Source organism: Perca flavescens, chromosome 3 (assembly GCF_004354835.1).
Source record: "Perca flavescens isolate YP-PL-M2 chromosome 3, PFLA_1.0, whole genome shotgun sequence".
NCBI lineage: Eukaryota > Metazoa > Chordata > Actinopteri > Perciformes > Percidae > Perca > Perca flavescens.
Window position 1 is genome coordinate 9,984,100 of NC_041333.1, and position 55,595 is coordinate 10,039,694.

Genomic DNA, 55,595 nt, shown 5'->3' on the forward strand with positions numbered 1-55,595 from the left:
GAATTGTCCATTACCGCTGTCGTAATGTCTCATTATGTCTCATTCGAACTACAGATCCGCTAACCGATCTGGCTAACTTGCATAATGTAATTTAATGGACAATTTCGCTTCCAACCTGTAGGGGACCGAAGCAGGAAATACAGTATGCTTTAGTAGCTATGTTTCCATCCACACGTTTTTATCCAAATTAAGTGATATCGAATGAAAAATGCCTTATGGAAACAGTAAAATTTGACAGAATTTCATGAATATCGACTCAAAGTAAATACTTTCGGTCTCTCTCTATTTTCTCTTGATCGATATACGGCTTATGCGATAAAACACTGATGGAAACGTTATTTGCCGAATTAAATTAATGAATTGCGATTTGATGAATGAATAAAATGACCTAAAACACAAGTTTTAGGTCATTTTATGGTTGCATCCGCCACAAAACGAAGAAGAAGAAGTTTTAGTTCATTTCCGTCCAGTATTTCCGCTCTGTTTGCACACATGACAGGTGTCAACAAAGACAGATGTGGACGAACGAGGAGACAAGACACTTTTTTTATTTAATTTACGAGCACAATATAACGGCTATTTTAGATAGCAAAAATCTAAGAAATGCCATAATTTATCAGGAACTCGCGAAGGAAATGACCAACAAAGGTTACGACAAGCCGTGAGACGTCCTCTGGAGTAAATGGAAGGCGCTCTAACTGCGATACATGTCTCAAAAAAGAGAGTTGTCTCACAGATGAACTGGATCAGATCCTCGGCCAAAGGCCCATCGGAGCTTCCTTGGCTTCTAATATTAACAACTACTTTTGTCTAGTTTCGCAAAACTTTGCTTGAATGTTGTGCGATTCAGTGCGAAAATGAATGGAAACACCTTAAAATGTCTCAAATCAATTTGATATACCAATTTAATCGCAAAACAGCACGTTACGTCATTACGCACAGGTTTTTAATTCACTTTAAAGCTGTTGTATGGAAACACACTTACACAAGCTTTATTCGCATGAGTTTTTTTTACCGAACTTCAGATAATTCGATTGACAAGTGGATGGAAACTTGCTTTACAGCTGACATGGCTATCCAATCAACATAATCCCATTTGTGTCCCATTCTTGTCCCTTGTGGCACTGAAACATACCTTTTGTAACCCCACCCACCATCTTTCCCTAAACCTAACTGTCCCGTTCCTGTGCCCCATGTCCGACCCAAGAGCGTCACAAAGTGACGCCAAAGGGCTGGACGCCAAAGGAGACTTTTTGCGTCAGCAATAAACACCAAAGGCACCTGACCAAGCGTCGCTTTTTGATGGGAAGCTTTAAACGTTGTGTTGACACCGTGTGCAGAAATGGTTATTTATTACCAGGACGTCAAGTAATGAGGAAAACAAAGGACAGTATTGCCTTTGCATCCTTATTAGCACGTTGAGGAATGTTGTTGGATTGAAAGTCACCATTTTCCCCCAAAGCATCTTTAATGCTCAAAGACCTAATCAAAATAATAAAATAATTAAGCCTTGAGAAAATAAGTACAACTTGAGGGGCTTTGGGGAAATTTTAATTGGTTTGGGGCCCTATGATTTATTACATATTCAAACAAAAATGTAAAACCAAAAAGGTCCTTTACTATATGTCCACTGTACCTGGTAAATTAATAAATGAATTTATCAAAAATGAAAGACTGTTTGATTTTTTCAGTCCTTCTTTTGTTGAAATCTTTGGCAACATTTTCTTCTGACAGTAGGTGCACCTCTACGCACGTACACATTTATGGTTCTGTCTTTAATATCATTAGCTGACACCCTTTCTATTTTGTCTTAAGCAAAACGGTGTTTTATTTGTCTGCTCCATTAACTGACAACATAACATGTTGCCAAAGTAGTACAAAACATTACATTTGGAAGTTGGAACGACACTGGAACCATGAAAGTGAAATTGTACTGCAGGTTTTTATGTGTTTTTGGTCAAACCTCAAAATCATATCAGAGGTGCACAACATTGTTTTTGTGTTCCCAACGATCAATACCAGTCTGACATTAACAAAGCCATACATCGGACATCGGTATCACCCTGAGCAACATCATCAGTGCCCTCATTTCACTTTGCCAAATCAATCCTCCTATCTCTTTCAATGTCCTCTTTTACGCTGGGGGTGGGGGAGGGCAATAGCCGGAAGAGAGAGGGTGAGAGAGAAGGAAGGAGGAAAGAAAATGAAGAGATGCAATATGGAGTGGGAGGATGTGCACAGACTAAGGAGAGTGTATCGATCCCTGCTTCACGATGGACTGAGAGGCCGCTTGTCACTCTGACAGCCAAAGGCAAATGGGCCATCACATGGGCAGCTTTGTGGCTGTGCTGACCGGCTGGAAAGAACAAAAAAAACAACAACAACAACAACAAAAAAACAGCCCAAAGGTTAAAGCGTTTCTGAGGGAGGGGGGGGATTCTAGCTAAGAGCAGTGCACCTCATTAAATACTCAGCGTAAGCCCTGTGGATTTCATTGATTGCTGGTGTCCAGTGATGCCTGAGGTTTATCCCGCCTCTCCCCCAATCTGAAAAGAGGCAAAATGAGCATGAAGCCCAAAGCGGGGATGATTGTTTTTTGCATCTTGAGTCTATTTCTGATGTGGAGATCTTAATTTGGGCTGGCCCGGGCAGCTAAAGTGGGTCATAGATTGAAGCAGACATGAGAGGGGCAGACGCATCTCACTGCCTCCACTCTGGTATACCACACCAACAGCCCACAACACACCTCCCCCCCACCCCTGAGTCTGCCTCATACAGCAGCATCAGTGAGATTATCATCTCATACTTGCGCCTTGGTGCACACTGCGGATACTGCGTGTGCAGCTTTGCCCAGAATCCTAGGGATCCACTTGCATCCCAATGAACACAATTGTTGCAGAGGCTCACCTTACATCCCCCTGCTGAAGTCTTAACCCCAATCCTGATTCCAACCCAAAGTCAAGCCCTGACCCTACTAATCCTCTTAAGGAAGTAAGAAAAGGCAAAATGTCCTCACTTTGCATGTGGGTGTTTTTTCTTTCTATCCTTATGAAGACCTTAGAGTTATTGAAATACAACACACACATGCCTCAGTAGGCTTTAGGACCCAGTATCTCCGCCGTAATAATGTAGTAGAATTGAGGAAAGGCAAAAGGGAGGGAGAGAGAGAGAGAGAGAGAGAGAGAGAGAGAGAGAGAGAGAGAGAGAGAGCTGTGTTTGCGAAGTCGGGGAAAAGCTGAGAGTGGCAGAAGAAAGTTGACACCGTGTAAGACGCAGCGCAGCCGCGACAAGGATTAATTAGATACCTTGTCCTGTCTGCGGGGACAGAGAGCGAGCCGAGCACGATGCTGTGCAGGGGGAAGGGGACTCTCTGACAGAGCATGCACACCACCACCAGCACCCACACCACCGCTGCACAGGTGGAGTTCGAGACAGGGGGGGGCATCCGCATGCATTCACCGCCGCATCAGCGCCCCTCGACGGACGGACGTTTGACTCTCTGTGACTCAACGCGCGCATTCCCTCTCTCACCTAAACACGTGTAGGATACATCCACAATCCACACACACGCACACACACACACACATTTTGCACATGCCCAAGCAAACCAGTGGATCAGTGTGGAGCAGTCAGCCGTGTGTGGATGGTATAAACGGGATTCCCCGTGTCTTCTCAGAGGACTCGAGTCGAGGACAGGACAGGACAGGACAGACCTGAGGACAGGACAGACCTGAGGACAGGACAGGACAGGACGGATCCGTTCCCAACGTAAAGGTGAGGAATTAGTTAAAGGAACCCATAGGAAACCCTGTGCTCTGACTGTTTTTGTTTCTTTGACTAATCTTTGACATTTTATTGCTAACGTTGCATATTATAAATGTTTTTGTTATTGTTCCCCCCCCCCCCCCACCCCAACCCCACCCACACCCCCTCCTCCTTTGTGAAACAGCATTCGCAAATCGTAATGATGACATTCACATAAAACAAAAATATGAAACGTGAAAGCAATGCTGTTACCTTCATAAAACCTCTAGTCTTCCTGTTCCATAACAATAGCCTACAGATTATATATATATATATATATATATATATATATATATATATATATATATATATATATATATATATATATATATATATATATATATATATATATATATATATATATCATTAAAATGAACTTTATTGATTAGTCTAATTGCTACAACCAAGCACACTATTCTTCTTCTTCCATTTCTTCTTCTTCTTCTTAATATTATTTAGGAGAGTATTGCTGTTATTGTGCGTTGTCATCTCTTATAGTTCTTTAAATATTCTTTTTTTATGAAAATCTTTTTTGGGTGGAGAGTGCCTACAGTCCTCATCTCAAATACTGTAAGATAAGATAAGGTAGCAGCTCAAATGCAAACACAACAGACAAGACAAATACAGATTCAAAGGAAATTCTAAGCTAACGAAAACACAACACTTTTTTTCAGTTCACAGTTTCAGGTGATTATACATCTAATGAAAAAAAAGAAAGTTATGAATATTATATTCCATTTCTGCCAATAGATCTCCTTAAATCCTACACCCTGCTCCTTTAAGGGGATCTCTGTTTTGACATGAAACCGTTTAATTATTGATTCAAGGCTAATGTTTGAGATTTATTCATTATGGTTGTGTTTCTGAAGTCAATAATCTAAATAGGTGTCTTTGCGAGTGAGATGCATTTTATATTACTGTAATATTGAAAAAGAGGACATGATAGCACCTGCTGTACAGTGCAGAAGTGAGAGCTCCTCAGTTCATTATTTTATAAAACTGAAGATTCATTTTCTCTGTGTATATTTATGAATATGTACAGTACAATAAAGGATATGCTGCTTTGGAGTGGAACCCCAACAGCAGCAGAGCAACCCGCTCACACACACACACACACACACACACACACACACACACACACACACACACAGCTCTGCTCCATTGTTTATGTTGCTATTGCTATTTCCTGCTGTAGCACAAGCCTGGAGTGCAGGAATATAAAATCGGTGCACGCTCAAGCAGCATTCCTGAAACGTGATTGAATGTGATTTGTGAGATCACGTGTGAAATGTAAAATGTATATCAGGGGACAGTGTAGAAAAAAGAGACACGCATTCCTGATTAAGAGCAGCTCTTTTCTCCGCTGACTGTGCTCTACTTGTTTAATGACCTATGTGTTTGTGTGTGTGTGTGTGTGTGTGTGTATGTATAATAGATCATCGCTCATGTAAAGATCTGTGAGAGGCTAATGGATTAATTAAACACACGCACACACACACACTAGGGCTGCTCCCTCTTAGTCGATTGGTCGATTAATCGGTCGTTTTGGTCTTATCTATTTAGATTTCTTAAGTCGATTAGTCATGTTTGATGCTTTTTTCATGCTGAATGACTTATTTCCAAGAAACGTACGAGCACATCTCTGGTAAACACAAGAATTAAAGTGGTGCTTTTGCATGACTCGTTGCGGAGACACTCAGATTTACAGATCTGTCGATTAAATCAACTAATCGATTAGTCGATACAATTGAATGAGTGTCAGTCGACTAAGAATTTCTTTAATCGAGCACAGCCCTAAAAACACACACACACACACACACACACACACACACACACACACACACACACACACACCCACACACACACAGACAGGTCATTACACAAATAACAGACCAGATGACATCAGGCTTTGCATTGTTCCTGCATTGTACTGTCTGTTTAGCCTCTTTTTAAAATTGGGGCAGTTCTCAGTGTTCACATACATTTTCACAGGCTTTACCATATATATATATTCAATATATATTCAAACAATAACAGGCTGGTGTAAGCCACCATTTTTTATAAAGAGTTTATTGCATGAATATAAGTTTCACTCAAGTCAAGAATATGGGGGGGGATAAGAGATTAAGATGGATTTTATTGTCCCAAAGGAAATTTGTCTCGGACAAACAAACAATATCTGCTGTTTAAAGAATTCAACACAACACAACATAGTGCATACATACATACATACATACATACTGTACATACATACATACACACATACATAAAGTACAGAGACACAGACTGCTGCATCACTCTGCATGGACATGCTCATGTTGCATGCAGAGACTGCCACTGGCCAACAAAATTGCACACTGCCCGTTGTACAACACATCATAATCAGTCATTTCTGGCTGTACAAAAAATGTCTAAGTTTATTTTTATTTTTTTTATTTAGAATTAGTCATCATTTAGCGACGGCAACTCTGGGCAGAGCTTTTTAACATTGTGTTGAAAGTGACAACAGCAAAATCTTCTTAATGTTATTACTTAAAGGCCCAATATGTAATATTGAATGACTGAATGGATAAATATTAATAACCACCTGTGTTTCGGTGTTTTACCATGCACTTTGTTGTAAATCAGCGTCATCAGACCTTAGCAATGTGTAAAACATGAAACCCTCCCAACGGAAATGTACACGTGTATACAACCAGTGTTTATGTAAGTACCCGTGTATGACATGGTCAACATCCACATACAAGCATTCACATCCATCCATGGGAACCCTGGAGAGTACTGCAAACAGCAGCTGTAGAAGATACTGAAGCACACGTGACACACGCACGCACACACACGCGCACGCACACGCACACACACATGACTACACGACCAACACAACATTGTGAGATATAGCGAGTCTCTGTACAGTGTGTCCCATGATGATCACAGATGCACATAACAGAACACTGAGTACAACATACAACACGCTCTGCAGAGATGCTGGAGCCATTTTCAACACATTGCAGATGGGTAACTTCTCTTTCCTCGGGCCTCATTACACACAAGCACCAGCTGTGTGAGCAGTTTTGTGTGTGTGTGTGTGTGTGTGTGTGTGTGTGTGTGTGTGTGTCTGAGGTTAGAGCAGGGCATACCGTGGACTGATATATGAGCTCACACTGTCACACACACATTCTGCACAGAGGGGTTCAGCGCCCGGTGTGACTGCTCTCATGTGTTATTATTATTCTGTGGAAATGATCCATCCTTTGCAGTCTAATGTGACCATCGACACATCCTTACTGAAAGGCAGGGCTACGTTGGAATTATCCCATCCAGTTATTATCAAGCCAAGCCGAGGAACAGTACTGAAATGGCAAATTAGCCTCTGCTTCATTTACCCTGCAGTGAGCACTCCACTCCATGGTGAATTTGTTTCCATAGGAACATGATGTTACTTTGGGCTTCACGAGCTGTGCAACGCGCTTCACACCGCTGCCTTTTTTTTTTTCTCGCTTATCTTTTCTTTTCAGTTTCCTCTCTGCTGTTGTCAGTCATTCCACACAGATCAAGGAGGGAGATATAGTGAGAAAAGGGTTCGGAAATACAATCAATAGCACCACTTGGGTTTTTAAAAATTTGTGTTTGGCATATCTCGAAGCCTGCTCTGGTCTTATCAGCCTGACATCGCTGTTATTCAAGACGTCCTTTTTTATTAGAGCCTACAGGCGTTTGCAGCACCAATTTCCTACAGCCACTATGCCATTTCTTTTCTTCCAGTGTGTTCTCTGTATCTGCATCGCCTTAATCTGTATCAGCTGAAATATTACAGAAACACTTCCAGCTCTGTACATCAGTGTGTACGTGCTTGAGAGGCGGTGTGTGTGTCAAAAAGACTGCAGAGTTGCTGAAAATCTATGTAAGAGTCAGCAGCAACAGTTCTCTGCTTTTTTGCGACGGGGTTTAAAGCACTTTTTCCACTTTGGTTGCACATTTCCACGTCTTAAGAACAAGCTTTCTTTTCGCGCAGCAAGCAGAAAATGTCGAGAGAAAGACAGGTTTTAAGTTTGGTACAGTGGCTTTTGCTGAAAGTATTGGCTGGATTATGAAGAACGGAAGGAGTCAGATCAAAAGCGAAAAAGAAGAGGGGTAGAAGTAACGGAGGGAGCTGAGTAAATGTGTGGTTGGGTATGTGTATGACAAAGCACCAGACTAGAAAAGGAGAGAGAGAGAGAGATAGGGAGGGAGAGAAGAGCCGCTCTTGTAAAAGTGTCGGCGGTGATTTGCAGCGGCGTCCTTGCAACCTTCCCTCTACCTGACTGGATGTTTTATGAGCGTTGCAGAATCAGAAGAGTAGGCCGGCTTATAACACAGCTGACAGAAGTCTTTTTTATGGTGGATGGGCAGAGGTGCAGGAGGGAGGGTGGGCTGTAATAAAGCTGAGTGCATCTCTCCGGGAATGAAGCTGCAGCGATTGGGAGGGAGGGGTGGGGAGGGGGGGGTGGGGGGTGGAAGAGAAAGGGAAGGCTGCTGAAGTGCTACCAATATTAGTGAGCATGAGTGCGTGTGTGCAGTATGCACCATATGTCCAGATGTGTGTGTGTGTGTGTGTGTGTGTGTGTGTGTTATGAGGGGGAGGCAGTTTGCTCAGAGCGGTGGCTGACGTCAGTGTGTTGAACGATCACTCAGCGTGTTCGGTGTGAGAGGTACGAGCCCTCCATAAAGAGCGGGTGAAGGTGGGGGGGGGGTTCCACGGCGAAGCAGTGTCAGCGCGCAGAGCAGAATGCAGCCCTCAGCACCACGCCAGCCCAAAGACACCCAATTATTCCCGTTTTTTTTTTCTCCTCGGTGCTGTGCAGCAAAGCTTGCAATAACAAGTCATTGAATTGATCTGGAGCCTGTGAAGCACTCTGCCATGCAGAATGAATACTTACTGATGAGATATTATGTCGTTTGTTGAAATGACTGTTTCCAATTCCACAGGGAATGAAAAGACCCTGAACAGAGACGTTTTTCATCTCTTCTCAGTTGTCAGCTCACAGCAGCATTTCTCCACCTCTCAGTTAAGTGCTAATTTTAGATCTCCTCAGTTTGGAATAGAGCTGCAACTAAGGATTATTTTCATTGTTGATTAATCTGTTGATTATTTTCTAGATTAATGGATTACTTGTTTGGTCTCTATAATGTCAGAACACGAACACGTGAGAAATGTGGATCAGAGTTTCCCAAAGCCCAAGATGACGTCCTCAAATGTCTTGTTTTGTCCTCAACTCAAAGATATTCAGTTTACTGTCACAGAGGAGAGAAGAAACAAGAAAATAGTCACATTTAACAAGCTGACATCAGACAATTTGGACAATTTTTGTCCATGACAAATGACTCAAATCGGTTAAAATTGATTATCAAAATAGTTAGCAATTAATTCAATAGTTGACAACAAATCGATTCATCTTTGCGGTTCTAGTTTAGGACACAGGAAGTCAGTCTTATGTGAGTTTACCACTAGGTAATGTTTTAAGTCACTTATCACTTCCGTGTTATGGGGCAATCAGGTGCATATGACCAACCATTCATCCATTTTCTAAGCAGCTTATCCTGTGCAGGGTCACTGGGGGCTGGAGCCTATCCCAGCATGCATTAGATGAGAGGCAGGGTACATGCTAGATAGGTCAGCACTGCTAACACATACTGTATACACTAAGCTGGGCAAATCTGACAACATAATTTACATGTCAATATAATGTAGCCACACTACACAGGGCCTATTTATAAAGATCTCCATCAACACTGAAAGGCCTGAATTGCAAAATGGAAAATGCCAATATGAAAACAGTTCAATCTCTTCTTCTTCGTTGTGTGATGGTGATGGCGCAGTGGATATGACACATGCCTTTGGTGTGGGAGACCTGGGTTAGATTCCCACTGCGATACATCAACCAATGTGTCCCAGTGCAAGACGCTTAACCCCTAGTTGTAATGTTTCAGTCAGCAAACAAAGAAACTGCATTGCAGCCAAGGAGTGAATACTCTGCTGAGTCTCAGCTGATTAAACCTTCTTTTTGTGGGGCTACAGCCCCAAATGTTATCTCAAAAGCCCCAAATCTTTTAGGTTCTTAAAATAACTTTTTTCATCTCAGTCTCTCTAACTGGACCGGTCCATCAATGGAGCAAAGTTCTATTACTGAGGAAATCTCGCTATTCGTTCTATATCATTAGTAACGCTGTTATGTGACTTAAAAAATAGAAACGTCAGGGGGCGCCTGGTTAGCTCAGAGTTAGGGTACGCCGTGTACGGAGTCCTTGTCGCAGCAGCCGCGGGTTCCCTTCTGACCTGCGGCCATTTGCTGCATGTCATTCCCAATCTCTCTCCCACTTTCCTGTCTTAATCTGTCCTATCAATCAAGGCAATAAAAGCCAAAAAATAGAAACGTCAGACAATTTTTTTAAGGTTAAAAGGGGGCAAAAATTGTCTGACGTTTCTAATTTCAGCACAAATGAGTCATCCTCTCAACATCTGCTGTGTTCTGGTTTCAGAAAGATGAAGACAGTTGGAGAACAGTTAGATACAAAACAGGATGTCAGCTCTACAGGATGATTCTTTCCCTTGGCAACTATCATGTTTTCCCAAATCATGTACAGATTTTAGGATTTCCATTATCAAATGGCTTGAAAAATAGTGCATAAAGCTGCCGTAACTGGAGCATGCCCCTGGACCCTCTCTAGGTTTGGGCCGAATGTTTACAATGTCTGGCTCCGCCCCTGCTTTGTGTCTGCTCTGGCTCTCTGTAATTTAATACACCTAAATTCACCATTTAGTTGTTCTCATTTCCATATTTCTTTGTCTCTGTTGTAAACAATTTTAAAACAGTGATATGTTGTTTTATTCAATTTTTAGGGTGCCATTTGAACAACTGGCCAATGGATTGACGTTATCCTTTTAAGCTGTAACTATCCCTGTAAAAATAAGATAAAAAAGTAACTTGTTTGATGTTATGATTGTAAAGTCATTGCAGAATACATAAATACAGCTAAATGCTAACGGCTGTACTGTGTGATCGCTGTACTGACATTTAGGGCCCTATTTTAACGATCTAAGCGCACAGCGTGAAGCGCATGGCGCAGGTGCGTTTAGGGCGTGTCCAAATCCACTTTTGCTCGTTTGACGGCAAACAAAAGGGTCCGTGCGCCAGGCGCATGGTTCAAAAGGGTTGTACTTAGTGTCTTCATTAATTAATAGGTGTGTTTTGGGCGTAACATGCAATAAACCAATCAGAGGGTCATCTCCCATTCCCTTTTAAAGCCAGGTGCGTTTGTACCTCGGTGCATTGCTATTATGATGGCGGATTAGCACCGTAACATTTTTATTTGCATGTTTGTGTGCTGCTGCGCTTCGCTGCGTGTGTGTAACAAGCATAGTGTGTGCGCGCTGTGCACTATGGAGGAAATATTTATTCATAATTCAAATTGAAAGTCCAAAGAGAAATTGAAAGTCCAAAGGGGAAAACAAAGCGAGTATTTGTTAGTTTAATATTTGGCTTTTGAATTTCAATTTATCATTGGCTTTTAATTTTCATTTAATATTTGGCTTTTGAATTTCAATTTAACATTGGATTTTAATTTTCATTTATTATTTGGCTTTTGAATTTCAATTTAACATTGGATTTTAATTTTCATTTGGCTTTTGAATTTCAATTTAACATTGGATTTTAATTTTCATTTAATATTTGGCTTTTGAATTTCAATTTAACATTGCCTTTTCATTTGGACTTGACACATGTCAATGTAAATGAGGAGGCGTGGCCCAAAGGCTGGGGGGAGGGTCTGAAACCAAAGGGGGTGCAGAGGCACCTTGTGAGCAGCAGGGGGAGCTTACTGCTGAGGAGCACACTGTTAAGCATCTGTCTGCAGATTCACCACTAGGCTGGGTCTTGTTTCACATGATAGAAAATGATGATGTAGGCTAAACACAAACCACATTTCATGCAACAACCGTGAAGTTTTCATGTAGTTACTATAATTGGGCCCGTGTTAGTGAGGACTAGATTAGGACTGGATTTAAAGCTGATTCTGGTTCCCAACTTCGTCCAAGGTGTGTCTGTTTAAAACACGACTCAGACAACTTCTCTCTTTTGATGTTATATTTAATTAAGCAACAGTAGAAACATGGGTGTGGGTAGCTCTGCTTACGCGTGTTTGTGTGTGGTCAGATCTCGAGGACGCACACACACACACACACACACACACACACACACACACACACAATCTCAACCGGATAGTCATCGTCCGAACTGCAAACTCTCCTTTTTCTTTCTCTCACTTTTTTCTCCGGGTGGTGCGCGCGGTGTGAGGTGCGTGTCCGCGCTATTCTCCAACATGTAGCCTACTGTTTATTTATCGCAATTGTGACATTCAACAGCGTTATCGCATATCACATATTTTCCTCGTATCGTGCAGCCCTAGAAGGCAAGCATGTGTGTGTGAGGAATAATACCTCTCTGGTCCAAACTGGAGTTAAGCTGTGAAGTCTAAATATTTTGTGTGACCTTTTTCTTCTCTTAACAGACCTCATCGTCCTTGTCACACTGGACAAAGAGCCGGCTGACTCCTCGTCTGTCCCCGAATGGAACCCTCTTAAGGTGGACGGGGTACATTGAAAATACATGTCCCAAAGGAGCGCTGCCGCGGCAAGCAACAGACCCACGGCCATAAATCAACAGCGGAGGACTTTGATTTCTTCATTATCGCTTCCTGCAGCAACAATAGAGGACAGGCATGTTGGCGGGCCGGCTGACCTGCCGGTGTGCACCATAGGATTCTATTTCTGGAGCCTCATTGCTTTTACAGATTAACTGCCCTCAAATATGGCCCCAATCCGTTCATTGCGCCACTAGTTTGACTGCTGCCGGAGGTTGTGCATTTTCAAGCTGCAAACACCCCGCTGTGCGTCACTCCAGTCATTTGAAGGCGGGCTGCCTTTGGCCTGTAAAAGCCAGTGCAAAAAAAACAACAACACACGGCTGTATGTCACAACAGACTGAAAGTCATTTTTGTTTTTCTCCTTACAATCATTTCTCAACTCATTGGCCATTTCCATCCAGAACGGTTGCAGGGAAAGATTGACATCCCGAGCTTTCATGCTAATAACATGACATTGTGCTTAGATTAAGACTTAACATGTGATTGCAAGAGACATTTTCCATGAGTCGCTGAGGGCAAATCACACTGAAAATCCCATTGCACAGTGTTTTCATTAGCCTGTCTGGGGCTAATCAAGGTCCTCCATCATCGGAATTGACATTTCCATATTGTATGAGAGAGAAAGTAGCCAGCATTAGCATATTCATGAACACTGACGCATTCAATCATGTGAAATGAAAGACGCGGGGCGGTCATCACAGCCCTGAAACAAATAGCTTATGACGTGAGGGAAAAAAAAGGATCTTGAATCCCCTTACACAGTTTCAGCACATCCCATACATAGCACACTGGGGAAAGCTACCACTGGATATTTTATAAACCTGGCGTGTGTTGTTGGCCTCTTGACCAAGGCCTATAATAACATGAAAATTAAGGAACAGGATTAAAGATGGATTATCACTGAAACACTAAAGCCACCAAAGCAGCTGCCTTTGCATAAACCCATCGGGCGCTCTTTAGGGAGATGCTCCGCACATTGATTTGAAGATTACATTTTGGTTGTTGATGTAGTGGCTTCTTGTTGGTATTAAAAGAGAGGGATGGAGAATTTAGATGAGGTGGAGCACCCTCTTTTGGGAGAAGGCCCCAATAACAGCCGTTCATCAGCTCCGGGGATGGGGCTGGGACCCGCGACCGGACAGGCCCCCGGCGGGACGTTTAAGGGCGTCTTGGTTAGGTGTGAGGAGGACAGGGCCTACCCTCCGTTAGCATGGAGGAGCTATTGTGGACATCCTCCAGAGCTTCAGCAGCAGCAGCTACTGGACCCTTGCTCCTTACCTCGCACACTGGAGTCCTTCTACCCGGCGGCCCCCATCTGGGGACACTCAGACTCCCTGCTCAGCAAAGACTACCTGGAGACCACCTTTGTGGACATTCGGCCCGGCTCCACCCTGGAGAGGAAGCTGCTGGCCGAGACGCAGGACTTCCGCAGCGAGGCGTACAGCGTGGACGATGAGGATGACCTGCTTCCCGACTCTGACGTAAGACATCCATCCCACTGACGTGATGTGGACCACATTCTGAAATTCAAAATTGTAAAATCAAGCATTCGTTTCAAACAAAATTATGTCAATTTCATGTAGGAAATAGGGCTGGGCATCGCCAATGATTTATACATATGCGCTTAGTACTTTATTTGATTCCCGATTCGATTACATTTCCAATTCAATATCAATTAGGTTAGGGAAAGTTCAGTTACATTACAAATTTGGCTTGATTATAAAAGAGATTTTTAGAGAACTTAAGCTGTACATTGTACAAGCATAAATCAACCCTCAAATATTTTTTCAATAATGCACCAGGTTAATGTTTACATTAAGAATTGACCACAAAACCTTTTTTTAAGTACTTTTTACTTGTACATCCATGGTTAAAAGGCATATATAAATTATTATTATTATTATTATTTATGAATTTTAGGATTTTATTTTTTTTTATTGGAGAATCGATTTTTTTAACCGAGTCCTAATAGGAAAGCAGTGCAACCATTTCCCTTTCTGCAGATGTTCAAGAGAAAGACTAGTAACACATAAATATGGTTGAAACTACCGATTATTGTCTTGCCTATTAGGCATATTAGGCGTCAGGAAATAGTGAAAAACTACCGGTATAATGTCCAAGCGGACATCTTCAAGTGTCTTGTTTTGAATAGGTTGGCATTAAGGATGGATAAATGACTGAAAAGATTAGACGAATTATCAAAATAGTCGCAGATTCATTTCTGTCAATTGACTAATCAATTCACTGGCTAATGGTTTCATCTCTACACGTAAATAATCATCATATCTCTCCATCTAATTTATACCACATCCTTTTTTTTTGTTCTTTTTTTTCGTTTGATGAAGTTTTGCATAAAAAGCAAGAGAGATTCATATTCTCAGTACAGATTCTGGGGAAAAAAACACAGACATATGAGAAATGTATTTCAAAGGTAGGCAGCACTTGAATGCTTGCTGTCAAACAGGCAGATTACATAAAGCTGTTCTCCTGCTGCGGTGCGGGTCAGGACACTACAGCACCGATGGAGGATGCCAGTTCTATTTCATAGATCACTGAGCAAAGCCCACCCTAGAGTGAAATGTAAATTAGCTTTAAGACTCACTACAGGGGTCATTTGATGTTTTGGGGAAATGAGAACGTATATGCTGTAAATGGCACGAGTAAGTAGCCGCTGGTTGTTTAGATTATTATCAAAAGTCTCTCCGCAAGGTTGTATCAAAAGGTCTAACTACCCTCTGTGAGCTAAAAGGCTAAAGGCTGTTTGACAATTATTTCTTCGATTTAGTCTCACGTTGCCAGCTCTATCTCCACAGCGCTGTGGAGTAAGGTCTGGCTACACCACGGATGCATTTTGGGATAGTAGAAAAAAAAACCACTTGGGTTTGTTTGCATTTCTTTAAACCAATCGTCTTGGACGGCGCTAAGCTCCGGACGCAGCGACTAAATAGTCTCGGGAAGGAACTTGTTTCGGTGGAACATTTGCAACCCGAAAAAGAAAACGCCACTTACAATATTAAATGAAGTTAACTGTTGACACAATACAGTAACGTGAGCTATTAGCTGGATACATGGTTAAACCTCTTTGGCTCTTACCAGTGTGTCCATGTGTCCATGTGTGCTTCGTCCACAGCAATCCCACCAATCGGTCCCAAAACCTCCCAGTTAGAGAGGGAATGCTGTAAACATATTCTTTGTTAATCTTTACAATCATTCATAGAACGATCCAAGCAGGCCTGCCTCGTTGCACTATCCAAATTCTCTTCTTTTCAAAACCATCTTCAATTTGTTGCCATTTGTGACATTTTGATGTCAAGCTTTATCCTGGAAATGTACTTCCGTTGATCCAGACTAATTAGATCACAAGCCAGTGGACAAACAGTAGTACCGAAGTACCGCAAACCATTCAAATCAAGAGGCGTTTGCTCCACAAGGACAAAAGAACAGTACATGAAATACCAAGCTCATTGTGAATGCTGGCAGTAGTTCAGGGAAGCACAGCCGCAAGCCTCTGGGAATAAAACTTTGCAGTGACCTCAAAGAGTCACACCACAGCATCTCCTTCTCCTTTGTTTCACTTCAAACACTTTAGTCAGACGACTCAATCTGGAGCCCAAAACGGCTTCATCGCGTCATTCTGTGGAGCTAATCAATACGATACGATGCCAAGGCAGGAGAGAAGACCTTCGGAGTCCTGAGTGACTTTACATATTAACACAGTGGGCCCTATTTTAACGATCTAAGCGCGCGGCGTGAAGCGCATGGCGCAGGTGCGTTTAGGGCGTGTCCAAATCCACTTTTGCTAGTTTGACGGCGGAAAAAAAGGGTCCGTGCGCCGGGCGCATGGTTCAAAAGGGTTGTACTTAGTGTCTTCATTAATTCATAGGTGTGTTTTGGGCGTAACATGCAATAAACCAATCAGAGGGTCATCTCCCATTCCATTTAAAAGCCAGGCGCCTTTGGACCTCGGCGCATTGCTATTATGATAGCGGATTTGCACCGTAATATTTTAATTTGTAATCTTTTGCATGTTTGTGTGCTGCTGCGCTTCCCTGTGTGTTGTGTGTTGTGTGTTGTGTGTTGTGTGTGTGTGTAACAAGCATAGTGTGCGCGTGCTGTGCATAAGCCTAGGTGCATTTTACTAATTCACTGTTAAAATAACAATGACATGCTGCTCTATTGACTTTAGACCAGGTTTTTGTTGGTCAATGGCACGATCACTTCCCACTGCCTCAAGATAGCAATACGCCAAGAATGCACCTGAACACACCTCCCTGTAAGACCAGAAAAGATGGGCGCAGGTGCATTTGCTATTTAAACGACGCGGGCGCTGGACGGGAAACTGACAACTGCGTCGGCCTTAAACTAGCGAAGTCCGTCTGGCTTTTGGCTCAATTCGACATTTCACTGTCGACAAAGAAATGCTCCAGAAAGATCACTCCTGATCAATGGTGGAATGTAGCTAAGTACATTTACTCAACTACTGTACTGAAGTACAAATGTTGAGGTACTCGTACTTTATTTGAGTCTTTTCTTTTCCCGCCACTTTCTACTTCTACTCCGCTACATTTCAGAGAGAAATATTGTACTTTTTACTTATACAATGCATTGTTTTATTATAAATGAAAGTAGCCAACAATATAAGGGTCTATAAGTCCAGCTGAAATGATTGGACCATTAAACACACAACTGTTTGGATCCTTTCCACTTTCTAAAATGGGAGGATTTATCTGCAATGAGAACTTTTACTTTTAATACTTTAAGTACATTTTCCTGATGACACTTCCATACTTTTACTTAAGTACCATTTTTAATGCAGGACTTTAACTTGTAACTTTTAATTTAGTAAAGGATCTGAATACTTGTTCCACCACTGCTCCTGATATATATGAGAATAATTCCAGACAGGAAAAATCAGAGAGAACAGGCCTATGGAGTGAATGACAACAGGAAAATGAAAATCACCTTGTGAACTAATCTTTAAAGTACTGTGTGTAATGATAATGTGCTCTTCTTTAATGGTTAAAATCAGAGAAAGATTTTTTTTATAATTAATTATTTTTATTATTTTTTATATTTTTTATTAATTTTTTTTAAAGGGTGCAGGTCTTTTAAGCATTTTCTCAAATGTTACGGGTGCATTTTTGGAAAGAAAAATGCACAATTATTTCACGCACAAAATAAAACAAGCAGAGTAATATGACAGGGTCGGAGTGAGAGAGGAAGTCAGGTTGAATATGCAGCTGTTTCAAAAAAGATGCGTGAGTCACGAATGGCCTGCGGTCAGCAGAGCTAGTGCACATCCACACTAACCCCATTCAGTCACATTGTCTTACAGGCACCAGCAAAGTTTTACAGTTGTTGTGGAGGACATGAACGCAACAAACCAAACAAAAATCACATTTTGAATGCTTCCATTAAACAGCGACTTAGTGCTAGAGCATATTATCTTTGTATGTTTAATGCAACTTTTAAAATAAATAATACTCAACACTATGACTATGAGTCCAGTTACAAAAAAATACATTTCTCACTTATCCTTATAGTGGTATCTAACTATGCACATAGTTTTGACTTTGCTTTGTTTTACCTCAATAAAAGTGATACAAGCAAGTGGCCAAACTCACAGTATTAATATAACTCTACACGATTCAGATGAAGAGCAATGGGCTGCCACAAAGTTGAAAGGCATTTAAAAAAAAAAATCACATTTTAAAAATGTATCATATATTCAGCATGTCTTTCCGGGAATCAGTGTCCCAGTTACTCTGGATAGCTCATAGATCTCTGAACTGCTTTGAATAAAATATGTAAAATGTAAAAAGGTTTGCAGTGTGTTCTGTGGAGTGTCTAGAGTTATGGGGACATTTTTTATGTAAAGATGTTGCTCTAGATTTTTTTTTTTTTTTTACGTAAATATGATGTTCAATTGCTGGAAAAATCAATCTCTAATTCATTGTGTGGAGGCAAAAATGTTAAAACCCGGGCAAACAAAAGCAAAACTACCTGCATAAACAGATACCATTAGAGTTAGTTTTTTTGGGAATGTTAATATAACCTGAACTCAACCTGTCTGAACCCCAGGACTCGTCTATTGATGACTTCAGTGATACAGACAGTGAGAGCAACTTCCCTCTGATGATCCCTCAGGACTACCTGGGTCTCGCCTTCTTCTCCATGCTCTGCTGCTTCTGGCCCCTGGGCATTGCTGCCTTCTACCTTTCACAGAAGGTACACACATGCACACACATAAACACACACACAGACAGACACACACACACAGACAGAAAGACGCACGCACACAGACAGAGATACACATGTACGCACCAGGCACGGCGCCAGGATTCCAGTTTTGGATGGGCCGGACCAATTTTGGGTGGGCCTTAAATTAAAAACGTTATCAAATCCCTGTTTAACCTAATACAAATGACTGGCTAATATACTTTAAAATATTATATATATTATATGTGCTTACATAATAAAGATTGTAATAGCTTGATGCTATTTATATGTTGTTGCATTGTAAAAAGTTTCGGTGCAAAGGTAGGATCTATCCGCAATCGCTCTCCTTGGTTCTGCCCAAAAGAAGAGCGCTTTGGACTCTCCATTACCACCATACCTGGCTGTGCTATAGCGCATCTCTCCTAACCTAAGGCCTATAGACTGTAAAAGTGGTCAGGAATCTAATATTTCCCCAAAACATAGTTTAGCTCTGCTCGTATAACATGAGGCCGAATATTTCACAATTCTTTTCAATCGTTTTAAGTTTTCAACAATATACAGATCAACAACACTGCCCGACAGTTTCAATCAATACTCGGCCACAGAACGTGTTCATTGACGTCAACTGTCATGTAAAACAAGACTCAAGTTATTTCCTTACTTTAGTGTGATGATTCATGTTATAAACATGTTTAACAAAAATAAATAAATCGCATTAACAAGCCCTAAAGCATTATTGGCCATAACAAGAGAAAACCATGAGGGAACAACAACTTGACAACAGTAACAAGCTGTTATAGAAATAGAACTGCGCCTGCAGCTCTGTAGCGGGTTATGAATTGATTATTTTAATCCATACATCTCATATAACGACACAATACAGTACAGGCAGAGTAGCCTTCACATACCTTACTGTTATCCTCTGGCGGTCCTACACAGTTAAACTCCCTAAAGAAGAAGTGACTGGATACTTTAGCACTGGTTGAGTTGCGGGCTCATCCACGGAAGACCGATCCACAGGGCTATATCCATAGGGGGCTATATCATCCACTCGCGAGGCAGAGGCAAAGGCTAGCATGGAGTTGGGTTAGAGTTGAGACAGGGAGGATTACACCTAGATTTGAAAGATTATGCCACAAGAGCTTTCAAACAGCACAGAGCTGTCCAATATGCATCGAGGATTTTTTTTTTTACATTTACATTTTAGAATCACAGTCTCTCTGTCCCATAATTCATACATAAGCTTCATTTAGATGTTTAAAACAAATAGAGCTGTGATTTGATTAAAGAAATTCTTAGTCGGCTAACACTCATATCATTTTGTCAACTAATCGATTAGTTGATTTAATCGAAAGATCTGCAAAACTATAAAAACAAAAAAAATCTGCAGATAAAATTTTTTTTTCATTCTGGTTCACCATTGAAAACTGTAAAAAAAAAAAAAAATAGCAGATTCCGTTTGGGCCTGCTCATAAGTTTCATGGAAATATTACATACATAGATTCAGCATGAAAAAGCATAAATAATGATTAATGAACTAAAGAAATCTTAGCCGACTAAGACCAAAACGACCATTAGTTGACTAATCACTAATATAGAAAACACAATTTATTGTCTACATTTGCAAAAAAAAAAAAAAAAAAAAAAAACATTAGAGATATACTCAACAAAGAATGTTTTTTCTTTTTGTGTTGGGGTTTTTCAGGTTGACAGAGTATGTTAGTACATTTGAACCACAATTCAAAAGGAAACAATCAGGGCAAAAAAAAAAAAAAAAAAAAAAAACAGAAACAAGTGCGTGTAGCAGATCCAACTTCATATTTAAAAATTTATTTAACAACAATCCAAAATGATGGCTGGAGCCCCCTGATCTAGACACCGGCCTACTGATGTAAACCCGAGAATAATGGGAAAGATATGGTTAATAACAGTATAATTGTTTTGTCATTAACACTATATTTCCCTTTATTCTGTGGTTTCCATCAGTAGGCAGGTGTCTCGATATGTAATCCCTGTTTTATAATAGTCATAGTTCCAATGCTAGCTCATATATTTTCTCTTCTCTAGCAGTCCAAAATCAGTGTCTGATCAGTCCTCAAAGCTGGTGGAAATATGGAGCAGGCCAAAGGGGGGAAAAAGGGGGACGCTATGACTGCTTAAACTATCCCATCAGTCAACATTACACTGACAGTGTGGAAAAGCCCCAAACATCTCTATCTCTAGTCGCTAGAGGCCCCTAGTTTATAAAGGCATCCTTCCAGCACTGCAGGGGCAGGGGGTCCCATTAACGCTTTTGTAAAGCTAACTGGCAGCAAGGGCCTTTTGATCAGATCAATGGCCTTCGTTAGGGTTTAATTAGAGTCCTAACAAGAAGCCCCAAGGTGATACAATTCCAATATGGTTGAGTACTACCTGAAACAGAGGTCAGAGTCAAAGATAAGGACCTCAGAGTGTGTGTGTGTGGGGGGGTGTAGGGGGTTGGAAGGAGGAGAAAGTGATGATCGAGGCACAAACGCAGGGTGTGATTCAGAGACGGAACATAATGTGGGCTTCATGGTGGAATGTAACTAAGTACATTTACTCCAGTACTCTACTTAAGTACAAATGTTGAGGTACTTGTACTTTACTTGAGTCTTTACTTTTCATGCCACTTTCTACTCCGCTACATTTCAGAGAGAAATATTTTACTTTTTAAACCACTACATTCCTCTGACAGCTTTAGTTACTAGTTACTTTACACATTAAAGGTCCCATGGCATGGAAATTTCACTTTATGAGTTTTTTTTAACATTAATATGCGTTCCCCCAGCCTGCCTATGGTCCCCCAGTGGCTAGAAATGGTGATAGGTATAAACCGAGCCCTGGGTATCCTGCTCTGCCTTTGAGAAAATGAAAGCTCAGATGGGCCGATCTGGAATCTTCTCCTTATGAGGTTATAAGGAGCAAGGTTACCTCCCCTTTCTCTGCTTTGCCCCCCCAGAGAATTTGGCCCACCCATGAGAAAGAGAGAGATGTCATGGCTTTCAAATGAGCAAAGTAGCAGTTGGTCAAGGCTACACCCCCAACATCCACCTTGCCCCCCCTCTCTCCTCCTCAATAGCATTTAAAGCTACAGACACAGAAATGGCACATCCTAAGGAAAGCTCATTGTGTGACTGGCTCTAGTGGCTGTAATTCTGCACCAAGGCTGAATTTCAGGAAAGAGACTTCAGATACAGTATTAGGGGACCACTAAGGTCTATATAAAAGAGACTTCAGATACAGTATTAGGGGACCACTAAGGTCTATATAAAAGAGACTTCAGATACAGTATTAGGGGACCACTAAGGTCTATATAAAAGAGACTTCAGATACAGTATTAGGGGACCACTAAGGTCTATATAAAAGAGACTTCAGATACAGTATTAGGGGACCACTAAGGTCTATATAAAAGAGACTTCAGATACAGTATTAGTGGACCACTAAGGTCTATATAAAAGAGACTTCAGATACAGTATTAGGGGACCACTAAGGTCTATATAAAAGAGACTTCAGATACAGTATTAGGGGACCACTAAGGTCTATATAAAAGAGACTTCAGATACAGTATTAGGGGACCACTAAGGTCTATATAAAAGAGACTTCAGATACAGTATTATTGGACCACTAAGGTCTATATAAAAGAGACTTCAGATACAGTATTAGGGGACCACTAAGGTCTATATAAAAGAGACTTCAGATACAGTATTAGGGGACCACTAAGGTCTATATAAAAGAGACTTCAGATACAGTATTTGGGGACCACTAAGGCCTATAAAAGCATCCAAAAAGAAGCATGTCATGGGACCTTTAAGATTTGTGCACACAAAACACATGTAATTTATAAAATCTAATGTTTTATTATAAATGAAACTAGCCAACAATATAAGGGCCTACAAGTCCAGCTGAAATAATTAGACCATTAAACACACACCTGTTTGGATCCTTTCCACTTTCTACAATGGGAGGATGTTTCTGCATTGCATACTTTTAAGGACTGTACATTTTCCTGATGATACTTAAATTCTTTTACTTAAGTAACATTTTCAATGCAAGACTTTTAGTTGTAACAGACTATTTTAACAGTGTGGTATTAGTAGCCTACTTTTACTTAAGGATCTGAATACTTCTTCCGCCCCCGGTGGGGCTTAGCGTGTGATAGGAATGAGTGGAAGAGGAAAGTGGAGGTCAGGGAGAACAGTGACAATTGATGATGAATGCCCCTCTCTCCTCTTATTTTCCCCCCCCGCCCCCGTCTAATCCTCATTTCCCTCTCCTTTCTCCTCCAGACCAACAAGGCCTCGGCTCAGGGGGATTTCCAGGGCGCCAACGCCGCGTCTCGCCAGGCTCTGTGGCTCTCAGTGCTCTCCATCGTGTTCGGAATCATAACGTACATCTGTGCCATCGCTGCGTTGATTTCCTACCTGTCTGGAAAGCCATCATAAAAGCAACTCATGCACACACACACAAAAAAAAACAGACCTCATACATGTCATATTATCAACACAACGTATCACCTGTAAATGTGAAATAATCACAGTCTTTGTCTGTCGTCATGTTTTATCTACAGCGAGATGGAAAAAGACAGTGAAAACAACTGGAGAGCTGGTGTATAGAGCTCAGCAGCAGACTGATCAATTCGTATGCCATTTTGGCGCGTTAACAAGACGCATAATCACTTTTTAGCGTGTTTATCAACGCCGTTTGGCCTCCATTGACTTACATTACCTTGCGATTGCGTAGGGAGATCAGTTGGGGTGGTGGATGGGTCAAACACAGGACTTTCACCCAGGAGGCCAGGGATCGTGTCCTGCGTGTCACGTTTCCTAATCCCAGCCATCGCTTTCTTCTTTTCCTAAACCCAACCCCGTTCGCGTGGCGTAGACGTACACGCGTCCCATTCGTTGGCGTAGACATACACGCGGACAGCTCAAAATGCGTACATATAACTCGCCACTTGGCTTTAGAAAAGTGGCGTGTTACGTTTACGCGAAGTCACGATATCACTATATTGTTGCAGAGTAATACCCCGTTCATTTTCTCCAAAAAGGATTTTTAATAATTAGCCGTAATGTGTAAACCATCCGATGTAGACTGGCCAGGAAGCTGTGAGGTTGGGAAACGAAAGTTTCTGTTCCTGTCGAAGATAGAAGTCCAAATGAAATCAACCTTGTTTTAAGAAAAACAGGTTTTATTCGCGAAGTCACGGAGAAGTACTACGCTACCCACAATCCTAAGCTTAACAGTGACGTTTTTGCTGCTCCCACTTAAGGCTATGATCGTTTGTGTACACAGTGTTATACCTTTTGCCTTTTTATCAGATTTCAAAATGTTGTTTTTTTTAACCCTAATCAAATAAGCATTTAACAGGGAAAATAATCACTTTTGGAACCAGAGCGGTTCAAAAATTGGCCGGTCAGTGTTGAGCTCTATAGATTATAGTCACTTCTTATTGGATTAGGACATAATTCAGCTCAGAGGACATTCCTGGCACGTTAGGGAAAATTATTGAAAAAGAAGTTATACAGTATCACTCCATTATAGAAGATACAGTCTGTGAATGTGATTAGTTTATTCACCCGAAGACTTCAGTTACCTGCCATCCTTTACGTCTTGTGCTGTAGTCTTCAATCATCACGTGTTAAACGTTACTGAAGTCAAAAAACAAAACTGTGGCAACAAAATGCAGATGTTGTAAATACACTGGACACAATAACAAAGGGTGGATAATGAGAAGCAGAAGAGAGAAAAGAGGCCGCAGCAAGGAAGCGGCAGCAGCTAAATCCTGATGGACCTTGCCGTTTCGAGCGCCCGAGCTGCCGCGGCCACTATGGGGTGAAAAAGCTGGGAAGCCCCAGAGCGTCTGTTTTTTATTTGATTTTTTTAAATGACAGGCTCGAAACAATATTCTCTCAGAGAACCCAGCATTTCTTGCTACACCTTTGGCCAGAGCAAAGGACCCAAAGGGAAACACGATCGGTTACGTACTCTAAGCGAAGAGACAGGGGCTTGCATCCCCGTTTCCTCCACTTGCTTCCCTTCCTCGAGGAAGCACAGGAGAGACTCGAGGTAATCACGCGAGGAGAGAGGGAACGAGGAAATGTGTTTTTAGACGGAATAGACGTCCTTTCCTCTGAAGCGTCACATTAATTTTTATTTTTCAAGATTTCTTGGGGCATTTTAGGCCTTTATTTGATACGACCGCTCGGACATGAAATTGGAGAGAGAGAGGGGGAATGACAGGTCGGAATTGAACCTGCAGCCGCTGCAGTGAGGACTGAGCCTCTGTACATGGGGCGCACGCCTCTACCAGGTGATGAGCTACCCAGGCACGCCCCCCCCCCCAGCGTCACGCGATTTGTTCCACTGTATGGGCGGAGTTAGCAACGGCTTCCAGCTGCACGGCTTCCAGGAAAGCTGCTCTCTCCTCGCTCATAGCTCCTCGGAGATCCCTCCTCCATCCTAGCTCCTCGGGGCAGGAGTAACAGCTTTGAGACGGCCTTCACGAAGGAGGGCCAAGAACAGCTCCCAGTTTCAAGCGAAGAGATATCAAATAAGAGAAGTGAGATCCATCTCTCCGGCTTTTAGGCCGCTCGGAGACGGTTTCCGGTCTGGCTATCAGTGATTCCACCACGCCAGGTCTATAGATAACCACGGGCGCGTGGCCGGAAAAGACGGTGTGTTCTGAAGAAGTATCCACGCACCTGACCTCGTTGGGGATTATTCCCCTCACATATGGAATACGTAACAGTGGAGAGACGGTCTCGATATGATAGAGAACTGCACCTGTGCATCATTCATCCATCTTGATTTCACATTCAGCATCATTCATTGTTTTTACCTGCAGAAAGGACTGATTCTGCTTTGTTTGATGATGCCAAGTTCTGTACCTTTATGTTGAAATACACAAAAATACATATAGTGCCATTATATAACAAAATAAAACACAAATGAGGGGATTTCAAATGAAATGCAAGGTTGTGATGTGAAACACTGGCTCTAGATACAGAAATAAAGGAGCTGCTTCTCTATCCAGTGCTAGGACATCATGACACAGGTGAGGAAAAGTGCCAAAAAATATGGGGAGAAAAAAACTCTAAGAATGAGCCTTTTATGAGCTGTTCCATTAAAAGAAACAACCAGGCTGCTACTCCACGCTCTCCAAATATAGATTCTGCTGGTTTCTCCTCCCAAAAAAAAATAAAAAGACGACTGAAATCTTTCAGGAACTTGCTTCTTGCAGTATGGGCAAACTTGAAAAATTAAGTTGTCTCCTTCAACTTATGTAGGCAAACACAGTTTGCACACTTTGTGCAGACGAGCAAAGGGGGGTTAAAGAAATGTTGCAAAAAGTAATCTGGCAAGACATCTCAGTGCTCAGCCACGTGACGCATGAGTCAGCAAAATCTCCATTTGGGTCACGACAGAAACCTGCACGGCCAGTTTGTGGTTTGTGCCACGTACAAACCTGCTCCAAACTTCGATCACTTCCTTCATTTGGTCCTGGATTATTGCCAAAAAAAACCAGCTCTGATAAAAGAAGGAAAAAGATAAAACTCTGGCCATATTGGTTTGAACTTAAATGTGCCAATAACAAAGCAGTGAGTAAACATTAAAAAATAAAGATAAAAGTTGCCATTTTCTATTTAGATATATAGTTTTTATAAAGTCCCCAGCTGAACTGCAAATAACTCAAATACTTAGTTTTCTGCTAACCCAGTGTTGTATCAAGACTGAGCTGATAATATGTTCTGGGGACAGGAAGTGGTGTATGTAGAGACACCTGTGCTATCGCAGAGTCTAACCCTGGTCAGCTACAGCATCACTGTTGACGTGCTGTGATCCAGCTGCACTGACTCAGTGCTGACAATCCACTGAACCATCCTCTGTCTCCACTGGACAAATGACTAAATAACCCCTTTGTTGTCACAGCTGTCCCCCCCCCACCCCCGATTAGTGATTTACCTGTGATCATTTCGTGTAGGTTGCCTCGACGGGGCTCCGGTCGGATTTGTCTTACTTTGTATCACTTCTTTAGGTAGTCCATTAAGGTTAAAAAGGTTTAGGAGATTTATTAGTCCACATTCTTGTATTAGATGTAAATATTAAACTGAAAGAAGAAAAAAAATTTAAAAAAAATCAACGAATCCCAATAAATGCACTTGTTTGACATTCATCTTTCCTCGTTGTATTTCACACCCTGACTTGACTCATTCAATCTGGTCTTCTGACAAACATCCAAATGTAAACCTCACTTCACCACACAACTGAACTGAAGCAATGGTAGCCCAAAGTGGTTACTTCATATTTTATTAAAACATCAGTATTTGTATGCATCGTTTAGAAAATAAAAAAAGTGAAAAAAAAAGGAGAGCTGCTTCTTCATCAGAGGGTTTTGGAGTATCGCCGGCGGACTGAGTCTCTGTAGAACTGGAAGATCTTCTCTGATGCTTTCTGACTGACTGCTATACACTGCTGCAGCTGGAGGAGAAGAAAAACTAAAATGTAAGACTTCAGATAAAAGTCCAAAAATCATCTCACCATCACCCGACCTGAAGCACATCACTGACGGAGCTCGCACAATGACGACAAAACGCAACTTTCCTGGAACAACAAATCTGGAAAACACATTAGACAAGATCACAAGCCCTAATTAGGGCTGGGTGATACGTCAATATTTGACCTTATATTGATATATTTTCAAACGAGATATGTCATTACACAATATGTTATATCGATATAGTTTAAAAAGGTCCCATGGCATGAAAATGTCACTTTATGAGGTTTTTTAACATTAATATGCGTTCCCCCAGCCTGTCTATGGTCCCCCAGTGGCTAGAAATGGTGATAGGTGTAAACCGAGCCCTGGGTATCCTGCTCTGCCTTTGAGAAAATGAAAGCTCAGATGGGCCGATCTGGAATCTTCTCCTTATGAGGTCATAAAGAGAAAGGTTACCTCCCCTTTCTCTGCTTTGCCCCCCCAGAGAATTTGGCCCACCCATGAGAGAGAGCGACATCATGGCTTTCAAACGAGCAAAGTGGCAGTTGGTCAAGGCTACACCCCCAACATCCACCTTGCTCCCCCCCTCTCTCCTCCTCGGTAGCTACAGACACAGAAATCGCACATCCTAAGGAAAGCTCATTGTGGGACTGGCTCTAGTGGCTGTAATTCTGCACCAAGGCTGAATTTCGGGAAAGAGACTTCAGATACAGTATTAGGGGACCACTGAGGTCTATATAAAAGAGACTTCAGATACAGTATTAGGGGACCACTAAGGTCTATATAAAAGAGACTTCAGATACAGTATTAGGGGACCACTACGGCCTATATAAAAGAGACTTCAGATACAGTATTAGGGGACCACTACGGCCTATATAAAAGAGACTTCAGATACAGTATTAGGGGACCACTAAGGTCTATATAAAAGAGACTTCAGATACAGTATTAGGGGACCACTAAGGTCTATATAAAAGAGACTTCAGATACAGTATTAGGGGACCACTAAGGCCTATATAAAAGAGACTTCAGATACAGTATTAGGGGACCACTAAGGTCTATATAAAAGAGACTTCAGATACAGTATTAGGGGACCACTAAGGTCTATATAAAAGAGACTTCAGATACAGTATTAGGGGACCACTAAGGCCTATATAAAAGAGACTTCAGATACAGTATTAGGGGACCACTAAGGTCTATATAAAAGAGACTTCAGATACAGTATTAGGGGACCACTAAGGCCTATATAAAAGAGACTTCAGATACAGTATTAGGGGACCACTTAGGTCTATATAAAAGAGACTTCAGATACAGTATTAGGGGACCACTAAGGTCTATATAAAAGAGACTTCAGATACAGTATTAGGGGACCACTAAGGTCTATATAAAAGAGACTTCAGATACAGTATTAGGGGACCACTAAGGTCTATATAAAAGAGACTTCAGATACAGTATTAGGGGACCACTAAGGTCTATATAAAAGAGACTTCAGATACAGTATTAGTTTAGTTTTAATGTTGCGTTACGTGACCCATTTCTTCTGTAAAGTCTGTGTGCATCTCTCCTCTCACGCGAAAACAGAACGCAACAGTTACTGGATGCGAATATCTTCAGTTCTAGAAGTAATAGCGTGTGAGACGACGATACATCCATTACATACACAGTCCCGCTTTACCAGACCCTCGCACTGGAGGAGGGTCTGGCTAGTCCACGCAGCATTCTGGGATGGGAGGAAAACGTGCTCTGGTTTATTGGCATTTCTTTAAACCAATCGCGATCGTCATGGGCGGTGCTAAACTCTGCACAGAGCCGCTGCAAAATAGTGGTGCAACAGAAAACTCAGATTGGACAGATAGTCTAGCTAGCTGTCTGGATTTACCCTGCAGAGATCTGAGGAGCAGTTAACCATAATCCTCAGAAATCCACCGGAGATTAGAACGCCAACACAAAGAAAGAGGAAGGTTAACGGAAAATGCAAGCGTCCGCGGCAATCCCGGAAGTGGAACACGGTTAGAAAAAAAAAAAAAAACTTTTCTTTTTTTTCTCTGTTAATATTAAAGTGTTCGCGTGATGGAAGCCTTAATACTGCTGACATTCTCATGAGAAAAATCTTAGGAGCCGAATCGCATTCAACTCGCGCTGGACACGTTCATAATAAGTCGGCCGTCACTCAGTGAGTAGAGACTCCAGTGGATAAACCAGAGGATTGTACTGTAACAATGGGCTGCATGATCAAAGAGAGTTGTTGTAGCATACACTTCAGTCCATCAGACTTCCTCCGTCGCTCTTTGTTGTCTCTTTGAATCAAGTCTGTTATTGTTGTTGAAAACAGCTACAGGAGCTGTCTGAGAGATAGGGCTTTTTTTTAAATATAGGCTATTTAGTTTAGATGTTAGATGTACTGCAGCTGTATATTTTCAAAAGAAAACCCTGTCCTTGCATTTTATTTTGATTACAGTCCGTTTTGATAAGTGTGTGTGACATCTCCCACTTTGTAAAAAAAAAAAAAAAAAAAAAAAAAAAGAAATACAGAGATACATATATTGTGAAACGCCATTCAGCCGAAAAATACTGAGATTTGATTTTTAGTCCATTTGGCCCAGCCCTAGCCTAAATTTGACAATGTTGTACATTTGCTCATTCATTTACGGACCTCGTGAACGGAAAATGATCCTCTGGTTGATGACATCATCACTCGGCGTTCTGTGGCGTCAATGGCAAAGGTCATCAACGCTCGACTTTCCTGGAAACAGACAAGAACACAATTGAACACGTTGAGTGTGCGTCCCAACAGAGCTGACTGTACTGAGAGGACATGCACAAGAGTTGAGTTACCTTCCTCTCGCTTTGTGTTGGCGTTCTAAATTGCGGTGGATTTCTGAGGACTCTGGTTAACTGCTCCTCAGATCTCCGCAGGGTAAATCCAGACCGCCAGCTGGGCTATCTGTCTTGCACCACTATTTTGCAGCGGCTCTTTGCGGCGCTTAGCACCGCCCAAGACGATTGGGATTGGTTTAAAGAAATGCCAATAAACCAGAGGACGTTTTTCTCCCATTCCGGAATGTTGTGTGGACTAGCCAGACCCAAAGTAACTAAAGCTGTCAGATGAATGTAGTGGAGTAAAAAGTACAACATTTCTCTCTGAAACGTAGCGGGGTAGAAGTAGAAAGTGGCATGAAAAGAAAGGACTCAAGAACAGTACAAGTACCTTTATATGTGTACGTCAGTACAGCCCTTGAGTAAATGTACTTAGTAACCTTCCACCACTGCTACAAAAGGAATCGATTTATCTAACTGTAGTTCCTGAGGAGGGTTTCTAGAACAACACTTAGTTACGTTGATGCTGATGCCATCTCCTTAGCTTTAAGGTTGCCAGCTTTCACAACTGCATCAATAATCTCTAGTCTACGACTAAAAACAGACTGATGTACCTTGACATCAAGACGCAAACACACAAGCCTCGGCTGTACCTTTTCCTGAGCTGCGGTGGGGTCTGTGATGATTTGACCGTCTGCGTCGATGGCACAGGTCACCCCGCAGAACAGGCGACTCATGGGCAGGCCCGCGTCCATCAGAGCCACACAGGCAGCGTTCAAAAAGCAGGACAGGAGCTGAGGAACCGGTCAGGAACAACACTCCAAAAAAGTATAAATTAAATAAAAATTTGAAAAAAAGTCCCTGTGTGGACCAAATTACGGAGTGTGGAATGGTAGCTGAAGAGATGCCAGTTCACCTCCTGGGCACTGCCAAAGTGCTCTTAAGCAAGTCACCAACCCCCACCCCACACCGAGCAGTCACAGTCCCCTCCCTCTGACATCTCTCCATTAGTGCATGTATAGGACCTGAGCATGTGTGTGTATTTCAGGTCTGTGTGTGTGTGTGTGTGTAGTGTGTTCCAACAACAGAGTGAAAACATGGTAATTTCCCCACTGGGGATTAATAAAAAAAAAAAATTTTTTAAAAAAAGGATAAAAGTCTACATTTAGTGAAGGATACTGAGCCGTCATCATGTATCAGCTGAAGAATGAGAGTGAGGGAGGAGCGAGGGTGAAGGGACAAGAGCAGAGATGCCTCACAGGTTTCCCGCACACATTGCTCTTGCGCTCGCTCCCTTACGCCTGGGAAAATAAAGAAATGTTGGGGTCAGACTGGAAACAAACTGGCGCACTCATTCCACCTTGTGGTGTGTTGTGGTATGGCAGCTTTTGCACAGTAAAAGTGGAACGGCTGTAAAATGAACAACTACTAGCCTCCTGAAAGCCCAAAGTGTGCCTACAATTACCTGTTGTCCCGTCAAGAAGCTTGACATGTTTTCATGTATATTATACACATGCTTTATAACTACAGCATTCGACAGTTTCCAGCTGATTCCGGCAGCCTTCAGGCTGAACAGGAAGTCACAGAAACGGTGTGGTCCGATTCTGATTTAATAAAATGTGATCAGACCCATAGACCAGCTTGTACACAGTTTCCGGTTGTTTTTATTATGACAGAGTAGCTCTCAAAGTGCTCTACGTGCGATCTGTTGCTGATTTTAATTAACACACACACTGTGGATGATCAGTAATCTGAACAGATTTAGTCTCTCTGACTTCTAAACGTAACTACCAGCCACACAACACGTTCTGTTAGATCAGCTGATCTAACAGCAGTTTCACTTGCAGTCGGTGAAAAGCAACTGCGCTGCCTGCGTCTCAGAACTGCGGCCGCCTTGATCTCGTGAGGTTATAGTTGCCCACGTGTGCGTGACGTTGGAGCAAGTCGGGATCAAGTCGGACACAAATCTAACCGGCACGCATTGGGCGGCGATCGCCGGTAATCGATTCTGCGCAGACCTGGCTCATCTCGAACGAGCCTATTTTGACTTGTCATAGTAAGAAAAGCACAGCTGAAATTGAGAACCTTAATGATGGCTCAATTCCATCAAGTGTAAGCTATTTCAGTGAGTCAGCAGGCACAATACCAGGGCCTCTCCTAAGTGGAATGCAGCCATCCTTAATGGTTTTGAATACACCTGTGCTTTTCCTACTATGACATGTCAACATGTCTGCCGTGAAATAAGGTCTATAATCAAACGAGACATTAAATAGTTCAGGTGCCAAAAGTACGTTCTTTAACAAGGCTACAAAATGCTAGAACAGTAAAGAATAAATGATCACTGCATTGGAGTCCCAATAAACACATCCAATAAAAGCTGATAATGAGAGATAATCACTTACCTGGCAGTCCCACTTTGGGCTGTATCAACACCTCCAGTGTTGCCCGGTCATAGATTTCCTTACTGACTTTGACCTCCGCTGGTCCGTACGCTGCAGCCAACACACTTGTGTTTCCTTCACATGACAACAAAAGACAGCGTTATGCACCTGGACATACATCATTGATCTAGATGGGGAAATTATAGTTTGTCGTGAGCGCAACTTAAAAACATTATTATTATAGACGGCAACAAATAATAATTTAGAAGGGAGAAAAGCATAGAGCAGCGGAAACCTTTCACTGTTTATTGCGCTGAAAAGGCGTGCCACTGAGGAAATGGTCTCGTGTTGCCAGACCTTCCTCCACAGTGCTGCAAAGGAGGGTCTGGCTAGTCTACACAGAAAAACGTGCTCTGGTGTATTGGTATTTCTTTAAACCAATCACAATCGTCTTGGGCGGTGCTAAGCGCCGGACGGAGCCACGGTGCCTCTGCAAAATAACCTCGGGGAGGAACTTGTTTTGGTGGAACGTGTGTACGTTCAAAAGTTGTTTTAGTCGTGCGACAGAAAACACAGATTGGACAGATATATTGTAATTCAAGTGGACTGAGAGAAAACTAGACTTCTGCACCCCCCTCCCTTGGCTGTTTTCAGGCTTTCGAAATTCTAGCCGTGACAGGACACTTAGGCCAATCACAGGTCATGTCAGAGAGAGAGAGAGAGCGTTCTATTGGCTGTTCTGTGCATGCATTGCCCATGCAACAGAGAGGGGAGACGGAGTGCTGCAGGAAGAGGCCTCACTCTACTTTTAATTCTTGTGTTGTTAGCTTTCTATCCTCTGTTGCTTTAAACATTTAAAAACAAGTTAACACTGAAAGCAATGGTTTGGTTTAACTTTCTTTGTGACAAGACTTTTACAAAAACATATTCCAGATATAATGAACTCAAACCACCTTTTAGGACCTTTTCCTCCACTGCTTTTAATACCAAATTGAACTCCAGTTCTAGTTATACAAAATGTAAACCAACTAATAAATTATGATATACTGTATGGGGCGGCCTCTAGCTCACCCGGTAAGAGTGTGCGCCCCATGTAGGCTAAGTCCTTGGCAGCGGCCCAGGGTTCGAATCCAACCGGCGGCCCTTTGCTGTGTGTCATCTCCTCTCGTTCTCTCCCCCTTTCCTGTCTATTCACTGTCACTATCTAATAAAGGGAAAAGCCCCCAAAAACATAATCTTAAAAAATCATGATGATATATTATTATAGGTTAAGCTACCCAGTGATATACATATTAATTAACATTAGCTCCACCTTTACCAGCTGCAACATTAAGGTCATGTAGCCTACACATTAATGCATCAATACTTTTAATCCAGTAATATATGAATCTAAAATGGGCCATTCTGCATAATGATTACTTTTGGTAATTTAAGTATGCACGGCTTTGAACGTGAAGTTACTTGTAACAGAGTTACACACACACACGCACGCGCGCGCGCACACACACACACACACACACACACACACACACACACACACACACACACACACACAGCTTCCACCACTGATGGTAAGTCATAAAGACTACTGTATCTGGCTGAGGTTAAGAGTGATTAGACAAATATAGGGTCGAATAAGTGTTGAACTTCAGTAAACTAACGTTACACAATCCGACTTCTGACTTGAGTGCACACATGCTACTTCTGCTTTGCCTGACGCCGTTCGTCATTAAGCATGCTAACAACAGCCAGAGTCCGGCTGCTAGCTGCCTTTCACAGCCGGAACACCGCGCGGCTCGGAGTCCTATTTCTGAGTCGTTACCTTGTATGAAGGAAGCTGAACCGTCGGGTCGAGACAGTAGGCTCTGTTCACTGCCAAACTCTCTCAGAGTGACATTTGAAGAGCCGCACACTTCCATCATGCTGCCTGCTACGCTGGTTACTGCGCTGCGAGATTAGTTTGTCGCTGGCGAGTGACGCAATCTGTTTTGCTACTTAGGGCCCTTCCTGATGACATAAGAAGAAGCGGTCTGAGAGAGCTCAGAGAAATGAGTAACTCTCATACACTGCAGTTTGTTTCTGTAATGACATTAAACATACTAATCATTTTTTTGTAATGCAAGACAAAAGTCAAGTCAAGTCATCTTTATTTATATAGCACATTTAAACCAGCATAAGCAGGCCCAAAGTGCTTTACAACCAGGTCAGATGGGGTTAAGCATGCCTCGCTACATAGATGAAATGGGGTCCCCACAGCCCAATGTTCCCACATTTCTAAGAATTTTTATTTTCACTGAAAATTAGGCCCTATGTTCCCACATTTCTAAGATTATTCTTAAAATTAGGCCCTATGTTCCCACATTTCTAAGAATTTTTATTTTCACTGAAAATTAGGCCCTATGTTCCCACATTTCTAAGATTATTCTTAAAATTAGGCCCTATGTTCCCACAGTCCTAGGACATTTTCAAAATTAGGTCTTGTGTTCCTACATTTCCCTTAAATTTAAGCCCTATCCTCCCACAACATGTTTTAGGGTTAGGGAGATAAAAAAAAAGGAAATGTGGGAACATAGGGCCTAATTTTGAAAAAGAAATCTTACAAATGTGGGAACATAGGGCCTAATTTTCAGTGAAAAAGAAAATTCTTAGAAATGTGGGAACATAGGGCTGTGGGAAAATAGGCACGCTCCCAATGAAACATCAGGCTACATAAATAAAAAGTACATAACAAACACAACATGATAAAACAACTTGCATGGTAAAACCAACATAAAAAAGAACAATGTTAGAAGAGTGAACTAAATGAACAATAGCTTAAAAGCAGTATAGGGAGTAAACAAGACGGAACAGGAGGTGGCTTGACAGAAGCCATGCAGCCAAAGGACCAGGGCTCATCTTTTTATTGTTTCTAAGTTGCGAACCTCTTGTCATGATGAAATTTGCAGTTGGACAGCTGGAACAGCTGATAATGATCATTTGTGTGTGTTTATTTTCATAATTAAGAATAATGAAATAAACAGTGCAGTTAAAGGGATTGTACACCTCTGGAGTAACAGAAAAAAGTGTATTTTTGTCATCTTTTTCTTTTTTTGTCACGTTTTTCTTCTGCTAACTTATGAATGTGTTTAGAATAAAAGATCCATTAGTAGCTGAGAAAAAAAGTTGGTTGAGGAATCTTTGGTAATAGCATGGAGGGTGACAGGGAGATTTTGTATAAATACATACTGTATCCCTCTTCGTGGAATATTGGTTTCAAAATAATATTCTGTTGGTAGTTTATATATTATATATTCTTTTAAACTCATTCATAAACTCTATCCAGCTGAAAAAAATGACGTTAAGGATATAAGAGAGACATTGATTTAAATTTCTGTTGTGGTTGTCAAGACACTGAAGATTTTCTATCAAAATGTGCTGAGAATATTGGTGAGTTTTGTCTCGCTTTTGGAGCAATGTGTTGTTTGGTCTCCTGGAAAATAATCCACTCAAATACATATAATGATAGATAGTTAAATCTTTTTTTTTTTTTAATTGAACACTGTAGTATAAATGTCATAAATTATTGTTAGTAAACCTCACATAATACCTAGAACCTAAATGAATCATGTAAAAAGGAGCAATTAAAACCATTTGATGCTTTTGTATTAATGATAATAATAAATGTATGTGATGTCTGATTAGCAGTCCAGACTGGAATATTAACTTAAGACATAGAAACTCTTTTGAACTCTCTTAAATCTCCTCCAGTCCCTTTCAGCAGTGATCTGCTGTGCACAATGAAACTGAATGTGGGATAGAAAATAAAAATAAAATACAAAACGTGATCATTATACAAAATGTCCACGTAACGATAATCAAAACAGGTCCCCAACATTTAATATCAAACAGGCGTGACACACACTGAGCTAAAACTGCTCATCAAACTAATATAAAACACAACTGGACACAGTGATGTTTAAGGGTTAAAAAAAAAGAAAAGAAAAAGAATCACATGTTACAGTATACGGTGTAACTCGGACCGGAGCTGGGAATGACGTCACACCAGAGTTGAATGCGTTCCATTTAATAAGTCGACAAAATGTATTAAAAAAAGAAGAAGAAATAAACTATTTAACAAGTCAGATTTTTTTATTGTGGGGTTGCTGTATCCAGGTTAGCTATTCTAAGCAATACCAGTTTATAACAACGCATTACGCTGTTTTTTGTGCATAAAAACAGCGTACCAACATGTCCAAAGATACAAGTTGGACAGGACTGTGTTTAAAACACAGCCTTAGCGAGACTCAAAAAAGACAGAAGTCTTAATAAACTATACTGCTTTTACTGCTGTTGATGCACGGGGCAGCCATGTCGTCGGAGTTCCGGGCTCAGAAATCCGAGTTCATGGGGGCGCGCTCCCGACTTTGACCTTGGCAAAATCCGACATCCGCCAACAAATGGAACAGTATTTGCCTGTTGTCAATCGACTGCAGGATCAATAAAATGAGTTGCTAACAAGAGCTATTTGCTAACGCAAACAATAAGACATGAAGATAAAACAGTTGACTGACAGTCCTTCAACACATGGTGACATCACCAGGTGCTCCGAAGACCAGCCAATAGCTGCTCTCTAATGAAACTGATATTTTGGGGGCAAGTTTGTCTTGATTGACAGGTTCATCAGACTATCACACTCGAGCTGGGATGAGTGCTTCTTCACCACCACATTCTTTTTGCCCATTTTACCACTTCCTGGCGGCATCAGACGTTAGGCTCGTTCGAGATGAGCGGTGCCTCGCCTGTTAAAGCGGAAATTTGACCGGTTTAACTTTTTTTTTTTATATCAGAAATATGGGTTAATGGGTTAAACCAAATTGCCAAAAAGAAATAACATGGATGCATGGATGTACGTTGTATGGAAGCCATTCAACATTGTTCGCAGGTCAAATTAATGATTACTTTCATTGCATTTTGGGTGTTTTATTACATTTTATAGCATTTGGGAAAAATGTTTAAATGGTATCAAAACAGTGTCCTGACAAATAGACAAGAAAAGCGTTAAAATAAATGAGAAAAAAGTTTTTTTAAAGTGTCAAAAGCACTTAAAAAAAAAACCGTGTCAAAAACATTAAAAAAAAAAGTCAAACTCAATTTTGACCCGGAAGGACAGCAAGTTCATGGTCGACATGAAGACAACACAAATCTATAAAAAATAAAATAAACGTTGATATGAAACGCCCTCGTGTTGAGTCAATTCTGAACCAATCAGCTGTTAGATCAGTTGAGAGCCGGGTGTTTCCCATCACGTAGTCGGTGGAGAGCTACAGCGGCGCCTGGCTCCTGTGAGGTCATCATTGCCCACGTGTGCATGACGGACACAAATCTAACCAGCATGCATTGGGAGGGTGGGGTTGGGTGGTCAATTCTGCGCGGGCCTGGCTGATCTCCAACGAGCCTAACGACAAAAGGTGGTGCTGGAGTCTTTTTTTAATAGACTCCAGCATCTTTGGTATGAACACGCCCCCCCGTTTCCCCCGCTAACGCCGACACCCGCCCCTTTGCTGGTAACTTTCAATGCTTCGACTAAATGTTTTCTCATGGGGACGCAGAGAAAAAATGTCTTTTCCTTGCGCAGGAGAACCACAGAGATGATTTCAACCTATCAGATATGAGTCTCTAGTCTCAGCTCCACATCAGGACCAGCTCCTGGCTGATCCTGGGTTTCCCCCCCCGTCAGCGTTGAATCCTGGAGACTATGTAGTAAAGCAGGAAGAAGACCAGGACAAGGCCCACGGAGACGTAGCAGAGGATGCGGCGGTTGTCTCTGCCGGACCGGACCATGGTCGAGAAACGCTTCACGCTGCCGCTCAGCAGGCCCGTCGCACTCAGGAAGTTTGAGTCCTGGAAGGAAAAGGACAAGAGAGAGGGGAAAAAAAAGATAATGAAGGGACTGTTAGAAACCTTAACTGGAGAGAGAGAGAGAGATCGGCCTATATTTGAGACAACCTGTTGTTATTATTACATCCTATTTAGCTTGAACATAACCCTTTCACATATTTAAAAACTGCATTCAAATCCAGAGGATGTATGGAAATACGCTTTTTAATAGAATAGAATAGACTTTATTGTCCCAAGGGAAATTTTGTCCTGGGCATAGTGCTACAATCTGTTGCCTAACAGCACACACCATACTAAAATAGACATAAAATCAACATAAGATCAACATACGACATCTTAGGACACAAGGAAAGGACACATATGACTGTACAGACAATACGGCATCTTAAAAAGTGACTGTAAGAATGAAAGTGCTATGTGCAAAAAGGGCTGGTGTATTTATTGCACAGATGCCAGTCACTTCTGACAGAAAGGATGCACTTTTACTTTATCATATTTAACAATCCACACAGACTCAAAACGCGGATGTTCTCTCCCTCTTCACACACTCCAGTCTTTAGGCTTTTTATTGTCTAGTATGGTCTCAAAGTCACACAGTGTAGACAGAGGCTTTTACGAAGATAAAAACTAAATCATTTGGTTGCCATTCAACAACTTCATCTCCCATGAGGCTTCAAAAGTGTACTGATGTATCATGGGATATGTTGTTGTGGTTGAAATGCTAAAAGAAAGTCACAAAGACAGGTGGAAGAAATCCTCTGAGAGAAAGTACAGATGATGCATATGATTTAAATGGACACCTGCCAGCCAATCAGAAACCAGCTCTATATGCATACGTATATCTTCATAGACTGGATGGACTCACCATGCTGTCCAGATACTCGTTCTGATCGTCAGCCTCTCGGTCGATGTCGTACGCCAGCTGTCGGAGTCAGACACACGACAGAGCAGTTCAAATGGCAGTTTTCATTATTGTTTTAGAAATAGAATGATTAATGACATCAAATTAATCTTTCCATCATCTCATGCTCAATTACAGACAGAAGAGAGGACATTAAAAGCAGATTTTGAGAAAGAAACATACAACAATGGATGGTCCAGGACAGAAAAAGCAGGAATCTGCCTCTCTGTTGGTCACACTGAATCAACAGTCTGAAGAATCCCTTCTGACTAAAAACCTTTAACAGGTGTCTTAGAAGTGATGAACCTGCAGGATGAAGAGAGGGACCGTTTGCTGGGACTTACAGATTTCAGTCTGGAGACTTTGGTGGCCAGGTTCTCAGCCAGCCGTTTGTTTTCAGCATCCAGCAGGTCGTCCACAGAGCCATGACCTGGCAACGCACAAACACACTGGCTTAGAAAGGAGATTGGAAATGTGGTTAGTGCAGAGATGCTCACAAGTCTCTGAGCTAGAGTCCGAGTCAGGTCTCAAGTCTCTGAGTCAAGTCTCAAGTCTCTGAGCTAGAGTCCAAGTCAAGTCTCAAGTCTCTGAGCTAGAGTCCAAGTCAAGTCTCAAGTATCTGAGTCAAGTCTCTGAGCTAGAGTCCAAGTCAAGTCTCAAGTATTTGAGCTAGAGTCCAAGTCCAATCTAAAGTCTCTGAGCTAGAGTCCAAGTCAAGTCTCAAGTCTCTGAGCTAGAGTCCAAGTCAAGTCTCAAGTATCTGAGTCAAGTCTCAAGTCTGAGCTAGAGTCCAAGTCAAGTCTCAAGTCTCTGAGCTAGAGTCCAAGTCAAGTCTCAAGTCTCTGAGCTACAGAGTCCAAGTCAAGTATCAAGTCTCTGAGCTAGAGTCCAAGCCAAGTCTCTGAGCTAGAGTCCAAGCCAAGTCTCAAGTCTCTGACCTAGAGTCCACATCAAGTCTCAAGTCTCTGAGTCAAGTCTCAGAGCTAGAGTCCAAGTAAAGTATCAAGTCTCTGACCTAGAGTCCAAGTAAAGTATCAAGTCTCTGACCTAGAGTCCAAGTCAAGTCTCAAGTCTCTGACCTAGAGTCCACATCAAGTCTCAAGTCTCTGAGTCAAGTCTCTGACCTAGAGTCCAAGTAAAGTCTCAAGTCTCTGACCTAGAGTCCAAGTAAAGTCTCAAGTCTCTGACCTAGAGTCCAAGTCAAGTCTCAAGTCTCTTACCTAGAGCCACATCAAGTCTCAAGTCACGTCTCAGAGCTAGAGTCCAAGTATCAAGTCTCTGACCTAGAGTCCAATTAAAGTATCACGTCTCTGACCTAGAGTCCAAGTAAAGCACTTTTGTGTAACGTTTTTAAAGTCAAAGCTTCGGATGAATGGCACAGCAGCTGCCGATGTAGCGCAGCAGATACAGTGGGTTACGTTTTAAGTGTTGCATAGGTGGGTTTACAGGCTACCGTGAGCTCATCAGACGTTTCCTAAAAATAAAGACTGTTTACGAGTCTCGCATCTCATTTTATCTTCAGTAGACTTAACCACTGTAACAGTAGTCATGCTTTCTGTCCCCACAGTCAGAACTAAACATGGAGAAGCAGCGTCCAGTTTGTATGTTCCACATATCTGGAACAAACTCAGTTTGGACTGAGTATAACTTTATTTATAGTAGTCAAAACCTGTGGGATATTAGAACAGCTAGCTTAACCTACAATACTGTCAAACAGCTAGCTAAACTCCTCAGCTAACGCTAGTTAGCTAGCTAGATAAGACCAGGGTTCAAAATTAGCACCATTCACTAGCCAAACGCTGGTAAAATATGCAATTAGTGGGTAGATTCCCTTCACTCACCAGTCGAAAAAAAACAAACAACGGTAATTTCTTAAGTGGCTGTTTAAATTTAAACATTTACTTGCCATTTGACTGGTGGACCAAAAAATGTTAACTTCGAACCCTGGATAAGAGAGGTGTTGGTCTCTAAGTGAGGTAACGTTAGCGCACGTTAACGTTCCCGCTAGTTAAACACTCTGATGGGTAACTTTAACAATGTACTGCTGGAGACTGTTAATGGCTGAATATTTACAAGTGAGTACGTGTCAAAAAATACATACCTCTATTCCAGTCCGCCATGTTGACGAGTGACGTCATGATCAGCTGTGTACCAGTTTGATAGATTCACGTGACCTCGGCCACTCCCCCCCCCCGGGTACAACCGGAACAACAGTTTCCGTTTGTCTCCGAAGTTTCTCCATCACATCCAGTCAGCTTATCTCTAGTCAAACTCAGTTTTCCGATTTAACTAACTAAGGACATTTACTCAAGTACTAAATTTAGAAAGGCGACTTGTACTTTACTTGAATATTTTCTTTCCATGCTACTTTAGACTTCTAGGAACTTTCCTTAGGAACTGCAGTTACATATCTGTTTCTTTTTACCAGTGGTGGAATGTAACTAAAAGTACTGTACTTAAGTAGGCCTACAAATGTTGAGGTACTTTACTTGAGTCTATTCTTTTCATGCCACTTTCTACTTCCAATCCGCTACATTTCAGAGAGAAATATTCTACTTTTTACTCCACTACATTCATGTTACAGCTTTAGTTACTAGTTACTTTACACAATAAGATTTCTGCACACAAAACACATGTAGTTTATAAAATCTGATGTTTTATTATAAATGAAACTAGCCAAGCTAGCTAAGAGTCCAGCTGACATGATTAGACCACTAAACACACAACTGTTTGGATCCTTGACACTTTCTAAAATGGGAGGATTTTTATTCATCAGAGTACTTTTAAGCCCGGGGCACACGGGGCCGATTATCGGCCGTTGGACCTCGGGGACGCGACTGATCATTTCCACTGGCTTTTCTGCCGAGGGTCGGCCGTCTGGTTGGTGTGTAACCACTTTTACTTGTAATACTTTAAAGTAGTTCCTTTGGCCCTCACAGCAAGCTATCAGGCTCCTCCCCTGTGGAACCAGCTCCAAGTTTCAGTTCGGAAGGCAAGACACCGTCTCCACATTTAGGAGTAAACTTAAAACTTATCTTTGATAAAGCTAGTTGGACCAGCCCTTAGCTCTGCTGCTATAGGTTTAGACTACCAGTGGACTTGGCTGCATCTGCTGCTGTGGTCCTGCTCAACGCCCACTGCTACAATTATTATGCATCTGTTCTATAATAACTGCTATCCTTATTGCTACTGCTCATAATGCTCCATTATACCCACTGCTATGGGTATTAGTCATAGTTCTTTAATAGTTATTATTGTGGTTGCTGCGTACTGTATCTTCCCCTCTCTAACCGGTCACGGCAGCCCACCTAGAGCCAGGCTTTGTTTGGAGGTTAAATCCTGCACCAGCTGCATGCTGTTGTAAAGTGATTAGTTCCTAAAAACTGATTTGTCTCCTAGGAAAGTCAGTCATAGTGTAAACACTTGAAACCAGTCGTTCAAAAAGATTATTTTAGGTATCGTTTATTGCAGACAAAGATTTGCATTTAGAAAACACTCTAAAGTTCAATGGAAATTCGGTCAGTTGCTAGGATACATGGTAAGGGCAATACATTTCTGTGAGCTCTACTAAGGAAAAAATTAACTTTGTATACAAAAAGAGTTTGTGTGACTTTGGGGGAGGATGGGGAGTTGATGGTTTTGTGTGACACAGAGTCACATGGTGGGGATTGTAATTAACTTCCTTGTTGTTGTTTTAATAATAAAAAAAAATAAACCAGCCCCAAGGGTATTAAATGTAGTAGCTGGACTCTTGTTTTGAATAACTCATAAAAAAGGCTCAGATTTGATGTTGTACAGATGGCATCTTGGATGAAATAATTAACTGTAACATTGAAACCCTTGAATGTCTTCAATAATGGCGGACGTGTAGCAATTGCTGAATGGTGACCTGTGATATCACATATTTTTAGTATTGTTCCCCATCTTTAAATTAAAAGCTAACTTCCAGACAGGAAGACCTGCAGATAAGTGGAATACAGGAAAAAAAAATACATGTGGATTGATTTCTGAGGTATGGGCAATAAATCAACCACTCTGGTTATCAATAAAGTCATATTCCTCAGAGGAACTGCATTTGAGCTGACTGGGTGTACGCTGGGTCAGCGGCGTGTGTGTCGGAGTGTGTTCCTGGGGCGCGTTACACAATCATTTCCAGCTGTCGTGCATATTCGATGACCTGTTGAGCCAGCTCCGTGGAGGGGATGGTCACTTCTTCTGTCCGCTGCTGCTGAGTGGTAAAAGAGTAATAGCCATCTGGGCTCAGACTCCATCCCCTCTGAAATGAAAATGAACAATCAGTTTGGGCTGTTTGTAGACAAGAATCAAGGATGGAATGTTGCTTCAATTATGGAAATTAAATGACAAAAACTTGTTTGAGAACAGCTGAAAGTTAAAGTGCTCATATGCTCATTTTCAGGTTTATAATTGTATTTAGAAGTTATATCAGAATAGGTTTACATGGTTTCATTTAAAAAAAAAAAAAACACCATATATTTGTTGTACTGCTCATTGCGTCAGCTCCTCTTTTCACCCTGTGTGTTGAGCTCTCTGTTTTAGCTACAGAGTGAGGCATCTCACTCGCAGTAAGGACTGCTAGCTAGTCAGTTGCATAGTATGAGGGGGCCTGCCACGCTAGCCACCCACACACCTCAAATTTGAGACCAATATAGGTCTTCCTGAAGGCATTTAATGGTCAAAATATTATTAATATACCCCAACAGGCTGTTGCAACTATTTTTCACATTTGTAAAATGACACACGTATTCAGGTTCTGCCAGCACAAGGTAAATACAAATTGTATCTGCTGTATACGGAGTATGAAAAAACAATTTTAATGACACCTACAAAGTGAAACTAAATTGTACTCAGTTTGCATTAAATTGTTGGTGTGTTTTAGGGACCATCCCTCATGATAACCTGTCATTTCTTCAGATAAATAAAATCCCAATAAGTCAGTTGCCTATGACTGAGAATATAGGTGGACACAATTTCATGTTTTCTTCTTGTAATCTCTGCATACTACTTAAAATAAAACATAATTTATGTTTGCTTCCCAAATTCAAATATACATACCTTCTTGGCATACTCTGTCATTTTTTTTGGGGAACTGAAGAAAAGCACACGGGTGGCTTCACTGAACTGGATCTGCTCATATGCTTTCTCTATGCAGCCTGCGATCTCATCACTGCAATTGAAAAGGTCAGTTTTAGTTAAAGTTATCATTAGAAGATGATGTCATTTTATCACGTTATTTTTTTGCACCCTGCCGATTACAGCACAATCATGATTAAAGATAATAAAATAAACAGAGGTCTACTGAGATAGAGTTTCCTTCACAGAGTCCATCATGTTCTATATCAAGACACCTTACCATGGGAAAGAAAAGGGACACTGTATTTCAATTGTCACCCATTTTACATTTGCTTTTGTCAACATGTTTAGTTAACTAGTAGGGCTATGTTCACCCTTAAAAAAAAGTTGACTAAGGCGCTTTTGTAGTGAGAAAAAAAAAAGCTGGCAGCATTTTTATTCCAAAAAGCAGCAGAGAGCTTCTTTTGTTGCTATAACAGCTACTGTTACAGTATCTTAGCTAGAGCACTATGTGGAGTACTGCCAACGTTAGATAAAACAAAGTGGTGGAGCGAGCTAGAGAAAGAACAGAAAGAGCGCTGCTAACATTCGATAAAACAAAGAGTTCCCTGAACAGGGAGCACCCGGTCATATCATAACTCTTTTTTCAGAAAAGTTTAAGTTTTTTTAACTTCAATAACACGCTCTGAGCTGCAGAAAAGAAGTCTGCTTTTTTGAAAACACGGTTTACTCCACAGGATTATAACGTAAAACAGACTGGTTACCTGCAGCTAAGCATTGTCACAAATTTAGAATGGTGTTTTAACTGCTGACCATAACTATGCTGAAGGGGTCCCGATAGAGTTTTCGTGGACTGTCGGCCAATCATGACATACGCCAGTATTTTTCCATGGCCATAGTATAAAAAAAAAAAAAAAAAAAGTCAAAACCACAAGATGTTTTTGGACTTTGACCAAAATATACAAATTATTTTCACAGGGAAAATAAACAGCATTGGCTATAAAAGCACACGTAAATGACTATCAATGAAACAAGTGCAGAAATGATAGTAAGCATGGTTACCATACTGATTCTTACCGAATTGTGTCGAGAAGAATATCTATAAAAAAGTTGTAGCTCTCAGCAGGGATGTTGCCTTTGGCGAGAAATACCTTGTTGTAGCTTCCCTCCATCAAGTACTGAAAAGGCCAGGAGAGGATATTAAACATCATGCGGGTATTTACACAAGTTATTTTTTGACACAATGTTCATATTATATGTAAATAGAGAATTCCACAGAGCCCTGCATTTATCTGGGGGGTAAATGTTGATAATTTGCGGCGATTAATTTGTAATTTGTACCTTTGAATTAATAATTTGTGAGTAAAACATATCACAGATAGCAACATCAATGTATCTCAGCACAAAGTCAAACTGTAATACATTTTAGTGACCCATTTAGATTGTCTATGACAAGATTTTCAACATTTACAATGCATTCCAGAGGCATGTCTGCATATAGCAGTCAAACCTGGCCCGCCAAAAGTAAACATGGAGTGCTGAAACGTCGCGATGTGAGGTTCAACCACGTATCCAGCTAATTTAAATAACTCACGTCGCTGTATGTGTCGACAGTTAACTTGATTTAATATTGTATGTGGCGTTTCCTTTTGCGGGGTGCAAATGTTCCACCAAAACGAGTTCCTTCCCGAGACTATTTAGCAGAGCCACCATCGTTGCATCCAAAGCTTAGCGCCGCCCAAGACGACTGATTGGTTTTAAAGAAATGCAAAAGCCCCGACTGTTTTTTCTCCTATCCAGGAGTGTATACTTCTATTGCCAGACCTTCCTCTGCAGCGCTGTGGAGATAGTTCGGGCACTGCGGGACTAGGGTGATGTGATAATTTGAAGGAATGAATTCCATAATCTGAGGGTAGCCTGCCAATAAACTTCTAGGTGCTCCCCCCCTAATCGACTGCACACCCCACAACCAATTCCTACTGCACCGATAATGTGAAGATACTGATTTGAGGGTACAAATTACTAATTGGATGCGCTACTTTCATTTTACCCTAGATACCTGGTCACAGCAGAACAACAAGGCAATATCAAACGCTGAATTTGTGCTTTGTCCAGGGGTAAATTGCAGCACCTGCTCTAGGGACACTGGGTGTCTGATGTATACGTTGGTCTGAATATCTCGTGCGCTCAGTCGCTCCAGTTCTGTGTGAAACTCAGACACGCGGTTCTGTGAGAGCAGGAAGAGCAGGTTGAGTCCAAGTAACTGGTGCATGTAGGCAGCTTCAGGCAGTTCTTCCCTTAATGACAAAAAGGAAAAGAAAGAGCCATGTTAGAAAAGCCCAGTGACTACTCCTATGTAGCTAAATCCCAAACTGTACACATAAAAAAAACGAAAAAGGTGACATTACTTGTAATCAAAGTAGTAACATTTTAGCTGGGCCATGTATCTTTCAAAGGACGGGATGTCCTTCTTGAGGATACTCCACAAGGCTCCAATTTCAAGGACATCACCTGGAACACAGACACAAAACAGTCCAAATTAGAGACATCTTCTACTACGCCACACACTTAAACATGGTTAATATGAATGTTGTCGGTCAGCTTTACTCACGAGCTAAAATGAGCTGCTGCTTAGTGAGCGCGGACCCACTGGTAGGTAAGAAGTTCAGCTCCAGTAATGAAACCTGTAAAAATAAGTTTGACGTCATTTTCTAAAAATCTAAAATGTGTCGCTTGTGTTATCCGAATTGTCATCATAATTCTTCATCAGTGGTGGATGGTAACTAAATACATTTAATCAAGTTTTCGTACTTAACATTTTTTTTCTCCTAGTTAATGCTACTTTCTACTTCTACTCCACTACATTTGAGGCAACATTTTTACTTTTTACTCCGCAACATTTGACAGCTTTAGTTACTTTACAGTGTCAGATTATTAATACAAAGTGAACTAATGAATTATGATATACTGTATATATTGGGGGTTATATATTTTGGGCTTTTCTGCCTTTAATTGACAGGACAGCTAGGTGTGAAAGGGCAGAGAGAGAGGGAAGACATGCAGGAAATCATTACAGGTCAGACTCAAACCCACAGGTCAGACTCAAACCCACAGGTCAGACTCAAACCCTGGACCTCTGCGTCGAGGCATGAGCCTCGAAGTATATGCGTGCCTGCTCTACCCACTGAGCTAACCTGGCCACAATTATGATATATTTTTTTATAAATGTAGTTACCCAGCAGTGTATTAAGTAATTAAAATGACCCCCACCATTACCGGTTGCAATATGTAAGTAAGGGCATCAATAATTATAATACAGTAATATATTATTCTGAAATAGGGTCAACTTTATAATGAGTACTTTTAAGTGTATTTTGATACTAATACTTAAGTACGTTTATTTAAGTAATAACATTAGGTTGAAAGCAGGACATTTACTAGCAACATACTATTTGTACACTGTGGTATTGCTACTTTTACTTAGCTAGACCTGCATATATCTGTCTTTCATAACTGAATCAAACGTGCTGTCAGCTCTTCCTGTGACGGCACGATGTTTTGGAAAATAAAACATAACGTTAACAAGTTCAACAGCAATTATCTTTCGCTAAGATGTCAGTTCCAGATTGAAACTAGTTTGACAATGAATTATCCAACGGTACGTTAACGTCACGTTAGCAACACTGACTGTTTTCTGACTGTCGTGACAGAAATCTTAAAATTATTAAATTGACTTATCAGCCAAACACTAACCTGTAGCTAGTTAACAAATGAAAACGCAGTGTTATCACCTTAAAATTAATAGTATTGTAGGTGTCTAAAGTTTAACGTTACCTAATAGAAAACTCTAGCTACACACAACGTTAGCATGGCTAGCCTAAGTTGGCTAGCTTAGCCAGCTACATTTGCTAACAGCACTGGCGCTTCTAAATAGGCAGTGTTCCTGGTTGGACTCATAGAAATAAAACGACGATTTGATGTGCGACTTTACCTTAAGTTTGCTCAGAAGTTCTCCACATTTACTCAGGTTTGGGTTTTTCTTGTTCCACTCTGCTTTGAGCGTCTCATACAGCCCCGCAGTCTCTTTCAACGCCATGGTGATTCTGCAAAATATACGACACCGGCCACCGTAATACGTTAAATGACTGTCGTGAAGCACTGTTGTTGCCATGGACGGACCGGTTTACTTGAGACCAGACGTTGGATCAAGATGGCGGCAAGCAGCACGGAACGGTGGTTGAACGACTTACCAAACCATACTATTTTCCAAAAAATACGAGGGAAGTTGTATCCGAAAGCCAACGCAAATGAAAGAGGGTTCGCTAAAAACCTCACCTTTTGTTTGGGTGGGGACTTGTTCGTGTGGGACGACACAGACCGCGTGTTTTACACGACCAACTTGCGACAGATGAACACAGATGAGAGTCTCGGCAGCGGGAACTACCAGACCTTGCTGTGCATCAACCCTCCTCTCTTCGAACTGTGCCAGGTATTGCTGAGTCCAACTCAGCGCCACGTCGCGCTCGTAGGCCAGCGGGGCGTCTCGGTGCTGGAGCTTCCTCAGCGGTGGGGCAAGAGGTCCGAGTTCGAGGGCGGACGCAGCCAAATCAACTGCAAGACCATCCCGGTGGCGGAGCGCTTCTTCACCAGCTCGGCGTCGGTGAGTCTGCGGCAGGCGGCGTGGTACCCCAGCGAGACCGACGAGCCCCACCTGGTGCTCCTCACGTCCGACAACACCATCAGGTTTTACGGCTTGAAGTCGCCCCAGACGCCCGCCAAAGTCCTGTCAGTGTCCCAGTCGGATGATGACGGCAGCGGTCAGCCTCCGGTCCGCTCCTACGCTGCGTCTCTCGGCGAGATAGCCGTGGCGTTCGACTTCGGGCCGATTTCGTCCCCCCTTCGGCAGCCGGCGGCGCATCGCTCCAGAGATCAGCTGGTCTACCCGCTGTACATCCTCTACGAAAACGGGGAGACCTATGTGAGCTATACGAGCCAGGCAAATGGTGTGAGTCTAACCAAACCCGTCGGACCCCTCCCGATGTATCCCGCGGCAGAGGATAACTATGGCTACGATGCTTGCGCCATCCTCTGCCTGCCCTGTGCGCCCAGCATCCTGGTCATCGCCACAGAAACGGGCACGCTGTATCACTGTGTGGTGCTGGAGTCTGAAGAAGAGGAAGAGGCGGGGGCGGTGGAGAAGTGGATCCGAGGCACAGAGGCAGTGCCGGCCCTCTATGTGTTTGAGTGTGTTGAGCTGGAGCTCACCCTCAAAGTAGCCACCGGGGAGGACGAAGAGCCTCAAGAGTTTGATTTCACCTGCCCAATCAGACTGCACAGAGATCCCCTGTGCCAGCACCGGTATCATTGCACCCACGAAGCAGGCGTGCACAGCGTGGGGCTCATCTGGGTCAACAAGCTGCAGAAGTTCCTCCAGTCAGGCGAGGAGGATAAGGACAGTCTCCAAGAGCTGGCTGCTGAGAAGCGCTGCATTGTGGAGCACATTCTGTGTACCAGACCGCTCCAAACCAGCCAGTCGGCTCCAGTTTGTGGCTTTCTGATTGTGTCCGACCTTTCCTTGGGCGCCACCATGGTCTGCATCACCAGCACCTACGAGTGCATCCTGTTGCCGCTGCTGAGCTCCATCCGGCCTCCCTCCCCTCCCCTGCTCTGTTCCCATCCGGGTCCAGGCTCGGGCAGCTCCCCCCTGCGCGGGATGGCCGACGACTCTTTCGAGCAGCACATCCGCAACATCCTGGCGCGCGGCTCCACCAATCCTCTGGTGCTGAAGGCCGGGGACAAGGACACGTCGCCGCCGCCCCCGGAGTGTCTGCAGCTCCTCAGCAGAGCCACGCAGGTCTTCCGTGAGGAGTACATTCTCAAGCAGGACATGGCCCGCGAAGAGATGCAGAGACGGGTGAAGCTCCTGACGAGCCAGAAGGCCAAGCAGCTGGAAGAGTTGACTGTGTGCCGGGAGGAGAGGAAGAGTCTGAGAGAGGCAGCGGAGAGGCTGGCTGATAAGTACGAAGACGCAAAGTATCGCCAGGAAGCCATTATGAAGAGGGTTAAAAACCTGCTGGGCAGCCTGCAAAGCCAGCTGCCCATACTGTCAAACAGTGAGAAGGATATGAAGAAGGAGCTGCAGAGCATCAGCGATCAGCTGAAACACCTGACCAACTGCATCCGACAGGTGAACATGAAGATGGAGTACCAGAAGACTCAAGTGGACAAGGATGCACCTGCGGCCAGGACCACAGTGTCCCTCAACGCCAGCCAGAAGAAGGTTGTTCAGGATGTCCTCCGAGAACAGGGACAGCAAATTGGGGACATGATGAAACAGATCAAAGACATCAAAAACCATTTCAGTTTCTAAGTGCTGGAGAAAACCCGTAGACATGCATTGCAGAAACATAGGGAACATAATTCAAATGCTCAATTGTTATTAAATCTGCCTTTTTGTGACGAGAAGCTGGAGTGGGTGCGCCACTCGTGAGTTAATGTGCCACGTGTGGAATTGGTATTTGCATAGAAAGATATTTTATATTCGCTGATATAACTTTACCTTTGATACTACGTGTTGTTTGTCTCTTAATAGGGATACGATCGGTTTCGACATGTTGCATATTTCTTACATCACTGTTCCTAAATGTTAACGTTTGAGTGCTTTATCCAGAGCAGAATATGCCATGGACAGGCTGGTACAATGGGACATGTTTGGAGCCTTTCAACATGTTTTGCTTACTTTTTGGATTAAATAATAAAAAAAAATTAAAGATCTCAGTAACAGTCTTTACTCATGTGTGACACATTACTTCAATAACTATTTTACAAGTGAATTTGAAACCCCCAAAAAGCAGAGAAAGGAAGGTTGAAGGATAGGTAAAGACCTACCCTTCAACCTTTTTTTAGTATTCCAGTTATTTTTAATTGCTAACAATGCATGCATGTGTCAAAACTCCCAAAGTAAGTGAAACATTAGTCTCTGAGGACCAACCTGTGAATCATTTTTAATGGTTTCACACAAACTGCCTTTTAAATGTCTACATTTACCAAAATCCATGAACTCTTTTGTCATTCATACTCCACCACCTGCAGCACCTTGTTCAAATGCGAACACACTGGGGTTTTTTTTGCAGCTATTATTGCAGTTTTGGAATTTGAGGAATAATTTTTTTGTTCAACTTTTAATTTTTTTTCCACAAATAAATTGCTATATGCATAGATACAAATAAAAAAAAAAGCATATTGAAATAAATTTCTGATTCATTCTTGTTCGATATGCTTTAGTACAGTCAAGGTGAAAATGTGTTATTCATGTTCTATAATGAAATACTGATTTGTGTGAAAAATCATTCAAACTTTAAAGATAAAAGTAGATAATTTATGTATTGCTCCCTGTTAGTGTTTCTCAGGTCAGTGGGTTGTGAGCATAGGTGTCATATTTCGGAGGGGATGAGGGGGTTAAAAAAAAAGGAAGAAGAAAAAAAAGACACTTCATACATATATTCCTAAAATGATATAACAAATTACTGCCTATCTGATTCAGTTTAAGGTGATTTCCTCATTTCATAGTTTTAACTGACATAAGCCACAACAATGTTTACATTAGTCGCTACTCAGTCCTCCTCTTCATCTACTAGCTCCATACTTTTCACAAACACATAAAACACTCCTCAAACCTGCAAAAAAAAAAAGGCTTGCTTCCCTTTTTGTTCATGTTGTTTTTATCCCGAGGAAAAGTTGTTAACATTTTCCAAACCCAATATGTGTATCTGCTAGTCTTCTTCCGAAATAATGCAATTGATTTTTTCTTTTTTGCATGCGAAAGACACACATCTATCATGATTTGTCCACTTTTGGTGTACTTGTGATCAGTGGTGGAATGTAACTAAGTACATTTACTCAAGTACTGTACTAAAGTACACATTTGTACTTGTACTTTACTTGAGTCTTTTCTGTTCATGCCACTTTCTACTACTACTCCGCTACATCTCAGAGAGAAATATTCTACTTTTTACTCCACTACATTCATCTGTTACAGCTTTAGTTACTAGTTACTTTACACATTAAGATTTTTGCACACAAAACACATGTAGTTTATAAAATCTGATGTTTTATTATAAATGAAACTAGCCAACAATATAAGGGCCTACAAGTCCAGCTGAGATGATTAGACCATTAAACACACAACTGTTTGGAGCCCTTACACTTTCTAAAATGGGAGGATGTTTCTGCATTGAGTACTTTTACTATTTAAGTACATTTTCCTGATGATACTTACATACTTTTAATTAACATTTTCAATGCAGGACTGTTACTTGTAATAGAGTATTTTACAGTGTAGTATTAGTACTTTTACTTAAGTAATGGATCTGAATACTTCTTCCACCGCTGCTTGTGATCTTTGGGGAGTAGTTTCCTAAAATAAAAAGTGAACCTATCCCTTTGAAAGCACACAGCTGCATGGCTCCAGTCTGCCATCTACAGTTGGACACTGCTGTGTACACTTTAACCCTCCTGTTGTCCTCGGGTCAAACGATTCTAGATCAACCAAAATGTACAAAAGAATAAGATGGATGGTTCCATGCAATGCTCTTTACAAGTCAAATAAATGATCAGTCCACTACTTCTATTGAATGTGGGTGTTTAATTTCAATTTTATAACAGTTGGAGAAAAAAAATGATAAAAGAACATTGAATAAAGTGACAAAAATGAAGGAAAAAAACGTACATTTTCTTTGAAAAGACGCAGAAAAAATCATCCAAAAAATGGAGAAAAAAACTAAAAAAATATACAAAAACATCTGGAAAAGTGACAAAAGCGTTTCACCCAGAAAAACTAAAAAAGAAGTTGCACGGTCCACGGGAAGACAACACAAGGGTTAAGTTGTCTGCCGTGGAACTCAGTTTGTCTTCCGTGGCAGGTCTGCTAGTGAGGAATTCCCCACGTAAACACTGAGTGACGTATGTGCGGAGACCCCGGTTTTGTTGAGTAAGCTACATTGTTGGGGACGCCTGATGTTGATACCCCGCCCCCCCAATCGATTTGGCAGCACCGTGTAGCTTGATTTGAGCAAACAAATAGTTGAGATGGTTTATGACTCAACACAGCCTAATTATGTTACAGGCAGGCATCACTTGAACTGCTATGGGGATTTTTTTTTTTATTTATTCTACCCTTTAAAAGGCTTTTGGTAGCAATGATTAAAAAAAAAAGCACCCCAAAAAAGCCACCACAAGTGATTTTCTAGTCAGAAACTGTAAGAACATTGCGTTGAATTTTACATCCTTACTTGACTTTTCCTCACATATGATTTATCTCTTTCTTCCCTCTCTCTCTCTCTCTCTCTCTCTCACACACACACACACACACAGTGTGAGGTGTGGTGCGCTGCAGGTCTAGCTCAGGAATTTCCCAAATAGGGGGCTGTTGTTTAAGTCTTTCATAAAGGTACAGTGTCTAGATCCTGTGTAGGAGCCTGAGGAAACTTAGCGGACCCTAGGAAAGGAGATATTAATAACTCTGGGGCCAACCCACCGCATTCTTCACATGTGAGTCACTGTAAGCCAGAGAGCAGGGAGGAAAGGGCTGCAGCGCCTCTGTTTCTCATTTGTGTTTCTTTCCATGGAGGAGTAGAGCAGGGAGGCGGGGAGGCCACCCCTTTTTCTTCTTCTACTTCTGAGAACCTTAAAAGCCCTATGTGAAACACACAGACACACACACACACACACGGCTCTACATGGGACACATATATTTCTGCTTATATAGCATACTGTACTCTGCATCAAACTAAAACCTTTACAGGCATGCTAGTGAGGAATTGAATGCATGAGCCGAACAGGGACAAGCGGGATGGACTGTTTAGCCGTGTGAGGGAGATAAATAGGCTTCAGATGGTGGGAATGAGAGGGGGAGAGAGCATCGGAAAATGGTGGTATGGGTACTTGGCAGCGGAGAGTGTGACTCACTGTTTATCTGCTCCGTCATAGAGACCAAGTGAGCTTGATAGAAAAGAAAACCTTGTTAAAAAGAGTGCCATGCAATGCACTCAGCTATTAGTTCCGTACCATGCACTTTGTTTCATTTTAGACTTTTTTTCTTTTCTTTCAATGACTCAATGCTTACTAACTCTTTATTTCATTTACTTATTAAAGAGAGTGTCTAGATTAAGCCCATCTGAGGGTTTTTATAGCATCTCTCCATCACATATTTCATTGATTATGTGTATATTTATCTGTAGTATTTGTGTATGTGTAAACCAATACACTAAACTAAACTAAAAAGGTCACTAAAGAGACAGAACACAGTCAGGGAACTTTATTTGGGTTAACATAAGAACAGTCGGTGGAGCGGTGTACAGTAGTCAGTAATATATCTATCAATCAATTAAAAGTTCATCTCAGAATGTCATGTTCTTGTGTACAACTGAGGTCTCGCTCCTGCACATAAAAAAAAAACAAACAACAACAGCAACAATTACAAAAATAATATGTAAAGTTTATGCACAAAAATGTGGCATGTGAAGCATCAAAAGTGAAATGCAATCAGGCTATTAGGTGTGTGCTGTCAGTTTAAGTAAAAAAAAATAAAATAAAAAAAAACCCCGCTATAAACAAATCATTTAAGCAATATGAATTTGGTAGATGATACCCTCACTAGAATGACCAGACTCGAAAATGGCATTATCCTACAAATGATCACCAAGATAACACTGCGCCACTCCAGTCTAGTCATTGAAGGAATGTTCAAATTTAAAGGTTCTAATACAGAAAAGTTAAGCTCTGTATTCTTTCAAACTATATATGCTGAATACTGCTCACTTAAGAAGGCGCCGGCCTTTATTTACTTCTGCTCTGCAAACACAAGTAGATATATTTTGAAAGCTCGCCATTAAAAAGCTAACTTTGAGGAGCCAAAGGGAAGAAGCAACCAGACCCGTGTGACTTCTTAATACACAATCTTTTTGCAGTACGTCCTTGTAATAGTCTCAAAGCATTGACTTACACTTTAACTTCAATTCACCCCATGTCTTGTTTTTATATGTATGTATGAATGTCGCTTTGTAACTGGAGCCTTGTCAAAGACAATTTTCTGGAACCCTGTGTTACAGACAATAAAGTATTATCTTATCTTATCTTATCTTAATACAGTATGTTCCATTGGCGAGACCGAAATCAGTCTCAGAGGAAATAAAGTTGAACGCGTTTAGGGCTGCGACTAACGATTCATAGCTGAATCTGTCGATTATTTTCGCGGTTAATCGATTAGTTGTTTGGTCTCTAAAATGTCAGGAAACGGTAGAAAAAATGTCGA

At 41.7% G+C, this 55,595-nt stretch overlaps 5 protein-coding genes across 5 annotated transcripts; 2 read left to right on the forward strand and 3 right to left on the reverse strand.

Moving 5' to 3' along the window:
• Nucleotides 1–3,486: 3,486 nt before the first annotated feature.
• Nucleotides 3,487–23,419, forward strand: tmem91 (transmembrane protein 91). Its single transcript, XM_028574347.1, has 4 exons — nucleotides 3,487–3,774; nucleotides 12,349–13,964; nucleotides 18,565–18,711; nucleotides 23,010–23,419. Exons 2-4 carry the CDS (start codon nucleotides 13,524–13,526, stop codon nucleotides 23,163–23,165), a joined length of 744 nt encoding a protein of 247 aa, XP_028430148.1. The 5' UTR covers nucleotides 3,487–3,774; nucleotides 12,349–13,523; the 3' UTR covers nucleotides 23,166–23,419.
• A 3,594-nt stretch (nucleotides 23,420–27,013) lies between these two features.
• On the reverse strand, nucleotides 27,014–34,436 carry exosc5 (exosome component 5). Its single transcript, XM_028573801.1, has 6 exons — nucleotides 34,238–34,436; nucleotides 32,437–32,550; nucleotides 31,214–31,335; nucleotides 30,688–30,828; nucleotides 29,871–29,960; nucleotides 27,014–27,201 (listed from the first exon to the last, which is right to left on the reverse strand). Exons 1-6 carry the CDS (start codon nucleotides 34,335–34,337, stop codon nucleotides 27,106–27,108), a joined length of 663 nt encoding a protein of 220 aa, XP_028429602.1. The 5' UTR covers nucleotides 34,338–34,436; the 3' UTR covers nucleotides 27,014–27,105.
• Nucleotides 34,437–37,546: 3,110 nt separating this feature from the next.
• bet1l (Bet1 golgi vesicular membrane trafficking protein-like) lies at nucleotides 37,547–41,392 on the reverse strand. Its single transcript, XM_028573452.1, has 4 exons — nucleotides 41,295–41,392; nucleotides 39,538–39,623; nucleotides 39,158–39,214; nucleotides 37,547–38,295 (listed from the first exon to the last, which is right to left on the reverse strand). The coding sequence occupies exons 1-4, from the start codon at nucleotides 41,329–41,331 to the stop codon at nucleotides 38,128–38,130; spliced, it is 348 nt and encodes a 115-aa protein (XP_028429253.1). The 5' UTR covers nucleotides 41,332–41,392; the 3' UTR covers nucleotides 37,547–38,127.
• Nucleotides 41,393–42,639: 1,247 nt separating this feature from the next.
• psmd8 (proteasome 26S subunit, non-ATPase 8) lies at nucleotides 42,640–48,470 on the reverse strand. The gene is made up of 7 exons (XM_028573240.1): nucleotides 48,276–48,470; nucleotides 46,896–46,968; nucleotides 46,693–46,795; nucleotides 46,416–46,581; nucleotides 45,362–45,462; nucleotides 44,267–44,378; nucleotides 42,640–43,469 (listed from the first exon to the last, which is right to left on the reverse strand). Exons 1-7 carry the CDS (start codon nucleotides 48,453–48,455, stop codon nucleotides 43,332–43,334), a joined length of 873 nt encoding a protein of 290 aa, XP_028429041.1. The 5' UTR covers nucleotides 48,456–48,470; the 3' UTR covers nucleotides 42,640–43,331.
• On the forward strand, nucleotides 48,256–51,437 carry nup88 (nucleoporin 88). The gene has a single exon (XM_028573239.1). It carries the CDS (start codon nucleotides 48,426–48,428, stop codon nucleotides 50,652–50,654), a length of 2,229 nt encoding a protein of 742 aa, XP_028429040.1. The 5' UTR covers nucleotides 48,256–48,425; the 3' UTR covers nucleotides 50,655–51,437.
• The last annotated feature ends 4,158 nt before the right edge of the window (nucleotides 51,438–55,595 follow it).

Excerpts from the sequence above, each read along its gene's own strand:
- tmem91 (XM_028574347.1), top strand. The coding sequence starts at position 13,524 with ATGGAGAATTTAGATGAGGTGGAGCACCCTCTTTTGGGAGAAGGCCCC. Across the intron at positions 13,965-18,564 it reads ACCTGCTTCCCGACTCTGAC|GACTCGTCTATTGATGACTT; the intron begins GTAAGACATCCA and ends TCTGAACCCCAG. Across the intron at positions 18,712-23,009 it reads CCTTCTACCTTTCACAGAAG|ACCAACAAGGCCTCGGCTCA; the intron begins GTACACACATGC and ends TTTCTCCTCCAG.
- exosc5 (XM_028573801.1), bottom strand. The coding sequence starts at position 34,337 with ATGATGGAAGTGTGCGGCTCTTCAAATGTCACTCTGAGAGAGTTTGGC. Across the intron at positions 29,961-30,687 it reads CCACCGCAGCTCAGGAAAAG|GAAAGTCGAGCGTTGATGAC; the intron begins GTACAGCCGAGG and ends GTCTGTTTCCAG. Across the intron at positions 27,202-29,870 it reads GATCATTTTCCGTTCACGAG|CTGCAGCAGTGTATAGCAGT; the intron begins GTCCGTAAATGA and ends CTTCTCCTCCAG.
- bet1l (XM_028573452.1), bottom strand. The coding sequence starts at position 41,331 with ATGACGTCACTCGTCAACATGGCGGACTGGAATAGAG. Across the intron at positions 39,624-41,294 it reads CATGGCGGACTGGAATAGAG|GTCATGGCTCTGTGGACGAC; the intron begins GTATGTATTTTT and ends GTGCGTTGCCAG. Across the intron at positions 39,215-39,537 it reads AAGTCTCCAGACTGAAATCT|CTGGCGTACGACATCGACCG; the intron begins GTAAGTCCCAGC and ends TGACTCCGACAG.
- nup88 (XM_028573239.1), top strand. The coding sequence starts at position 48,426 with ATGACTGTCGTGAAGCACTGTTGTTGCCATGGACGGACCGGTTTACTT.
- psmd8 (XM_028573240.1), bottom strand. The coding sequence starts at position 48,455 with ATGGCAACAACAGTGCTTCACGACAGTCATTTAACGTATTACGGTGGC. Across the intron at positions 46,582-46,692 it reads TGTTACTACTTTGATTACAA|GGAAGAACTGCCTGAAGCTG; the intron begins GTAATGTCACCT and ends TTTGTCATTAAG. Across the intron at positions 43,470-44,266 it reads TGACAGAGTATGCCAAGAAG|AGGGGATGGAGTCTGAGCCC; the intron begins GTATGTATATTT and ends TTTTCATTTCAG.